The sequence below is a fragment of the Manis javanica genome, chromosome 1, assembly GCF_040802235.1.
Source record: "Manis javanica isolate MJ-LG chromosome 1, MJ_LKY, whole genome shotgun sequence".
NCBI lineage: Eukaryota > Metazoa > Chordata > Mammalia > Pholidota > Manidae > Manis > Manis javanica.
In genome coordinates, this window is record NC_133156.1 from 74,317,171 (window position 1) to 74,378,118 (window position 60,948).

The window sequence follows — 60,948 nt, forward strand, 5'->3', positions numbered from 1 at the left end:
TCCACTTTTGAGTACCTAATGTATAAAAATCTTACTATTTCAGGAACTTAGAAGGTAGATAAGCATAGTTCTTACCCTTAATAGCCTAAGATTTTCTGTGAGTTACAGAACAAATTAAGTGCACAAACCAAAATAAATTATTTGTGGTCCAATCACAATTATTTTTTAAAGATGTTCTTGAGTAGCCACCAATTAGGAATTAAGAGATTTTGCCCTATCAGACAAAACACAACCCTCACATTTTAAAAAATCCATAGTGAACAACTATCAACACCAAAAGTTAAGTCCACTATTAATAGAGTAAAAACTGTGTGTTGATTTTTATTGTTAACACCACTTTCTGAGACAAGAGCTTTAAATTCTGTTTCTCCCACTTCCCAGCCCTGAGGTTACTTCTGTAGCCTCTCTAACTTCACTTTTTTGATTTGTAAAACGAGCACATTTAAGTGCCTGTCTGGGGGTTGTAAAGATTAGATTAAGTAACACCCACCCTTAAGGACCTAGCACAGTGCCCTGATACATACTCTATTTTAGTAAGTATTGCTCAAATGATTTAAAGTTACCAAAAGGAAGTTTCCAGAAGAATCTTTCCTATTTACAAGGTCTCTGATATTTCAGCTATGTTGCTTTTGGTGTTCTGTGTTAATCAAGATACACAAATGCTTTGCTTGTAGCCTTGCATTATCTACTTGCTGTTCCCATTAAATAGGCTCTCCCTCTAAGATACACAGTTTATTCTTGTGCTAACTTTGTGGTATTTTAGCCATTGGTCTCTTCTTTGGTGTGCACAGCTGGGTATTTTTGAGCTTTCTCCAAAATCCATAAAGATCTTTAAAGGAAACTAACTGGAAAGTAATAATTCTTTCAGCTAAATACTCAATCCATTTTCTGACAAAGCATATAGTTGCCTAATTAAAGAACTCAGCAGGTAAACCTGCTGCCTTACAGGTTTATTAGCAACTTCCACAGGATAGCGGGATAAGTTCTTCAGATGCGTAGGTTTATTTCATGACACAGATTACACAGATTCAATACTCCAGGTGGGCTAGGGCTCACCATCTTCATCATCCTTCATCCCTCATTAGAACATCTCCCTAGAGACTATCAGGCTATATCTTAGTTTGACCTTGATTTGCTTTATGAAGTACTGGAACCATCTTATGCAACTGTATAAGGCTAGGGATGAAGTAATGTTCAGAATAGCCATTAATTACACTGTTGTATAAGAACTAGGAGCATGGAAATAAGTCCACACTCACAAAGACAAGATAGTATGTTTTTCTTTTAACATTTTAAATTAAAATTTTATATAACATCTAGAATCGGTTTATTGTAGGCTTGATTCCAGAAATAGCATGCTTCATAATACAAAAATAGATTTTGGTAGACGTAGATCACAGTATTATGTACTTCCATCTTTTTTAAAGAAGTGATCACTTAAATGAACTTTAAAACACCTTGCTTAGCATAACCAATGTTTGGCTACATTGGGAAGAAAAATATATGTTTACACATCAGTTTTTCAAGTGTTCAGTATTGTGCAAAGTGATATCAGAGGAGGGAGTACACAGATTTTTAAGGTAAAATTTTTTGTTCACTGAAAGCCTCCATTATATTTAGAGAAGCAAGAATAAACAACTGTATGACAATACAAAGTAAACTAGTAAAGAGCCTGGTACCACTGATTTAGTGCTAAGGAAATGCCAAGGACAACAGATAAACGAAAGGCCAGAGTGATTTGCTGAGTTGTTTGGGGGAAGGGGGGCTTGGTTGAATAGGTAGAGTGAAAAAAGAGCTTGCAAAGAGAAAATCATGCAGAAAGTCCAGAAGATGAATGTAGTAATCTTGTTATGCAGTAGTTGGGAAAAGGGTGCTGTACAATAAAGAACCAAATTAAGGATTTAGAAAAAAAATTTTTTTAAGTTTAATTTCAAATTAAAAAGAGTGCTTAGAGACTTGAAGCAGTGCAGTGATTGGATTTTAAAGGGAGGACAGGGTAGAACTAAGGTAACTTTATCAATGTTATATAATGAATTGAAGGGAATCTGGAATAGAATCTAAAAGTTTGCCCAGTCAGCCTAAGTTCTGCCCAATCTGGAGTAGAAGCCTTTTACATCAAACTAGAGTTATATTTTTTATTATCTTGTTTTTTTTTATTTTAGAGATAAAACATTTTTAGATATAAAATTACTTGCCCAAAGTCACATTGAGTAGATAAGGTTGAGAGTGAGTGGGAGGAAAATACAAAATTGAGAAGTACCAGAAAGGTGAATGAATGGTAGAAAAAGTGACATACTCAGGTGGTTCAGAGCCAGCCCAGGGGTCTCTTACGCAAAGTCACTAAGGTCCACAAACTGACTTGTCTTGGTGGTCCTGTGGAGGTATGAGCAGAGACAGTCCTCACAACCAGGTCCAGGTTTTGAGTCCTATGCTCCACAAAGTTTCCTTCCTTTTCATATTCTCATAAGCCCAGGAAAACCCTTCTCAATAGACTGAAGCCCTGAGTGGAACATTTCTTGTTTTTCATGGGGAGGTGGGAGGGAACAGAGTGGTGTTGGGGGAGTAATTCTTTTTCCTTGAGCTCAAGGCTATTGAGAATATATTATTCTCTTAACTTGGGCTTTCTCCAGTTTTCAATTTGTGGAAAAAATATGTCCCTTTCTATGCGCTTTTCTATTCCTCTTTTAAACAAATTTTGAAGAGAAATAATGTTTCTTCTATGTCAGCAGGATGCATGCTAAGTGCAGTGCTCTGGTGGTGACTGCATAGGAAGTAAAATGGAAATTATAGTTTACAGTGCGAAATGGATGGGCAGAAGGCTTTTATCTTAATGTAAGCATATCCATAAGAGTAACCTGAATTGAATTAAGAGTATACTAATGATGCAATCTTTACAGGAAGCTTCATCTAAAATATATGGAGCTGAAATTACTAGCTTGTTTGAACCTAACATCGCCATCAACTGACCTGAGGTTTAAATCATTTGTTTATAAGCAATAAACATTCTCCTATGATTTGTTTTAACCTAATATTAATTTTTTCCATAGTCTAGATTTTCATCTTAATTTGTTCATTTTGTTGCAAAGATTGAAACATTCCATGAAACTTATGCGCCCAGAAACATGACTTTATCTAAAGAAGGAAAAAGTAACTCAGATTAGCCCATGTAAACTGGGTGTGTGTCTCAGTTTGATCACTTTATAGCTACAACTTGTAAAAAGTTTTTTTTCCTGGCTGAACACCCACCAAAATAAATTCCTGTCCTGTAAGAGGGAGGTGGGCCTGGAGGTTGACGGTGGTCCTTTGAGAAAATGTGGGAGTGAGGAAACAATAATTAAATAAACTTTTATATTATAAAACAGAAAATATTGTAAAGGCCACTGGCAAAATTCACTCCAAAAAGAAACCAAGAATTTTTTTATCATCCTTTTCAAAATATATATTATGCTGAAAGACTGTTAAGATAATTCAGTTTTCACAGAACACATATCTAATGACCCACACAGGCTTGGCATCATTATCTCCTATCTTTGTAAATTATACATCCAAATTCTCCCACTTTTAAATCACTCTTGAGTTTATCCTGAAAGTGTTAACCCGTGAACAGGAAACCCTCCCCCTATGATACCTTTGGTATCTAAGTTTTTCTTGGAAGAATCAATTTTACTTATTTGGAGAACAAATACCAAGACAGGACTAGGATGTATATATATTTATATAAAACAAGTCTCAGATAAATGAGAGGTATACTTTCCTTGTACTTTCAAGTTAAAAGGATTGATTGATTGCCCTGGCAATGATGAAGGGCCATTCACTATGGCTTTATCTGGTAGGGAGGAAATTATTTTAAGAAAAGCATTTTTCACAAGTTTCTATAAAAATAAAGAAATGTATATTCTTTTGATTTGTAGAATTTTCTCATTTGCTCATGTAGCTCAACATATTAGTACTTATTGATGATTGCCTAAATGTAGTGAAGTATCAATGAACAAATACCTGATACAAAGTTATGTCACCTGTGTTTTTAAACATCTTTTGTCTGGTAATCAAAAGTTGCCTTTCCAACTGACCCTCTCATAAACACCTTGATTCAAACGTCCCATTGGTCCCTTCCCAGTTGAGAGTAAACAAAGTTGATGCTAACCAGCCATTCATTTCTCCTACTCCTCTCTTCCTAGTTGAGGCTAAACAAAGCTGACACTAAACAGTTATTAGTCATTACCTCTACAAAGTCAGTTGCTTCCTGGCCCTGCCCTTCTTCACCCTCCCACACATCCGCAGAAACACTCTGAACCCCTGCACACAGCGCTGAACCCCTTTTGCCAATCCAGCATTTAGGCCCTTCCAGTTCTCTCTTCCTGTCTCCTGTTGGAATCTGACAGGAGCTACTGTCAGTTTCCCATTGTTTCTATAAACTATTTGCTCTTTGTATTAATTTACTTAACTGCATAACTCCAATTTTTTTTCATTTTATTTATCTTAAATTGTAAATTCTTAAGAATGAAGGCATTAGCAAGTAAGTGAAGAAATTATTTCAAGGATTCAGTCTTCCCGAATCTGAATCAGCATCCTCTTCCTCCATTATCTGATTCCCTAGAGATGAGTAGTAATAAGTTGGCTCAGGCGGGTCATTGAAGGCCTGAATCTTTTGGGTCTTCGTGCCTTGCACTGAAATCTTCCAGGAACTGGAATCTCACCGACTTCACTGCAGCCTCACCTACAGGCCCACCTTCTGATTCACCTACTCCAGCTTCCTCCTCCAGGGCAGAGGTTATGAAGTAGGGAGGCAAGGAGGATGGTAGACGTTCCTTCCTGTTTTTAACTAAAGATGGTTCTTTGATGCATTTATTATGTTTTCTAATATTCTGGATGTTATTTCAACTGGTGACCCCTGCCTCCTTATCATTTCTGTACCTGTAACGAACTTTTTAACAACAAAAATACTACTGGAATGATAGGAATAAATTTTTCTTTTTCTTACCAGCAAAAATTATTGTTCCATAGACTTTTCTGCTGCTTTGTGCATGAAATGGTTCAAAGTATACCGTCTTGATTTCTCATCTTCTAATGAGTTGTGTACTCCCTGGGAGTTTGATAAATGTGGTCTTGCCTTCCTCTCTTACTAGTGGATGATAAGTTTTGATCACTGCATACATCAGTTGGATACCATTTCTCATATATCTGAGTCATACTCTAACAGGATTTGTAAAAACATTATTTGGATTTTCACTGTAATCATCTTCCCTTGTTTCAAAACTTTAATTTTGCTTTTGGCATATGCCTACAGATAGTTGAGATTGACAGTGAAATCTGAATGTGAACTGTAGAATCTGTATTAAAATAGACACACTGTACAGGGGTTTCTGAGACTCTCATCTCCATCATGTGCTTTCTACATCAAAGAGAGAATGGTAAGAAACTGCTGAGTTGTTTTGCCAGAACGTCTTGTAATAGCATTTTAAGGTTTAGAAGTCATTATGGGCAGACAAGGAAGAAATGTATTAGCAAAGGTTTCAGAAAACTTCTAATTGAAGGACTTGGCCTAATCAGAAAGAAGAAATTATACTATCCAATTGGAATATTGCATAATCCACTTTTCTAGAATTTTTTCACTTCTTAAAATATAACTCATTGAAGATCATGACAGTTTTATGACATTACCTTTGCAAAGCTGTTTTGGTTTCCTAAGCAGATGTTCACTGTTTGCCATCTTTAGAAAAATCTTGTAGACATTGAAGATCAGTTTTAATAATAAATTCTTAACTTTCATTTTAGTTACCATTAATGGTAATTTTGAATTCACCCTATTAATTTGTGTCTCTCATATTGTCAAATGGATATGAGCTGACTATGGGAATAGAAGTGATTTCTAAAGACCAGTCCGGGTTTTCGGAAATAAATATATGACTTTCTAGAAGGCTAGAAAATGTGTGATGATATTTGTGCTCATTTGTAATTGAGCCATACAATCACAGAGGTTAGATCTGAAGGAAAGCACCCAGCCCAAGCCCCTAATTTTGTAGATGAGGACTCTAAGCCAGAGAAGATGAGTGTCTTCTTCAGAGTTATACAGATAACAAAAATCAAATCCTAGGTTTTACTAATCCCAAATTCAGTGTTCCCTCTGCACTGAAGAACAACATTTTTATGTACTACTGGAATTAAGTTTAAGCCCATAAAAAGTTAACTTACTAGTTGCAATCTCAGCATCAGCCACTTCTAATTTTTGTTTTTATATTATCAGTCTTGGAGAATTCCGTATTACTTTTCCTGTTTCTCTAATGGGAACCTTAAAAATCTTGGTTTCCAGTTCAAAATCACATTGAAAATACCTGCATTCATTTATGCTTTGTGTTCAGATAATGTATAATATTTTTTGTCTATAAACCATCTAGTATACCTTTTAAATTATAAACTTCTGGATGGCAGAACATTGACAATTTCCTATTTGGTACAATCCATGTAAAATATACTTTGAGACCCTAAATAAATGTCTCAACATGAAGTGCTCTTTCAAGTTCTTTTTTTATAATAACATCTTTGTTTCTGTTGTTCAAGGCATATACTCCTTGTGGGCATTGGCTACGTGATAGTCATAATAGGAATCATTATTACAGCTCCATTCCTGCTGTTTGCTTTCATGAAGTCCATCTTCTATCAACTAGTTGAAAAAGCTGATCACATGGAAAACATTTTATTTTTACATGGTCTTAAAATGGCTGGTTTAAGTTAATCATATAATACAACATTAATTATGGAATCTGAAAATAGGAAAAAATATTGTATAGCAATCTCTTGTGCCCACCCTGGAAAAATATTTTTAAGTAAGGAAGTCCAAGAAGCCTTCAACAACTAACAGAGGTTACAGACATTAAAATCAATTATTTTATATCTGGCATAAATCTTTATTACCACAAAGGAATCCCATGACTTACATTTATGTATTCTGTGGCCCAACTGCTTGACAATGTTGTGAGTGGTGTAGGATACAGGTAGAAAAAAGAATCTGTTTTCTTAAGATCCTTTAATAACTACCCATATTCTTTTGAAAAATATATTTTTGTTTCTCCCGAAAGTTTTAATAGAATTATCATGAAATGAAAAGAAGTGAATGATACCAGAATTCATTAAAGTCAGTCTTGAAAATGATTTGTCTTGAAGGATAAGTAGAGAAACAAATATTCCCAGGCAAACCAGAAGACAGTCTGTGATGGTTTTACTTGCCACTGTCCATCAGAAATGAGTATATTTTGGGTTGGAGGAAAAATTTAAAGGTTAGTTCCCAAAATGATGCTCCTGAATTCAAAAAGAAGGCATAATCTGGGCCCTGCTACATCCACAATCCTTCTAACACTTCTTTATCAAAGAATTACTTAAGAGTATACTGATTCTGAGCTAGAAGACCTGAGCCTGAATGTCCTTTGTTACTAATGAAATTTTCTTGCAAAATAACCTTCTAGATTCTGTATACCTGAAGACAGCACATTTGAAGAAGGGGGACCAAAAGAAATACCCAAGTCAAAGCTGCACACTGTTCAAGCAAAATCTGGTTGGAGAGGAAAGCTTTTCCAATGATTAGCGAGCTTCCCCAGCTAGCCTGTAGGTGGGTGTGTTTAACAGAAGGAAGCAATGGGAACTCGCCTGTCAGCCAGCCTTTAGAGCTAATTAGCTCAGCATACAACAAAGATAAGTGAGCCTGAGAGGAGGGCCCCTGAGGGGTCTTTAGATTCTGGGAAATGTCTGATTGGCAGATGTTAAAAGGGATTCTTTGGTAATCCTGTGCATCAATGAGCTGCACAAATTCAGTCCAGAACTGCAAGAATTCAGGCATGAGGACACTGTGCAGCAGGCTCGCACAGCAGACCCAAGATGGACAGAACCTTGGAATCCCTGAGACACATCATTGCCCAAGTCTTGCCTCACAGAGACCCAGCTCTAGTCTTCAAAGACTGTAAGTACTGAAGGGAAAAGTTTTTCGACTATTTTAGAAACTAGTCCTAACTGTCTAGTCACATCCTATTTAAGTATGATTTCTCCTAAATCTCTGTAGTCGTGTACTGTGGTCTAAGTGATATTTAACTTGTTCCTGACTTCAGTCAGGAGAATGATTTCATTTCACCTATGGGTATTAGTTGCTAGGTTTTTCTGTCAGTGTTACTGACAGAACCGTCAGTTGCTGACCGTTACGAGATCTCTCCTAAAATCTAAGACTCGCCTAAGACTAAATGAACTTTTTCAGAGGCTTTTTTAAATAAAGCAGGGTTGATTGGTACTAAGATTAAAATTAAAAATAACTTGAATATGATGATAAAAGATATTAAACTGTTTAATCCTCCATAACATGTATTAGCTATGTTAAATAAAGTGTCTGAAAACTATTGTGACAAACAAAAGTTAATAAATCACTGAGCTCATAAATTTTGATAACAAATTATAACATGTTAGTTAACAGGCCAATGAAATTAGATGTCTTCTACCTCTGCAACATCCTCTCCTCAAAAAAATCTGCCCATGGCAGTTATTTCAAAAGCTTTTTTTAAATGATTGTGAAAAATAATTCAATCAAGCTTTCCAATTCTAGAAATACTATTAAACCATTTGTCATGTAACTTCGTTTCTGGAACCAATTTGATTTCCTGCTGCTGCAAAACAGACTATCTTTGAGTTGTATCTTATCTACAGTGGGTTTCATATTACAAAGGGCTTCTGAAATAGAACTTTGCTGTGCAACTGCCCAAAAGGTAAAATGCATATGGATTTTTTTTTTTTACTTCAATAGGTTACAGCTTTCTTCTTTGTGAATCTCGTTATGATTGTCTTGATCAAAACATCAATGGTTTGGATTTTTGCTTTCTGATTGCTGAATAATGTCAGTTTCCAGATGTCCTTTTAGTTTATATTTCTCATATGTGTGATAAAGGAAAAGAAATTTTAAGCCATTTTATTCTATAGAATTTTCTTAGAAATTAAAGTGTAAACAATCTGCCCTCCAAGGCATAAAGTGAAAGCCCTTTCTTAATTTCTGCCCCTTCTGACCACCACCACTCTCTTTCTTTAAGAAATTGTCTTCAAGCATGTGTCAATAACTATGTTAGAACTAATAAAAATCATAAAAATCACTCCCTCTCCCAATCTAGTCTGTAGTCTATTCAGGTGTGTTTCTTTAAGTGAAAAGGGAAGGAAAGAATGTCTGTCTCTTACAATAGTGCTGAATTCACTAGTGAAGGGGAAAGGGCTCTTGACCTGCCCAAAGCTTTGGGTAAATTGGATAGGACCAGGGCTCTTATGCTGAGCATTGAGATAGTGGAAGCAGTAAAAAGAAAGAGGAAATCTTTCACTGAGTTCATTGTGAATTTAAGAAGTTAAATCTGAAATTATATGACCCACTTTTTTTTAAGGTATCATTAATATACAATCTTACGAAGGTTTCACATGAGCAACATTGTGGTTTCAACATTCACCCATATTATCAAGTCCCCCCACCTCCACCACACACCATCTCAGTCACTGTCAATCAGTGTACTAAGATGCTTTAGAGTTATTACTTGTCTTCTCTGTGCTATACTGCCTTCTCTGTAACCTACCTATATTGTGAGTGCTAATTATAATGTCCCTTAATCCCCTTCTCCCTCCCTCCTCACCCACCCCAACCCCTTCCCTCTGGTAACTACTAGTCCCTTCTTGGAGTCTGAGTCCACTGCTGTTTTATTCCTTCAGTTTTGCTTTGTTGTTATACTCCACAAATGAGGAAAATTGTTTGGTACTTGTCTTTCTCCACCTGGCTTATTTCACTGAGCATAATACCTCCTACCTCCATCCATGTTGTTGCAAATGGTGGGACTTGCTTTCTTTTTTATGGCTGAATAATATTCCATTGTGTATATGTACTACCTCTTCTTTATCCATTCATCTACTGATAGACACAGGTTGCTTCCATATCTTGGCTATTGTAAATAGTGCTGTGATAAACATAGAGGTGCTTACGCCTTTTTGAATCAGGGATCTTGTTTTCTTTGGGTAAATTCCTAGGAGTGGAATTACTGGGTCAATGGCACTTCTATTTTTAGTTTTTTTAGGAACCTTCATTTTGCTTTCCACAATGATTGAACTAATTTACATTCCCACCAACAGTGTAGGAGGGTTCCCCTTTCTCGGCATCCTCACCAGCATTTGTTTCTTGTCTTTTGAATGTTGGCCATCTTAACTGGTGTGAGGTGATATATCATTGTGGTTTTAATTTGCATTTCCCTGATGATTAGGAATGTGGAGCATCTTTTCATGTGCCTGTTGGCCATCCAAATTTCTTCTTTGTAGGAGTGTCTGTTGAGATCCTCTGCCCATTTTTTAGTTGGTTATTTGTTTTTTGGCTGTTGAGACATGTGAGCTCTTTATAAATTTTGGATGTTAACCTCTTATTGGATAAGTCATTTACAGATATATTCTCCCATACTGTAGGATACCTTTTTGTTCTGCTGATAGTGTCCTTTGCTGTACAGGAGCTTTTTAGTTTGATTTAGTCCCATTTGTTCATTTTTGCTTTTGTTTCCCTTGCCTGAGGAGATGCATTCAGGAAAAAGTTTCTCATGTTTATATTCAAGAGATTTTTGCCTATGTTTTCTACTCTGAGTTTTATGGTTTCATGACTTACATTCAGGTGTTTGATCCATTTCAAGTTTACTTTTACATATGTAGTTAGACAATAATCCCATTTCATTCTCTTACATGTAGCTGTCCAGTTTTCCCAATACCATTTGTTGACAAGGCTGCCATTTACCCATTATATATCCATGGCTCCTTTATTGTATATTAATTGTATATGGCCCACTTTTTAAGCTGAACTAAATCCCAGCAATTGTTTACATCTTAGCAGAGAGAATAAAATAGAAAAAAGGTTAAAATGAAGCATGTATTACGTTCTGTCACCAAGACCTTTGCAGGAACTCTTTTATGTGGCAAAACAAAGAAGTATCCTACTTTATGTGTTTCCTGTATTAACACAAAACCTGAATTTGATCAGATAGCACTGCCTGCTTACCCAAGAATGGGCCAACACTATACAAGTGTGATGTGAATGGCTTAATAGATGTGAGTATTGAACTACTGATCCTCTCCCTTCAGGTGTTGCTAGTGTAAAAAATAACTAAATGAAAGTAAGCCAAATTGCAAATTTCTTTACCAGGAGTCTTAATAACATCAAAATATCCAACCACTCACTATCCTCATGGAGTAAATGGGTATAGGGTAACTTTCTGGAGCAGGAGATTAGAAATCTGCCTAGTGGCTATGCCATACCTTGACAACCTATCATGCACATGCCAGAATTTAGCACGTGGATTCGTTTTCTTTGGCAAACCCATGAGTTCCTATCACCACACTACTGTTTTATGCAGTCTGTAAAAAGCTGCCCTCAGCCCGGAATGGCAGGTTTTGAGCATCTTCTCTCCTCTTAGGCACTCCTGGCTACTCTTCCTCCACCCCAGTACAGCCTCTTCCTGCCAAGGTCTAAGGAAGGCAAGGTCTAAGCACTTGAGCACATCACTGCCAATTCCTTAAGGAAAATTGCTACCTTGCTTTCCTGCAAGATGAAAAGCCAATACGAGAATTTTTTAAATTCACCACAGTTGAACAAAGGAGCATAAAAAAAACCACTCTGAGTGTTTTTCTAAATTTCTCTTCTACAAATGCAAAGGCAGTTTTTTCTTTCTTCATTCTTCAGTAACACATTAATACAGGGGATGTCAGTGACCGTTAGATTAATTTGCTGCCCTCTGTTGGCTTTCGATTTGTTTAAAAACAAATAATAGTAAATTGAATTTTCTCTTCAAGTTGGTTAGGAAAAGCACCCAGAGTTTTCTGGTCTGAGACCAATGCACATGGGGATACTTACATTCATTTAAGGGAATAAAGTTTGAATTTTTTCAGCCAAGAAGACCCTCCAAGTGTCATTTTGTAATGCATTAAATCTCTCATTTGTTTTAGACAAGGTGTTCATCTGGAAATAGTTGTGATTTGTTTTATATTTTCTTTCATGGTAGAAAATGGATTCCATAACATTTTTTTCCCTTTTCCCTATTTCACATTTTAAGTGAAAAATAATGGGAAGACATTTTAAGTAAATTTGAAGTTTACTCATCTTAACTAACCCTGGACTGTTCTCCACTTCCTAAATGTCTCCACTTGTAACAGGCAGCACTGAGAGTCTCCATACCACCAAACAGGATCTTTTTGCAGAGAAATTAAGGTGTATCTCCACGTTGCTTTCTGTTCTTGGCTTTGTGCAACAACTAATTTCCTTTCGTGTGTCATAACCAAAGATGAACTATCCTAAAAGCAGCCCCTGTCAGCTTTTTTGAGAGTGTGTGTGTGAATTTACTATTGATTTGCCACTATTTGATAGTTTCTCACATGCTTTCTCAAAGGAATCACCACATGATTTCAAGAGGGCTGCACTTTCAGATACTACTCCAAGAGTTAACTCTTCAAATTACTTGAGCATAATATGCTCATCTGCCATCTTTGTGCTCTTCACCCATCCATAGTAATACTGGAATGTCAAGTCTTTATCATGTGATGACAGGTCCTATGTTAGGAACATTTATTTTTCACAGCAAGCCAGTAATGTAGGCACTATTATTATTTATAGGTGAGAGAACTGAGGATCATGGAGGTTAAAGTGACTTGCCTAAGGTCACACAGCTAGTAATTAACAGAGCCAAGATTCAAATTCTATCCTCTGACTCCTCACCTTTAGCCACCACAAGACATGGGCCCTCAGAGGTGTTACATGACCATGTTATTCATTCTGTCAAGGCAGTATCTGTTAGGAAAACCAAGGAAGGATAGAAATGAACACTTCTGGGAGTGTGGAAGGAACCCCTTACATAGTAACTTCTGAATAGGAGGGTGACAGAATGGTAAGAAGGGGCATTTTTGAAGAGAGAGAACAGCTTGTCCAAAGGCAGATCAGGAAATATAAGAATGTTGCATTTGGAGAAGGCTGAGAAGGCATGTGGAGTCACACTGAAGTACAGGGGTTAACAATGATCCTAGATTAGTTCTGGAAGTTTATGGCCTTACATTGTACTGGGGAAAAGGTTATATTGACATCTGTTGGAGGTACACTTCTGGATACTAAGTTGGGGAAAATTGCATCTTTTTAAAGCAATAATTTTTTTGCCCATTCAGGCAAGATGCAAGATTTGTGAATATAAAATAGGGAGTAATCACATTCACTAACTGAAGGCCAAAACTGAGGCAAATTTTCTCAAATAGATTGTTAAAAAGCTATCTTATTTGTCATTGATGCCATGAGAATGTGTTGGTTTCTAGCACTGATTTATAAATTGACATGTTATACTTCACTAATATGTTCCCCTAAATTTTATAATGAAAAAAATCAAATGGAACCTTTACTAAATTTTGCCCAGTTAAATTTCTCATATATTTGAGGTGCGTTAACTCTTCCATTTGGGGAAATATTTTTGTGCATGAGAAGTTTTATGTATATCAGGTGAATACTTCAAAAAATATGTCTTTACATTTTGGAAAAAAAGGACCAGATTTTAAAGCTATTACAAATATCTCAGTAATCATGCAATGGAAGAGAGCAAAATCCTTAAGGCAAGTCTTTTCTCCATCCCCGTGCTCTTTAGTATAATTACCTGTAATCTATAAATTTGATGATACATTTATGGTTCTTGCATTTCACTGAAAGGTTGTAAGGAATAAAGATACTTGTGCAGTAAAATCCTTAAACATATTGCATAGCATTCCACAATATAAAGTGTGCCTGAAAGAATATGGTTAAAAAAGCAACCTCCACTGCTCACTAGTTTATTTTGGATTAATGACTGCATTTAATTACAATAATTTGAACTCTGATAATTTTAGCATCTAAACTGTGGATGTTCTTCATCCTACTGAATGAAGCCTATTTAAATGCTAATTTTACTTTATTTATTACAAGATGCAACTATTTGAATTTATACTAAGAGAAAAATGCAGATTTCAGTTCAGCTATCAGTGACATAAGTACAGTTCTCTTCTTCGTTTTTCTGTAAATATACATTTAGTACATTGAATGTCTCAACTCCAAGGCAAAATTTTTCAAAATGGAAAAAAATAAGTGGCTTCTTGATCACTTAATGCCCACATCTGTTATAAAACATTTATTTCTTAATATATGATTGACACCATCTTCTGATCAAGTCTGGTGCGTATTCATGGTTGGTGTCTCATCTCACTTTAGGCCATTTTTTTTTTTTACAGTTAAGATTTGTTAGCCTGAGCTCAACTTTAACAACTTCTGAAACTCATGTGTTAAGTTACAGCCCATAATAGGATACAGCTGCACAAGGGTGAGTTTCTAAGTTAGGATTTTTCTGTTTAAATGATACGGTTTTACTGATTATGTGCTACAGATTGATTTAAGAAATGTAAGACAACTTTAGGAGCCTTTCATAAAAGAATCTTCTTTATTTAATACATTTCATATTGAAGTCTTAACCCCAAAGGCTCTTATTTCTTTTCCTCCATGTTTAAATGCTTATGTAAGTTTAGTCTGTCAAAGTAGTTAAAACAATGCTATTTTAAAAGTGGGGGGGAGAAGAATCCTACTGAAAGTTTAATATTGACAAAATAGACAATTATTACACCCCCTGAGTTCTCTATATTCTCTCTGTGGTGTCCATGGAATGCTGATTGAATTACGGTTTTGTGCTTTTTATTTCCCTGCTGTGATGATATTCAGTTGATCCCTATTTTGATCTCATCCCTTTAGGCAGCTGTAGGATCCCATCATTTAGTCACCACTCCTTTGGCATTTATGGCCCGTACTATGTAGTTTACATTCTCTTATGTGGCTCTGCTTTAGGGGCTCTAGCTTCACGGGCATGTTTTTGACAACACTTAAGTTGGAAGTCCCAGGAGGGCAAAGCCATACCTTGCACTTCCATGCGCATTGCCACAGGGCCAGGCACTCAAAAGGTGCACAACTGAGGTGTTTTGGCTGCTGATTGGTTTTCTCCCTCACAAAAAGATTTTTCCCACCATCAGGTGTTCTCCTTTATGATGAAATGAATTGTACTGAGACCTTCTAAGCCATCATCCACTGAAACCTTAATCATAACCTAATTGCATGCACAATTAAGTTGACAGCCAGATAAGACAGGAGGAAACATGGAAGAAGAAGAGGTTCTGAAAATAAACACAGCCACCACAGGCAACTTCCCCAGAGCAATGCCTCGGGGCAGCCTTGTAGAGCAACCCAAATCACCCCATATAACACATGGTCCAGGGATTTAGATTGCCAATTCTTATATTCATCTTCAAAGTCTGCCCTCAACTGTGGGTCACCAAAGGCTGTGCACCTTGCTCTTTAGGGCCAGACTCTGTCTGTACCTTGTACATAAACCCTAGTGAGATAGCTGTGGCAGGGTAGTGAGGGGCTTTTTTATATTTCCAGGGATGATACATTATACACCTAAGCCTCATTTGTACAAGTTTGATCCTTTTAACTATATGGAACTGGTCAGTAAAGCAACCAGTGTTTACTTTTTTTTTTTTTGATCCTTTGTTGATTGGTTATCTAAAATTAACAATCCTGCAAAGTCTCAAGTCTGTGCAATGTCAATGCCCAGTGGAACATGGGAAAGATACATACTTTCTGACTGGTTAAATAGATTACATCAGGTTTTTATTTTATATAGCTTTTGTGATTAGATGACATCGTCTGACCTGCAGTGCACATGTACACCACACATGGGAACTCAGGCATGCCACTGCTGCTGTTTGATTCTGGAATACTTGATGACCTTTTATTTTAACTTGTCTTTGTATTTCCCTCTTGCTCCTTCATATTCTCTCCCACCTGACTTCTTAAAAAAATTACCCTGTACTTCTGAAGATATAAAAAAGAAGTGTTACTTAAATCTCCCCCCAAATGATTGACAATTCAGCAATTTTAAATTCTAAAGGTGAAAATTAAACAAACAAAAAAGATACACTTTTGCATATTTTGGGCAATCTTTCAAGAGGTTAACTTTGTAAAACAACCCCAAGAATCATAATTCCCCCTGGAAAAGGGATCAGGGTAGAGGATGGGGACCAGACCAGAAGAGAGGAAAAGCAAATAAAAGAAAAAACCTAACCAGCTCCCCAGCTGATGAAGGAGCTAAGTTATGACTCTGGAGCATTACTAAAAGAAGGTCCCTCTGCTGAGAACAAAGCAAAACTCTGAGCTGTCTCAGTCCTGCTGTGTGGCTGTGGCTACCTTTGAAAGAGTGTCTATTCACAAGGAAAAGGGGCCCAAGATTCCTACATGTTATACCTTACACACAGGCTGTGTCAGCAACATTCCATTGGCCTTGTCAAAACTTGGCAAAGCCTGAGGATGGTTATACACAATTAGACAGATGGCTCTGTTGGTCAGCGTCCTGGAGTTTACCAAGCAAAGCATAACACCCAAAGGTACCCCATTTTGCAGACCATTTTGCCTGAATGGCAAATTGGCATCATGCCTTGAGTTTGCCCCTTAAATTCTTTGGGGGTCCTTTTCCTGTTTTTCAACAAAACTAGGAAATCACATTTGGCAAGAACACGTGTATGTGATTGAATTGCTAGCATAGAAAACTCTAGTTTACTTTATTTTAAAATCACCTGCTAAGGCTAATTTAATTAAATTATATTAAAATATTATATAACATAAATCCATCTGTTTGGAGGCAGAGATTCAATTTGAAAATACATTAATCATCTTGAAAGCTTTTTAATGATTTATCCTTAAATGGTAGCCTTTCCAATTTGTCTTTAATTGTTTTTGGCAAGGGAAAATTTACCTAGCTAAATTTTTTCTCATTTAAGGCATAAAGAAATTGGTTCCTTTTTTCTGATAGACTAATAACATACTCTTAAGATCCCTTTTTGCAACCAAAGACTGTCTTCCATGCAGGACCTTTATTAGGTAATTGAAATGGGCAATGGACTATAATGTTTCTACTTTCCTGAAGCATAAGCAGTCATTAAACATTAATATAAAATGAAAGTTAGCTCCTCTCTGTAGTTTTTGCTAAGAGCAGGTCTATTACCTTCAGCATCTCTTAGAAAGTGAAAAATTAGGACAAACATCAATGTCTCCAATTTTGAGACATGTAGCATTTCACCCATTTATTTTCTGGCTATAATGAAGTTTTCACTTTACCAGTGAATGATATCAAAAGAGCTTTCTCTTTTCCATCTCTGAACTCTTTAAATATTTTGGAAGTAAGTTAAATAGCACGATGTGTACAATTAGAGAATTTTCAGACTTGCAGACTATTTTTAGAATATTTAATGATATGGTTTCCAAGCCAAGAACACTCAGTTTCAAAGACACAATATGCAAACATATAATCATGCCTTTTCCTTTCTTCCTGCACCTTTTCTAACCACAAATAATAATAGTTAATACTCTAGTGCTTACTATGTGTAAAGCTTTATTCTGAACATTTCCATTTTAAACCTTACAGCACCCCTGTGATGTAAGTACTACATTTTACAGTAGAAATGGAGTAGTTAGGTAGGTATCTTACAGTGGTAGAGACAAGATTTAAAACCAGACATTCTGGCTCCAGAGCTCATGCTTTCTTTTAACTACTAAGTAAACTGCCTGCCTGTTGATACAAGGTGGAGAGACAGATGCAGTACACATTTTACTGTGTTTGAACCAAGTGCCTATATTTGAGGACTCTTCTGTAACATAGTCTATGATCCATGGGGCAATTATATCCTCTACATCTCAGAATTCCCACATGAAAACATGGATCATATGTCCCTATTGGCATCTCCATCATGTCCAATCTGTGAAAATGACAAGCTCTGAATCTTCAGGGTAAAAGACCTCTGAGACTCCAGGTATTAATATCCTTCTGTGAAGGGGCTCTGTGCTCTTTGCAGGCTACAGAAGGATCACTCTCTTACTTGCTTCAGTTCCTACCTGCTTCTCAAAGATTTTTCTGTCCAAGCTCCTCCCAGAGAAACATTCTTCTTGGTCTCACCCAGATGCAAAAGAGCAACTGCACTTCTCTCCAAGGGTCTGGGCCCATTCTCATCATGGATGGAGCCACCATAAGCAGAACAGCACCCTAAGCAAGAACAGTGGATGAGGGACTTGTGCTCCTGCCTTTCCCACTTGGGTACAGCTGGGGCACCAGGATGATGATTTCAATTATTAAGAGAAGCTAAATCCCCTTTACCTGTCTTTTGTCCAATCATACCCCTTTCCTAATGTCTCCCTTTACTACTGCTCCCTTACACAATTCCTCAGCTGAGGCATTGTTTTTCGCTTTTTGTCAAGTGCCACCCTTACTCTCAGGAGCACACCTTCCCTCCCTTTCCCATCCTGGTCTAAGTCTCCTCTGAGGTGGCTCCACTTAGGCCCTCCTTTTATGCAGGTTTTTCCTGACCTTTTCAGCCCACATTCATCTATTTTTCCCCATATATTGATTTAATTATTGTGCCATAAATTTTTAAATTTTAAATATTCCTTTAAAAAATCTCTGTTCTAAAAAAAAAAATCTGTTCTACAATGTAGCACTCTCATATTTTGTTCACTGATTATATTATACATATATTATTTCTACAACCAAATTATAAATCTTTATGGGAAGGCCTGTTTTGAACTTTTTTACTCCATATGTCAAGGTCAGGGTCACCAGACAGACCACTGCAGTGCCACATTGTTGGTTAATTATGGTGTTCTATTCCACTGGTCCCAGAAACTACTTTTAATTTCTTTACAACACAGTGCTCAGGAAGTCAACATAAATGGATTAAAGTTGGCACTGTAAGAAAAAAGTACTTACCATCCCCATTCCAGGTTTTCCTAAACTCTAGTTATTATAAATGTAAAGAAAGCCCTAGCTAGCAAGCAACTAGCAATCATGTGTCTACTCTGACCAGATTTCATCTTTCTGCACCTGCTTCACCATATGCAGGTGAGGCATGGCTGTCACCACCACATTCATGTCATGTGGGTTCCACAGTGGTTCATATGTGAAACCTCCTATACTAAAAGGAAGTCTTGACCTCTCCATGAATCATAACAACTTTACTTACCTTCTACGTATTCATTCAATTGCACTCTATCAGATACATAGAGCTTTCTCAGATTCCGAATGAATGCAACAACTGCTTCTAGGTGAATAGCCCTATGCTAGATATGAAGGAGGCTACAAAGAAGACGAACCAGAGTCCTTGCCCTCTAGAACCTCACAGTCTGCTGTAAGTTAAATAACAAAAAACTGTAAGACGAATTATTATCACAAGGCATTTCATTCTTCTGGCCAAGAGGAAGTCCAGCCAAGTTCGTCTTGATAAATTTAGCCAGGCACACTATATCCATCTCATTAGCATGGTTCTGAAAAGATTAGGTGCTAAAACACAGGGCCACTAATGGAGTAAGAACTCAGAAAAGGAGATCCACGTGGGCTGGAACCCACATGAATAACTGCGTAAGGTATGATGGAGGAAATGGTATTTCCTCTGAAGTATGGGAGTAAACTGGACAATACAGGAGAGGAACAGAAACAACACTCAAGGTAGGAGGAGGAACTTGAAGCAAGGCACAGGTGAAAAATAAGCAGTGTATATTCAGGGACAAGTAAAGACCCTGCATTTGCTGAAGCTGATGAGGATTTCTGCTAGAGAAGGGTCAAGGGTTAGTTGGTCAAGGTATTCCACCAGATGTCTTCACTGGTCAACTGCCTTCTGTAAAAGCCTCCATGCTGAACTTTACAATAGAAAAGAAAACTAGAGGAAGGGGAAAATGAAAACCTCAAATGAAAAGCTTGCTTGGAGATGTAATTACCACTCTGAAAACTGTCATGTTCATATTTCAAAACACAGTAAGGAAGAAAGTAGCTTCACTAATGTCTATAGCTAATTGTCTCGTTGAGGCACAAATACTCAAAACTGCTGAAGAGGTTTGTGTTATTCAGCTTGGACTACTGTAACAAAATTCTATAGACTGGGTGGCTTAAACAACAGACATTTATTTCCCACAGTTCTGGGAAACTCCAAGATCAAATTGCCAGCAGATTCAGCTATCAGCAAGAGCCCTCCTCCTGGCTTGCAGAAGGCTGCCTTCTTGCTGTATCCTCGTGGCCAAGAACGGAAGCTCCGGTGTCTCCTTTGTCCTCATGAGGGCACTGATACCATCATGGGAACTCCACCCCCATGACAGCTCTAAACATAATTACCTCACAAGGCCCCACCCCCCAATCCCATCTTGTGGGGGTTAGGGCTTCAACATATGAATTGGGGTTGGAGGAGTAGAGTAGAGGACGGTAAAAATCCAGTCCATATGAGTCATTCTCTTGTGTCTGAGAAAGCCATGGAATTGTTTGCAAAGTTTGGGTGCAGAGTCAATTCAGAGGTTAGATTGCTTCCTTTACCCTCCTTGTTATGAACTAATAGAAGTCATAACAAGAACTGGATTTCATGCTATTGTTCCTAGGATCTCCCCACAATTCTCCTGCTTCTTCCCATACCTCTAATACCTCTAACATCAGCCATTCGATATTCTATTTCTTTAATTTATCAGTTAGACTTCCATTACACTGAAAAAGGCAACACCAATGGATGACCCATGAGTGTTAAACTGTGAACTAAGAGGGTTACTCAGCTTTCCTGACTCCAGTGTAAGCCAGATTGGTACCCATCTGCTTTCTCTGGGTCTCCAGCTAAGGATTCACTACCTCTCTCATGTCTGGTGTCCAGGTTAAATAAGGATGACCAATTTATCTTTGTCCTGGATGTCAATAAAGTCCTTTTTTAAACTTTCCATTGAGACAAAGTAGAACCTTTTCAAAAAGAACTTTACTAAACTTTGAGAGAAATAATGCGTGACTAAAAAGGATGTGTTCCTCATCTGAGTAGAGCACAATCAGGCAGAAAGACTTGACCTTGACTTCTGCTTATGCCCCTCTTCCCAGGAAGTCTGTTTCACACCCCTCCTCAGTCTTTTGTCATTTCCTCTTGTTCCTCTTGTGGTCTCTCCTTTGGCCATCTTTCTTTGAAATAAAGTGCTGGAATGGGAAGACCAGTCACCATCCCCTCTGAGGCACACAATCAAAGAGTGTTTACACCATTGCCTAAACCAGACAATGTATTGGCTGAAGATTGATCATCTAGATACCTGTTCACATGGAAATAGATTGCAGTTCCAAGCTGGAAACATGTCATATCACTTGCATGAAAAAACACAAATATTGATCTTTGCTTTCTTTGACTTTGTCAAGAACAAGTATCCCCTGGGAAAAGGTAGGTGAAGTAATTCTTGCAGAGAGTCTCCTATGTCTCCCCTACTAACAGCCTCACAAATGTAGCACATTTTTCATGACATTCAAACATGCAACAAATATTTATTATACTCCTACTATGTTCAGATGTTGGAAAAAATTAATTCTTCCTCTAAAAAGCACTAGTTCTACTAGAGGTAGACAAACATGAAAACAACTTAAATTCCATTAAAATAAGGGAGTGTCTCAAGGTGAACAAAAGCAGAGACAGAACTAGGTTAAAAATCCCAGGTCTAAGACTTAGTAGCTGTCTGACTGTACCCTGAGCATCTTTTACTTTTTTATTATTGATATAGTCTTATATTAGTTTCATGTATACAACACAGTGGTTCAACAGTTACACATATTATTAAATCCTCACCCGATGTTGGCAGCCACGCTCAGAAAATAGCGCCCAATGCAGGGCAGCCGGAAGGCCCCGAACTTCCTAATGACAAATCATCCCACACCACTAAACTACATGCTAATTGCGCCTTGGCATAAGGACCAATGAGACCCACCAAATGGTTATGCTAATAAGGCATATGGAGCCGCACCAACCAGGTCAGAGCATGAGAACTATATAAGCAAGCCTCTCCTTCCCCTCTGGGTCCTGCCCAACTCATTTGTTTCACAAAGAGCTGAAGAATAAAGCTTTCTGCAGAAGAATCCTGCTGTTGTTGCGTGCTGTTCTTGCCGGCGAGGACAGGGCACGCGACAACCCCCACTGGTAAAGTTACTATCTATCAACATAGAAAGATATTACAGAATCATTGACTATATTCTCCATGCTGTACTACTGTACCCATGACCAACTTGAGAATTTTTGTGCTCCTTTATCCCCCTCCCGCTTCCTTCCCACTCTCCCCAGCCCCTCCCCCATGGTAACCACTAGTCACTTCTCAGTGTCTATGAGTCCACTGTTGTTCTGTTCATTCTGTTTTAATTTGTTCTTATATTCCATAAATAAGTGAAATCATACAGTATTTGTCTTTCTCCTCCTGACTTACTTCACTGAGCATAATACCCTCTAGATGCATCCATGTTGTTGCAAATAGCAGGATTTTTTTTTCTTTTCGTGGCTGAATAATATTCCATTGTATATATGTACCACATCTTCTTTATCCATTCATCTCTTGATGGACACTTAGGTTTCTTCCATATCTTGGCTATTGTAAATAATGCAGTGATAAACATAGGGGTGCATATATCTTTTCAGTTCAGGGATTTTGTTTTCTTCAGGTAAATTCCTAGGAGTGGAATTACTAGGTCAAATGGTATTTCTATTTTTAGTTTTTTGTGGAACCTTCCTACTGCTTTTCACAGTGGCTGCACCAGTTTACTCTCAGTGTATTTTATGGTAGATGGAGTCATGGAGATAGGTCCCATCATTCAAGGAGAACAGAAAAGACAAGAACAAGATTCTCATGCAAATCAACATGCACAGTGAGTGGAGGAAGAAACTTAGACAAGAGACTGAGAAAAATTTATGGAAATAGAAAAGCAGAGTCAGGAAAAATACTATCAAAAAAGCCTAGAGATATGAGAGTCTCTAGGAGAAATTGATCAGCTGTGTCAAACACAGTTAGGGGTCAAATAAATAACAACTGAAAATTAGGAATTGGTGATATTTGCCAAAGTAGTTTCAGTGAAATAATGTAGAGGAAAGCCAGGTTATGGTGGGTTAAAAATGAATGGAAGATAAGGAAAAAGAAATAGTAATGTAACATATTCTTTCTAGCAGCTTGGCTAAAATGGGAAAAATTTTAATATCCAGTAGCCAAAAATAGTCCCAAGGTTGAATATTTCATTTAACTGATTGACTTATTAATTTATTCATTTATTCATGGTCTTGAGTATACTTATGGCTGCTGAGAAGGAGTAAAGAGGAAACATTTAAAAATAGGAGGCCAAGAGAATGACTAATAGAACAATGCCCAGAAATGACAAATTAATTTGAAGCTGGAGAAAATAAGGTGGAGCTGGCCACTTGTGCACATGGGTCACTAGATGTAAGGGAGGATATCACATGCCAAGTTTGTTTGGTAATGTGGAAGGCAGGTTCATTAGCTGGGCACTGAAGGTGCAACTGCAGATAGAGACTAAAATGTGTAGTGAGGCCCATCCTCAAACATAGGTGGTTTTCTTCAGCAGTACTTGACCCTCTGCTTGCATTTTCTTTGACATTGTCCATGAACCTTGTTGTTATACTCAAAAAGAAATAAAGGAGCATGTGTTTCATAAATAGAGCATCCTCTAAAGCTCCGATCTTTGGAACTACAAATAGCAAGCTGGCCTTCTTCCCTCTGCACTCCATTCATCTGGTTTTCTAGTCGACAAGAGGAGATAGAGATAGAAAGATGGATTGCGTGTGTGCATGTACAGATGTTTCACTCTTTAGAGGTGATGACATACATAGGACCATCAAAGAAGTCCTGCAAGGTTGCAGAATGAAAAATTTGAAAGCTACTTTTATTCACACATAAATTTTTCTTAGTACATACCTTTGAACTCTTTAATCTCATAGCTTTACATGCCAAAATTCTTGTGTTCATTTTACCTAGCTAATCGTGAGTCTTCATCTTTCTACTCCAGTTATTAGGTGAACATCATTCAACAATGAACCAACTTAAAATAGCAAGCTAATGTGTCTTGCTGACTATCAGAACAGGCCACTGGCTTTGGTTTTAGGCTTTAATCTTCAAGACATCTCAGTGGCATTGGAAATCAAAACCAAGTAGAAACACAAGTCAGCAGCTCAAAAATCCTAGTTTTTCTTAGAGATGGAAGACAGGGGAAGAAAGGGAGCAGAAACACAGTTTAGAAAAAAAAGTTTTAATTCTACTTTGAGTTACATCAACTGGTAGAAGATATTTCAAATATTTTTGAATGAATGAAAAAAGTCTGTAATAACCAATCTCACTTTGACCACTTCAACATGTATTTTATTTGATTAATTTTATTTTCTCTTCTGAAAGTTTTACATTTTCCCAGTTTCTCTCCCAAAACACTTCTTTAAAACACGGCAGTTTTTAAATGTACACATGCTTTCAGTTCCTTAGGTGTCTTGAGAATTTGCCTGAACTGCATACTGTGAAGTTGATCAGTGACCTTCTGTTGTTCTGTTCATTCTGTTTTACTTTGTTCTTATATTCCATAAATAAGTGAAATCATACAGTATTTGTCTTTCTCCTCCTAACTTACTTCACTGAGCATAATACCCTCTAGATGCATCCAGAGGTCAAGAAGCTAGGTGCTCTAGTGAATGGCTTAAAAGGTAGTTGTGCAATGTTTTTGTCTCCTGATTGCCTGAAAAATATCAAAGCCCAGCATTTTGAAGTATATCCAGGAATGTGTTAAAGAGACTGCCAAAGGGTAGGGAAACCAGGTTACAAAAAGAATGTTTGAAAGAACAAAAATTATTTAATCTAGAAGTTGAGGAATTCTGAGAGTTGATTGTATTAGTATATTTTCATAAGCAAGTGAGAGACCGCAGTTCAAAATGGTTAAAAGTAAAGGCAAATGAGTTGGTTCAGGGGCTCAAACTATGTCATCAGAACTTAGTCTTTCTCCATCTCTTTGGTCTGCCCTTCTCTATGTCGGCCTTCTTCTCAGCCATGTTTCCTCCTTGCTTGAATAGTAGCACCACACTTACCTCCTATACCCCCAGCAACCCTCGTGAAAAAGGAGAATCTAAACTTCTAACATTTCCAACAAAAGTCCTGGACTCATTGACTCTAAATGACTTGACTTTGATCAAATCCCCACCATTTGGCCCTGGAGAAGACATGACTGAAGGGAAGATTGTTCTTTAAGGAAAACCTTTGTGCTATTCCCACAAAAGGGGGAATAACATGCCAGGGAGGCAAAAACAACTGATGTCCAACATTGCCTTCAAATATGTGGTGGGCTCCCATGTGGATAAGGGGATAAACTTCTGTGAGGCCCCAGAAATGAGAAGCAGACTATTTGCATGAACCTTACAGGAAAGCACATTCCAGCTCACTCCCAAAAAGGACCTTTTCACAGTTAGAATCATTAACAGTTTAAACAGGCTGCCTCAAGATGTGCCAAGTACCAGGTCCTTCCTGTTTTCTGGCACAAGCCAGATGGGAAGCTGTCAGTAGTGTTGTTCAAGGAATTCCTTCATTAGGCAGAGCTTTGCCTGCATGACCTGTAAGATCTCCTTTGACTCTACAATTCTATTATCCTTGTTAATTTCCACAATTCAATTTGCAGTACAGGATAAACAAACCAACCTAATTTGATCTGGAACTTCTGCAGGCTATCACAGGTCATTTAATCCAAAACACATGGCTATAGCCATTACTATATTTTCTGAAGTCGTCTAACAGACGTGGGCCTTAACAAGGTCTCCATGTTCTTAGTTTCACTTCGGGCTTTTCCCAGCCTCCACTTATTATAGTTGCCTTTCATTTTCCTTTAGATTGTAGTGGAGAGGAGCATAAAAGAGTTTTCTTCTTTCACCTTTCTCCTCTTAAATCTTATAATAGGTGAGTCCCAATTAAAATTACATTGTTTACATCTTTACCTCCAAATTAGGCTTTCACTTTGCATGTTTAAGGAGCTATAAGAAATTGGAGCAGAGGCCATGGATAACCATAGCTCTGGACAAAGTTTACTAAGGCAAATTTTCAAAGATGGAGAATGAGATTTTTTAATTTAATATTAAAAATTATAAAGTAAATTTAACATGCTGCAATGTTATTAGAATTAGGGTACCAAACCACTCGAGCCATACTCATAAAAAAAACACATTTGTGTTAAATATCATTTCCTGTTTCCATATACATACCTGTTCTGCTAAAACTAGAAATGACATATTACACAATCCAGCCTGCAACTAAAATTCTGTTTTTGCCAGGGTATATGGATCCTTAATAACTGATTATATTTCTTGTCTTTTTCAGTGAATGTTGTGTCAATGTTACAGGAATTTTGGGAAAGCAAGCAGCAACAGAGGGCTATATTCTCAAGTGAAGGTGTGGTAGTCTATGAGTCATTGCCATCTCCTGGACCTCCCTTTGTGAGTTATGTGACCCTCCCAGGAGGAAGCTGTTTTGGCAACTTTCAGGTAAGAAGCAACTATAAGCTGGTCATTGAAAGCTAATTGGGTTAATATGAGTAAGCCTTTTTATTAAATGGTAACATTATAAGTTTTCTTGGTTATAGTGAAAAAAGTTGTGCCATATTCCATTATATAAGCAGGAAAATTGGTCAGATGCTCCAATTTTTAAAATGGAAGTGTGTTATATTAGAGTATCCTCTGATATTTCTTTATGGAAAATGAATTTTATGGCATTTTATCAGCCTGATAGCTACTGCCTTTTTCCTGCAAAATATTTTGGAATAAACCTTAAAGAATAGGAGGACTTTAGGGAAGTCCTTCCCTCAGTAGAAAGTCTCCAATTTCATGAATTTTGTAATCAAATACTAATCAATCTTCTCCACACCAAAGCATGAGCCAACAGTAAAGGTTGAGACTCAGGTCTGGATTCAGGCACCTGTGATAAGCACAAGCTGTGCCTCTGTATAACTGTATATCCTTGGGAAACTTATTTAACTTCTTGATTTCCCTGGCTTTAAGATGAGTAATAATAAACACAAGGTTGGTCAGGAGTCATCTTAGATATTCATGCAATGTGTTTATGTGGTACAAACTAGATATTTCAAGTGTTGTTTTGATAGTTATTATAAAGACTGTTCTAACTGGTTAAATCTTTATTATATTATGATGGGTGTAAATGATGATATATTTCTAGTTGTACAGCTATTCACACAAAAATGTTTCCCTGAATTAACCATCAACATCTGGTTATCCAGTGTGTGTAACAAATACTCATTGAGTGACCAGGAAATATCAAGCATTGAGCCAAGTAATGAGATATGGTTCAGACCTTGAGGAAATCAATGTACAAACAAAAAAATTTAGTAATTACATAGAGTTATAATTGAGGGTCAATGAAAGCATAAAGGGAGGACCTTCTCAGTTTACCAGTCACCAATATAAGTACCTCCCTAGTATAGTAAACTCTCTCTGAATTTTTAATAACTGGCAAAAATGCCTCATTTATAGTTTATGTAAAATGTGAAACACACAGGCATTCAAGTTTCTCTCTTAGCTTTGACACCTAGAGGCTATAGTTTTCATAAAGCAAGTCATGAACCTATCTCTGCCTAGGGGAAGTTATGAAGGATTCACAGGGAATGCAGTCATGAGCTAAGATGTGTAGCTGAGTATATCTTTGCCAGTTGGTAAAGGGGAGATGACATTTTCAGTTGAGGGAACGGTGTATGCAAAGGCATGGAGCAAGAAAAAATCACAAGCATTTTCAGAAATTAGGGAGCCTAGGTGTGCCTATGGCAGGGAAACAGTGGGATCTGATGATTAGGAACTCACATCAAGCCAGAAGGGATATGCATGCTTTACAAAGGAGATCAGGTTTTATTCTATATAAAATCAGAACCCCTAAAGTCTTCTGAACTGGAGAGAGATATTCAAATGTGTTTCAGAAAGATTACTCTGGCAGTTGTAGGGGGTAATTTTAAGGCTATTTAAAGAAGTGCTTTCAAAACTTCTGATTCAGACAGCCAATGAGGTCTTGCTTTCTCCTACCTTGAGCAATGGTCAGCAGTGGATTTTGACCTCTGATTAATGAAAATGAGTTACCTGATGAGGATGATTTGAAAGTGGGTCTAGAAGCCTCCAAACAGAGCTTGATATAACCCTAACCACTTAGGAGTGGATGAGGGGGAGAGAAGGGGGAAGAAAGGCAGCAACTGAGGAAAGGATTCCCTAATCCACATGAACCTGCAGGGCCATCATTGAGCAGCCTAAGGTGAAGTCTGTTCACTCATACAGAGTTCGCATCAGACTTCCCATTCAGGGGAGACCTCCTTAGGGAAAGAGAGCTACTCACAGAGCAGGGTCTCGCCAGCTGCCTAAATGAATCTATTTCTTTATACATGAATGTCAATGGACTTAGTGATCACCAAACATTTGAGGAAAATCAAAGCAAAAGAGAAAAGGCCAAGTCAAGCAAATAAACAAATAAATAAAAACCAGATAAGACAAGAAATAACAAGAGGTGGGGATATGGAGAAAAGGAAAATCTTGTACACTGTTGGTGGGAATGTAAATTGGTGTAGCCATGTGGAAAGCAGTGTGGCAGTTTCTCAAAAAACTAAAATAGAAATACCATATGTTCCAGTAATTCTACTTCTTGGAATTTACCCAAAGAAAACAAAACCACTAATCCTGAAAGATACATGCATTTCTATGTTTGTTGCAGCATTATTTACAAGAGTCAAGATACAGAAATAACCTAAGTGTCCATCAATAGATGAATGGATTAAAAATGATGTAGGACATATCTACAATGGAATATTACTCAGCCATAAAAAAGAATGAAATCTTGCCATTTGTGACAACATGAATGGATCTAGAGGGCATTTTGCTCAGTGAAATAAGTCAGAAAAAGACAAATACCTCATAATTTTACTTACATGGAAAACCTAAAAAACACAACAAATGAACAAACAAAACAGAAATAGATTCATAAACACAGAGAATAGACTTGTGGTTGTCATTAGGGAGGGCAGTGGGGGATGGATGAAACAGGTGAAGGAGATAAATAGGTACAAACTTCCAATTAATAAATTAGTCACAGGGATGAAAGTACAGCATTGAAAATAGAGTCAAAATATTGTAATGCCTTTGTATGTTGACACATGTGAGCTACAATTATCATGGAGGGCATTTAGTAATGTATATAATTGTTGAATCACTATGTTGCATACCTGAAACCATTATAATATCTATCAATTATATTTCAATTAAACAAACAAAAAATGGAAATAATTCAAGCAGCAGAGATCATTAGAGGATTACAATGAGTATCCTTAGAAAATTGTAGGATATTTTTTCTTAAAACAGTTAAGAAAAAAGGAGCAAGCAAGGAACAAGAAATTTAAAATATGATTGCCAAATTAGAACAATAAAAATAAATGAGGAGTAAACAGATAAGTAGACATAGATCACAGTCAAATTAGTGAAAGAGACAACAAAGTAAAAAATAAGGTAAATCTTCTAGAACTTAGAGCAAAATAACAAAGAGATGGAAAAAGATAGTACAGGGGGATAAATCCTGGAGGTAAAGATTAATAAGAGTTTTAGAAAGAGACAAAGGAAAACCAGGGGAGGAAATAAAAAACAGAAGCAATCTTCTTTGACTTAAAGAAAAGCACAGATTTTCATATTGAAATGGCCCACCTTATTCCAAGCATCATCCTGACGTCACGCAGCTCCATGGCTGTGTGAGACTCAGGGACAGCATTCTGCTTAAAAGATGAATCAAGGGACTTATTTTTGACACTGCATTTGTACATTGTTCTCACTGGGGTTTGTTTGTTTGCTTTTGTTTTAACTACATTAAATGTAGACATAGAGTAGCTTTGGGGGAGCTGATGAAATAGGGCAAAAACTGACAAACCTGTTCCATGAAACCAAAGATTATTTATTTGAAAAGATAAATAAGACAAATCTGGCATTTCTGAGTAAGAAAAAAACCAAGACATATACTACACTAAGCACGAGAAAGTAGATGCAATTATGAGTGTAATATAAGAATACCATATAAACAATCATAATTTAAAAACATGAAAATGAAAAGTTAGATGATACTGACTACTTTCTAGGAATTCTTTGAAATTCTTCTGTAAGTCTAAAATTATTTAAAAATTAAAGTTTCTTTTCAAGGCTTCAATGACTCCCTACTGCCTTCTTCTTAAAATCTAAATGTCTTTTTCTGGCAAGAAAGACTCCACAACTCCTAACTTTCCCTCCCAGCTTTATACTCCTGAATTCCTCTTCTGATACTGAGTGCTTAGCCTCGCTATTCCTCATCCATGCCTTGACCCATTCTGGCCTCTCCCACACTCACACTGAACCTACTCCAGACTACTACTGGTACCCTTCTCTTCATGTCTAAACCCTGTCTATCATCCCTGGATCTCCCTACTAGAAATCTCAATCTCTTTTGATTTCCCAAAGCAGTTATCTGCATTTCTCATCCAGTATTTAATGTTGTTCACTTCATGCTACAGTCACTTACGTGCATATTCTGTGTCTATAATGAAACATAAATGCCTCAGGGACAGGTTCTGTATCTCTATATCCCTGACCCCAAGCACTGATTGCATATAGTAAGTGACTAATAAATTTTGTTGAATGTGAAGGAGACCATCAACAGAACAAAAAGGCATCCTACAGTATGGGAGAATGTATTTGTAAATGACATATCCGACAAGGGGTTAACTTCCAAAATATATAAAGAACTCACATGTCTCAACATCCAAAAAGCAAATAACCCGATTAAAAAATGGGCAGAGGATATGAAGAGACAATTCTCCAAAGAAGAAATTCAGATGGCCAACAGACACATGAAAAGATACTCCACATCACCAATCATCAAGGAAATGCAAATTAAAACCACAATGAGATATCACCTGACACCAGTTAGGATGGCCAGCATCAAAAAGACTAAGAACAACAAATGCTGGTGAGGATGTGGAGAAAGGGGAACCTTCCTACGCTGCTCGTGGGAATGCAAGCTAGTTTAACCATTATGAAAATCAATATGGAGGTTCCTCAAAAAACTAAAAATAGAAATACCATTTGACCTGGGAATTCCATTCCTAGGAATTTACCCAAAGAATACAAGTTCTCAGATTCAAAAAGACCTGTGCAACCCTATGTTTATCGCAGCACTATTTACAATAGCCAAGATATGGAAGCAACCTGTGTCCATCAGTAGATGAATAGATAAAAAAGATGTGGTACATATACACAATGGAATACTTTTCAGCCTTATGGAAGAAACAAATCCTACCATTTCCAACAACATGGATGGAGCTGGAGAATATTATGCTCAGTGAAATAAGCCAGGCAGAGAAAGACAAGTGCCAAATAATTTCCCTCATTTGTGGAGTATAACAATGAAGCAAAACTGAAGGAACAAAATAGCAGCAGACTCACAGACTCCAAGAAGGGACTAGCAGTTACCAAAGGGGAGGGGTGTGGGGGGGCTGGTGGGAGGGAGGGAGAAGGAGATTGAGGTGTATTACATTTAGTACACATGGTGTGGGGTGTCACGGGGAAGACAGTGTAACACAGAGAAGTCAAACAGTGAATCTGTGGCATCTTACTACACTGATGGACAGTGACTGCAATGGGATATGGATGGGGACTTGATAATATGGGTGAATGCAGTAACCACATTGTTTTTTATGTGAAACATTCATATAAGAGTGTATATCAATAATACCTTTAAGAAAAGAGGACAAAGAAGCCACAGAAGCCAGATTGAAGGGGATCTCCCTGATCAAGTTTTAAATAATTTAAGCATCAGAATAAAGGAGAGTAAAGGATTACAACCATTTAAATATAATATGAAACAATGATTCCACACAAATCAAAATAAATGAATAAATTGAAAGTTTGATGGAGAATGGAAAATTTACACAGTTTCAATTACTACCTCACAAGGTACTTAATAAATTACAAAAAGGAAAAAATTAATTTTACAGTAGAAAAGTCTGGTAGATACTACCTCAATCACGGGATCAAAACGCACATCACATCATCAGTTATGGGACAAATCTAAATAATGTGCCACCTGATAAGATTCAATGAAAAAAATGCAGCATCACTTCCTACCAAAGATGCATAGCCTGATTCTAATAATGAGGATGCATCAGGAAAATCTGAATTGAGGACATTTTACAAAAAAAATTCATCTATAATCTTCAAAATTGTCAAGGTCATGGAAGTCAAAGATAGACTGATGAATTATTCCAGGTTAAAGGAGAATAAAGAGAGATGACAATTAATGAGACATGTAACTATGGACTGGATACTTTTGTTATAAAAAATATTATTGGGATGATTAGTGAAACTCAACTGGGGTCTGAGAATTGGGTGGTAATATGAATCAATGTTAATCTTGTAATTTTGAATAGCTGTGCTCATTGTATGAGAGAATGTTATTTACAGAAGATACACCCTAAAGAATTTGTGGGTGTAGGAGTGTCAGGTTGGCAACTTAGTCTCAAGTAGCTCAGAAAAAGTTATCTGCACTTGTCTTGCAACTTTTCTATAAATATGTATTTCAAATTTTTGAAAAATTATTTTAAAAACTTTAATCTACAGATTTGACCCTGATTTACTTTTACTACAGTATATAAGATGGAGATAGTATTCTTTTTTTTTTTTGAGAGGGCATCTCTCATATTTATTGATCAAATGGTTGTTAACAACAATAAAATTCTGTATAGGGGACTCAATGCACAATCATTAATCAACCCCAAGCCTAATTCTCAACAGTCTCCAATCTTCTGAAGCATAATGAACAAGTTCTTACATGGTGAACAAGTTCTTACATGGTGAACAGTGCAAGGGCAGTCATATCACAGAAACTTTCAGTTTTGATCACGCATCATGAACTATAAACAATCAAGTCAGATATGATTATCCATTTGATTTTTATACTTGATTTATATGTGAATCCCACATTGGAGATAGTATTATTTTTAAGAAGGTAGTGTGCCACCATACTGTACTGATTAAGAACTATTTTAACAAGACTAAAGCTTTGGTTAAAAAGCTTGTTTTAAAATCTCCTGACAGTAGTTAACTCTGGGTTCTGCTAATTTTCATTTTTAAAAATTTGTGTTTTCTAATATTTCTATACTAAATAAAACTTGTAGTTAAAAATATGCTTTAGTTGAAAAAAATACTCTCAAAAGACTCTACAAACTTAGGCTAACCCCCTCAAGTAATTGGTCCAAGGCCACATAGTAAGTTAATAGCAAAACTACTTATATGTATTAGTTTCTAGTCCACACTACCTTACAATATCTGATTCTATTTTTCTAATTTTTTCCACTTAATTTCTGAATTCCTACAACTAGGATACCTGAGCTTGTCAAACAAAACAATGAGACTGAGACTTACTTACTAAGCAATATAAACTGATTAGGAAAGAAAATGACTGAGACCAAGAATACAAGTACTGTTCAAAGGACTATGGTCAAAATTGCTGGCTATTAGGGCTTAAGCAGGAGTAAAGGTAGGCAGGAGAGGGAGAGGGAAAGAGCTTAGAAGCTGGTTTAACCTGACTTTAAATCATTACCATTTAGCAAGGGAATTTGTTTAGAAGGAACTATAGAAACACACCTAAAAAACATAAAGAGAGCCTATTAAATCCATGGATTGTAAACCATAAACTATTTCTGGAGCATGGGATTACAGGAGACACTGTTTTTCTATGTTATAGATTATGGTAATATTTGAGTATTGTAAATGAACTACTTTTGTAACAGAAAAAGGAAATAGAGATTAAAAACAAAGCAAAAAAACAAAAGCAAAAAAAAAATTTGTTGAATGCATTAGCTAAATCAATGAATAACAAATCCCAGAATCAACGAAGTTTATATTTGTCCATTTTTGTATGTAATCACAATTGATATATGAAACAGTATATATACTGTGGTTGGGGAGGAAGAAATTTCCTCTACCCTTAGACCTTCCTCTAGCTGGTCTAAGAATCAAATTGACATAAGACAGATTAACAGAAGGAAAAAAAAATGAAGTTTAATTACTTATGGACTGGGAAGCTATAGACATGGGTTCCAAAGACAGTCAGGAAAAATTAGATGTATATGTCATCCTGAACCAAGGAGAAGGGCATAGGGGTCTGAAACCTCAAGGGAAAGGGAAATAGTTCACAGGACTATGAAAAGAATAAGTGATAACCAAATATTGCTGGGCTACACAGAAAAAATAAGGGGACACAAAGAGGAATTTTAACAGTCTTAGCCACATTACTCTACCACAACTAGTTTGCACTATAACATGCTCTTTATGGTGATAGCTCCTCCTGCAGTAGTTCCTCTGTCTGAATTCTTTTTATGCAGTTGGGCGGTAGGAGGTCAAAGTTTCTTTCTGAGTGAGTCTCTTTGGACCTTGATTGTTTTCAGCTCAAAATAATTTGTATGTCACAATGGCACATCTTGGGGCAGCCTGCCCTTGGTCCCTACACTATACTATACAATAAATTATCAACTAAGACATTTCACCTAATACTGCAAGAAAGTGGGCTGGGAAGGAAAAGTCAGTAACATTAAAACCAGGTAATATTATGCTCCTATCTAAGGTTAAAGTTTTGAAAATGGATTAATTTGAAAGTAATTATATAAAAAAACCTTCTGATTCTGTCTGAATTTAATTTATGCATAGTAACTTTCCCTCCACCCTATACCCATGACCACAAACAATCAAGATTTGGCCATGCTTACACCCAGGTGTGTATCATGTTTGTACACATGTAATAAGTATCCTCATTATAATCTATCTAGAATATAATGCATTTGACAGATCAATGAACAGATCTACAGGACATAAGTCTAAGAAACTCTAATGTTCTAATTTTTAGTTTTGCTATCTTGAGAATTATGAATTGCCCAGGTATCTCATAAGTTTCTACCCAAAATGATAGGACTTTCCTTAGGTAGTACATTTATCATCCTGTTTGTGGTCTTAAAAAATAGAAAACAAAATGAAAAGCTGAACTCTTCAGCAGGGAGGCCTCTTGTTGATCTCTCTGATCATCTCAAGGTATCCTTTTCCTTGTGTTTAAATCATCATATTTTAAGATTCTCAGGAGAATTGTTAACATCCTTGCTTTAAAAGATCCAGAATTTCCTGAATCAAATATGTTTTGAAAATGTGTTTGGGTGATAGGCTGTCAAATCTGTTCCCTTAACCCATTTGGCCCTCCAAAATAAGATTTGAGAAAGAAAAAACAGGGAGGAAGAAAAAAGAAAATTTCTCCCAAAGCAATGTCCTTACACTTTTCTTTGTCAGTTCAGAAACCATCTTAAATGCTATTTTCACCATATAAGAGTTCATCATGTTTTTGCCAGCAGTTGGCCTGTAAGAGACTACATGCTCATTCCTGCAATATCTTTCCTGTAATCAAATGTCACCCTTGTGCACTGCAAATCATTTCACGATGGATTATTAATGCCAATACCGTGTGCTGAGACATGGAGAAAACATTATGCCAGCAGTAGCCCTCTCACTGAGCCATGGACGTCACCTCCAATGGTGCCAAGTAATTGAAAATACTTCAAGTGGTGTATGGGACTGGACTGCAGGATTAATCCCCCTGATTTCAGGAAAGCTGTAAGAGATTATACTCATTCATTCTTTAGAAACATGGTATTCAGACCAAGCTTCAGTCTTCTGATTAATCAAAGGAAAGCAGTCAAAGGGCTCTGATGGACACAAACCACTGGTTTTATGCAAAGAAACCTCCCACTGAAGTAAATGGGAGGCTTGTGTCCAAGAAGACTAATTAAAGAATTTTCAGTTAGTCTTGACACCACAAGTCACAAGAACCAGAGAGCCAGAGGGAAAGAAAGCAGCTATAATCCTGCCTTTAAACCATTCTTTCATAAACTTCTATGTATGAAAAAAGAGAAGTGAAAATATGATTCATTTTTGAATTTCTAAATAAAATGATCTATTGATACTAAGTTATTTTCCTTTTAGAAAGTTATATTGAAACATTCTTATAGTGTCTTTTTATAAAAGAAAACTTCTATTAATATTACAGGCATTAAGTAGGAATTCATGCATTTTGGATGTATTTTCTTTATGCCATTTTTGTCTAGGCAGTTAATCCTTCCCTAGCCACATATCATGACCATGAAAACTGGCAGTAATTTCCATTTTTTACAATAAGAGCAAGACAAGGGCCATCAGATCAACGTCTGGCTCCCCTTTTGATGAACTCAGAAGGAAAGCCACTCATTGTTTCAGCAGCTGTTTTTGTTTCTAAATACAAAAGGGGAACTTAATTGAGTATTTTCTCTTATTTTATATTTTGTTAAAAGGTTTGTGATTCAAGTTTTGTTCACGAGCCAGTGACATAGTCTTCCACATAGTCTGCTAGAGTGATTTGGATTAATGAATTTCATTCTTATTTGGAATAAAAAGCAAAAAATTCCTTTGAGTCGAGTATTAGACCATGTGATTATTTATGTGCATGAGCTATGATTGAATAAAAAAAGGTATCCCTTGGTTGACATATAGCTCAATGTATTTGAAGTGCATCTTTTTCACTTAAATATTTTATTGTTTATAAATGGCTTCATAGTAAATAAATACAGGTTAAACACTGGGATAGGATACTTAGGTGGTTTGTATAATGCTGGGCACCATGTGAAATTGAGACATTTAATATTTCCGTAGGCAAGCTGTGGAGGTTTTTTTTTTCCTTCACCAGTGTTTCACATTGCATAACAGGGCTGCACCACTGGGAGCTATGAGACGCAGCACTCAAGCAGATGAGTTCCATGCAAAGCTCTGTCTCTAAAAGGCCTTTCATTTTTGTCCCTTAGTTTTCAGACCAAAGCCTTTGCCTCTGAAGTTACCTAGAAAAATTACCTTTTCAAGGTGCATCCTGCCTAAAAGAAGGGTGTTTAATTTTGTTTTGTTTTAGTTACTTAAGGCAGTAAGCAATCACACTTCACCTGTATTATCAGATGTAAAATACATGTTTTATACTTTCATGCATTGAAAGATTCTTCTTAAAATCCAGGGAATTAGAAGTATATTAAATCATAGTAAACTAAGTTTACAAAATTAGGTTTTTCCCAGGAGAGAAGAACTAAGAGAAAATTTGATTTTCCATAGACTTGACTAAATGGAATTGTAATGCTTCTTTTTACTGATTATTAAATAAGACCTAACCTTAACATTCCATGTTCCAAATAGAGATTTAGTTCCTGCCATAAAATTGAGACTATTGCCCTGCACTAATGTTGTTTTAATGCCAAGTATTTCTATTTGAAATTAGCCATGACCTCTTCTCTGACTCTAGAGTTGTCTACCTTGACTCAGATGCAGGACATGCTATGCAATGTAATGTAACTTCTAAAGGAGCCATTTCCTGGTAGAAATCTCCACAGGAATGCATCCTGTTTTGCAACTAATGAGACCAAGAGATAGGAAAGTTAGTTATAACCCCTTCCAATCAAAGTCATGGGTCCGATAATGATGAGTCCCTGAACCTGGGAGCACATATTGTTTTAATGAGACTTTGTGTTTATTCCCCAGACCTTTTCCCTGACTTTAATCTGTGTCTTTTCTTATCATGCAATGTGAATAGAGATGCTTGGCCTCCAAATAGAAAAGCAGAGTGTTGTGAAGGAAACACTTGGGAAAAGTTTCCACTGTAAATAAAGACCTGGGACTATCTTCACAGGAGCCTCCTAGCCTCTGGCTGATAAGCTTTAGGAAGATCCTCTCTCACAAGTTGCTGGGTGAGGAAGAAAGTCTGATTCCATCTTTCCCCAGCCCCCCTCTATCCCTCTCCGTGCAATCAGAGCCAACCCCTTTCACATCAAAGCAACTATTAAAATAAACCAAAACTTTGAGCTCTGCTCAATTCATCTTGTCTTCACCTTAATTTAAAAAAAGAAAAAGAAGAAAAGAAAGATGGGTGAAGAAAAAACCTCATGGAGCAAAACACAACATGTTTTTGTAATAGTTACCAGGGATCTTGGCCTAGGTATGTGTGTAGAATAGCGTTTGGTGCAGAGGTAAATGAGGAGAAGGCCAGGTGGTTTATATTATAAAAGTAACATTCTGACCCACCATGTGCATGAAACATTTCTTTCAGTTGACAGGAACTGGTGAGTTTTCTCTGAAAATTGGACTCCCAGACCAGTCCCCTCCCCCATACCTAGCAAAGACCCTTAATTCCCAGCACACACACAGCTCCAAATTGTTCCCAACGTATTTGCAGCCAGCCTGACCTATGGCAAAAGAGACACGATATTAACTTGGGTGACTGAGTTTCAACAGTTGCCCTTTTTCACATCACCATCTGGAAGGGAAAAAAATGCTAATATATCCACAATTAGATAAATCAGAACACATGCAAATGTTTATGCTTAGACCAGGGCGGTCAAGGGCTTAAAGAACTGAAAGGACGACAATTAGAAACAGGGCCTGGTTTGTGGCATTCTTTGTGCTGATGGCTTGCTGTCAGGATGAAACTGAGGTGTTGGTGACACTGACCAGAGCTGGCAGGCAGTACACACAAACTCTGTAAGTCACTTGCTGAGGCTTGGACCCTGAGTCACAAAAGCAAAACGTTCCCAACCACCTGAATGACAGACTTGACAGCCTGAAGGATTTGGGCAAGAATTCTCACCTCTCACTGAGTTGGTTTATTTGGTTTTGCCACCTGCAAAGTCCCAGCCCAGGAAATCCCCTGGGGCATGAAGTGGTATTAAATAAATGCCACCTAAATAGCACTGACCTGCCTTCAACCTCAGGGGGTGACAGCATCTTCAGCTAGGAGTTTGCATGTAGATACAGTCTGTCACATTTGCTATTACCTTACTGTTCTTATTTAAAAACCTCACTCCCTATAGACCATTTTCAACTCCTTGGTTAACTTCGTAGGGACGAAGTGCACCTAACTTGATTTTCTCTATTTTGGATCTGCAGACCTTTTTTTTTCTTGATGTCTTTAAAACACAAATGTGAAAAATTCTATGAAGTCTGTTTAAGAGGGAGAGAAGTTACTTATGTCAATGTCTTTCCTAAAGAAAGCACTGTAGTATGTACAGTACAATCTTGAGAGTCCAGAAACAGCTACTCAATACATGTATCCTGGCCCATATTTTCTAATACAAAGCATGGAAAAAATTATCAAATGAAGGCTACCAAGAAAGTAACTGTTCAGAGTATAAATTGTGTCAGCCTGGCTAGAAGGTATTTCTCAGAGCAGTAACACACCTATCAATAATTTTAAAGTATTTAATAAATAATTAACAAAACAATCCTAGTTTATTAGGCATTTCTATTTTTATAACAGGTATAGGACTACCAAAATTTTATTTCAATTAATATAAGAACTTGTGTACCACCTGAAAAATTGACTATCCACTCTTTTATTTCAGGACAGCCTACTGGCCCATAAATTAATCTTAATTGGTTAATTTGCCATTGCATAGAGTGACACTTTGGAAAATTATCATGGAAAAATAAAAATCACTGAGCAGAAAAGGAAACTTGAGACTTATTTAAGTCAGCAGTGCCTATCTACTTCCTGAGGGCCTAACTTTAGAACTGTCATAAAGGATTTTTTTTTTTTTTGAACAATGCTTTCCTTGACTCGAGTAGAACCAGCTTCTCCAGTGAGAAATCAGCATTTCTGATATTAGGTGAGAGGGATTTACCATTGTGATATGTGATTTATAATAAGAAATATATATTTGACCTACATCCTGGTTCCTGGCATAGAGCTCCTAAAACCCTTGGAATTTCCTAAACGATAAGAGTGATAAAGGTTTCTTTATCATAACAAACCTCTTTTATGCTAATGAGGTGACTTTTGGAAAGCCCCTAATGTGGGCGCTTTTGCCAGGGAACCGTCCTTGCATTTAGAGGGTTGGTAGTTTCAGCTCCCCCCGCTGACCTCCTAAGAGCGGAGAAGGGCTGCTGATTGACTTAATCACCAATGACCAAAGATTTAATCAATCATACCTATATTATGAAGCCACCATGAAAACCCTAAATAAGATGATTTGGAGCGCTTCTAGGTTGGTGTACATGTGCGTTTCCAGAGATTGGTGCACTTGAAGAGGGCCTGGGAGCTCTGACTCCTTTCGCATGTATGTGCCTGTCTTGCCAATGGGTTTCAGCCCCAGGCAAGTTCACTATGGATTCAGTGAGACCGAGGAATGACAATGAAACGTTCTTGGGGTGAATGGAACGTTCTTGGGGTGAAAGGGTTTATTACCTGGCTTGTTCTCCCAGCAAGAGGTTGAGCACTGGAATTACATCTGCAACCAACGGTCTGCAGGTCCGTAATCCTCCTTCTTCTCTGCCTCCGCCTAGAGCACTGGGCAGAGCTCTTTATATAGCAACTCAGTCAATAATAGCTTATTGCCTACGGGTGTGGAAGCAGTAGCCTAGCTGGAGGTCAGTTACATCATCAAGTAGTTTAGGTTCAGGTTAGGATCCTGGCATAGGAAACTTCACTTTATCCACAGAGTCCTACGCATCTCTTCCTCTGGCTGTTCCTGAGTTGTGTTCTTTCATAATAAACCAGTAGCAAATAAACTGTTTTCCTGAGTTCTGTGAGCTGTTCTAGAAAATGATGGAACCAGAGAAAGGGTTGGTGGGAACCTCTCATTTGGCTGGTTGGTCAGAAACACAGGTAACAACCTGGGCTTGCCGTTGGTGTCTGAAGTGGGGGAAATGTTGTAGGACAGAGCTATTAATCTGTGGGAACTGATGCTATCTCCAGGTAGATAGTTCCAGAATTGAGTTAAATTGTAGGACACTCAGTTGGTGTCAGAGAAGTAGCTGGTGTTGGGGACCAGAGTACAGGAGTGTAGAGTGTTAACAGTGTAGTAGAGAGTTATTCTTTTCATTCTAGCCAATGAAGCTTCAGCATAGGCTCCTTCAAAGTCACTGTGCCAATTTTTTACATTTGTAATTCCATATTATGCTTCTTAAACAAGGTCCTGCAAATTGTGCAAGCTTCAGCCCCACAAAACTTGGTTCTACCCCTGCCAGATGAGACACAGAAGGGAAAGAAACTAGAGCAACATTCCTCTGAAAATAGTCCTGGGTCCATCTGCCTCAGAGTCACCTACAACTTTGTAAAGTATAGACCGGCCCTATTACCCCCACTGCAATCCATCTGAAGAGACTGACTCAGTAGGTCAGATTGGGGCCTGAAAATATACATGTCTAACAAATCTTATGAACAGTAAAGTTTTTGAACTATTGGTGCAGACTTCTGGCCAAGGCATAGTAATGATCTTCACAGTGTACCCTGGGGGCTCCTAGTAGCACGTTGGTGACTGAACATCCAAAATAAAAAACAAAGCCAGAATGAGCTGGTCTTGGGACAATTTCTTATCCAATGGAGCTGAGAAAGTTTAATTTAAATGACTTATGCTCTTGAAGAGTTACCAAATACTTCTTAAAATTATTGAGCAGTGTTATATGATAAAATTCCAAATTCCCCTGGCCCTATACATAATCAAGGGGTCACATACAGCCAGCTTGAGAAACTTCCCACAGGGGATGGCATTTGATTTTCCAGTCTAGTCATAGCTGGCCTTTCTCTCTACGTTTTCCTTCTCCCTATAGTCCAGGTAAAGGAAAGCATAAACAAGACAAAAGGACAATAGGCAGAAAGATGATAGATATGAAGATAACTGTTACCACATTCCCCTTATCATTGAATACAGTTTCCTGCCCCAGTGTATATGCTTCCTCTTTGGCCTTTTGTCCCATATGAAGTTGAGTTTGCCATGCATGGATGGAATGAGAGAGTCTGGAGTCCTATATCAAAACGAGCCTTGGAATATAAAAATTGGAGCTTTGGCTAAAGTACTATACTGATTTGGGGAATGCTATGAGATTTTAGCCAAATAATATATCTTCTCTCTTCCAAGGTGAATGACCATTTATGCGACAAGCAGAATAGTGTAATGGCTAAACATCTGGGTTCTCAAGTTAGGTAGACATGAGTTGAATCTTGTTTCAGTCACTTTTTAAGTTTATGACCTTGGGATATATAAACTGTTTCCTCATCTGCAAAAGAAGGATGGCAACAAAACCAATCTCATAGGATTGTGGCAATAAGTAAATGTGACAGTAAACATAATGTGGTTAACTCAGTGCCTGGCACACAGTGTAACCAATGAGCTCTCCCGTGGGCTGAGAGGGTTCCTAATTATCTGATGTACAAAGCCTTGTATTACTTATCTATGGCTGGGTATTGCCTCAGCTTACATTTATTGTCTCACACTGTTACTGGGGATCAGGAATCTGGAATAAGCTTGGCTGGGTAGTTCTGGCTCAGGTTCTCGCAGAAATTGTAGGCAAGCTGTCAGGTGGAGCTGTAGTCATCTGAACGCCTGATGGAGTCTGGAGTACCAGCTTCCAGTATTACTTAGCTGGCTGTTGGTGGAAATCATCAGTTCCTCACCACATGTGCCTTTCTGTAGAATGGCTCACAACATGGCAGCTGACTTTTCCCAAGCAAGTAATCCAAGAGAGAAAGCAAGTGTGACCAAGACAGAAGTCCCTGTGTCTTTTATAACCTAAGATCAGAAGTGACATACCATAACTTCTGCACACATTCTATTGGTGACACAGACCAGCCCTTGTACAGTGTGGGAGGGGTTCTCAATGTGCACAAGTGTGCAAATGCCAGGAGGCAGTGGTCCCTGGCGGACCTGGGAGGCTGGCTACCATGGCCTTTACGTAGCTTTTCTGAGCAATGCCACAGATGCTCTCTCTCTCTCTCTTTTTTTTTTTTTTTACTTTAATTTTAGATTAGAGCCAGGAGGCTTTGAAATGATTATAATGGTTGATAATTTACCAGCAAATGAAAGGCATCTGAACATCAAGATAAATGCCTCAGTGGGGTCTGCTAGCCACTTGAAAAGCATGTGGCTCCACATGCCTAAAAAATCCACAGCTGACTTTAGTAAAATCTTGCTATTAAATATTCTAGCTCTGCACTTCAACAAAGTGCAAAGGACAGAAGTTGTCTCTCTGTATTAACAAGTAAGAATGGTTAGTGGATAAGGCATGGTTTACAAGTCTGTATTTATGATTGAGGTCTGGCTGAAAAACAGCGAGAATAAACCATACAACCGAGGAAGTCTAATTCTAGCAGGAAGTTGCTTTGAAATAACATCATACTTCACTTACTTCCCAGCTGATGTCTTTGATGACTGGTTTGGACACATCAATAAAACATCCTGTCACCATATTTTATTTTCTTCAGCGTTTCCCACTGTTTGATTGTAACTCAGTGCCTGTTCTTACAGCAGAATTCATACTCTGATTTAGATTTGCCAAGTAGATTGCTTTTGGTTAAATTTGTTGCCCCAGCACCAGTCCTTATGGTTTGAGAGATCCCATTCAAAAGTCCCTAAAGAAAAAATATGCAGCCTTTACTGGCTGGATTTGTAGCTCCAAAATTTAGAAGAAAGCTGGCTAACATTATTAAAATTTTGAAGTATTTGTCTTTCAGAAATACAAAGAATAGCAAAAAAAGTATTTTGATGGCTCAGAATTTATTTTATGTACTTATTGATTAGTACACTTTCTCCCCCATTTTAACCAAAGATTCTGTACATTGAAACAATAAAATAAGTAAAGACATGTGTCTGCTTTAAAATCTTGATATTGGTTAAGTCTCCATAGTCCTTTTTCATGCTTTCTGGGGAAAGGTTCTTTCTCAGCTCAGCCGCACTTTGATCTCAGAAGCGGTGTCATTTGGTTGTAAATGTATGTGGTGCCTTTGATCTAGTACTTAGCTGGTTTTTTTAAAATAGATAGCTTCTTTTATCTAAGTAATGTTTACTATAGGTCTCTCTCTATGAAAGATGGCTTAAACTGCTATTATTTAGCTAGAAAGTTATATAAAGTTTCTTAAGAGTGTCGAGATCTAAATCGAATTCTCTAAATTCTAAAATCTCAATGGCTGTATTATAGATTTCATAAGGTAAATTCCTATTAAAATGAGCTGCTCCTATAGATGTCAGGTATATTTGCAAAACCTTTGTTTGCTTTTTAATGGGGAACTGATTTTCCAAAGAACAATAAACATATCCTATGCTCAGACAAAAATGGTAATCTCAGAGTCTCTGAACTTAATGACCAGTTATCTCTCTGAAATTCCTGTATTAATATATCTTTATATTACTGGGTTATGGATATTACATGGCTTATATTGAAATGCAACTCCTTAAAAATAATCAATATATCTTTAATTTTCTTCTTTAGGAGGATTTCTTGAGTATTTTGTTAGTGTATTAGTGACTTGTGTTTGCCTTTCTTAGGCACATTCAGTTATTCGTTCAACAAACCATATTGCAGGTGCAAGGACCCAGAGACGACTAAGTCACAGACTCTGCCATCACAGACTGGGGGCCAGGGGGCAGAGCACTAGCAGATAATTACATGGCAGTGTGGTGAGTGCCTCTCAAGGACAGTGCTCCTCCCAGCCTGGCCCTGGGAGTGGTTAGGGAAAGCTTCCTGGAAGAGGTGGCATTTGAGCTGCCGTGAAAGTCTGTGACTCAGTGTCCCATAAATTCCCAGCCAAGTTCACAATGTAAAGCCAATCTATTGCCCAGACCCGCTCACATACACACGTGTTTAATACAGATGGCCTAAACCTTGAGAGAGGTGTAAACCTTGAATGGCTTTGCTGCCTGAAGCTACCCCAAAGCCTTCTTGTTTGTCATTCAACACTAAGGAGAAAAACCCAAAACCACTTTTCACATACATTTTAGAACATTAGCTCCATTCTTCATTAAAAGGAGATACTGGAAATCTCTTTGTGTTGTAAGTTAAAATAGCAGCATGTAACTGTTCTGTTTTGTTAGGTTCCTGACACAAGTTTTCTCCATCCTTTTTGGTGTCACATTCCTACCATTTCAAAATTCTTGTTATTACTTTATCTGTGTACTAACCATGTGCAAGCACCTTTAAGCACTGACCCTGGCAGTAGGCACTCTGGAGGATATTTAAGAAGTGTATAAAGGGACACTTTTCAGGCCTGGAGGTTGGGGAAGGGGCATGAAGAAGTAATCTGTAGTCAAGTAAAGAATCATTACAATAATAGTCACAAATGTTCCAGGAGAAAGGTCTCAGAGAGAAAATCAGAGGACATTAGAACCTGACCTCAGGGGACTCATACTGGATTTATAGAGAGAAAGGGAAGAGGCTGGCCTCTGGAGAACACAAGAGCATGAGTTTGGAGTGTTTCTGGATCAGTGCAGAGATAGTTAGCCTAGGGCAGATGAAGTAGAGGTAGTGATGTGCTGAAGGCAAACTGGAAGGGTTTGGCTTTTTCCCAGTGGGACTCCTGAGCCCTCAAGGCTATGAAACTGCAGAGTGAAGTGGGGTCTTGGGTGCTTTCCCTGTTCTTTAACATCAGTCACCAAGAAATACTGACTGAGAAACACACATTTTAGGTAGTAGGAGCCTTAGAGATCAGAGCTAGTCTCCCCCTTTGCCCATTGAGGAAATAAGCCCCAAAGTTCAGGCATTTCAGCTCTCATAGTCGCTGAGTGGAAGAGCAAGTGAGGCCTGCCACCCTGTTAACCAGGACCCGGGCCTGAGCCTCTCTTCCTAGGGCTTGTTTCCGACTAGGAGGCCTGGTGTAGGGTTGAGGACCATGGACAGTTCACAGAACCTGGTAGGAGAGAGGCCATTACACCCTGGGGTCCTCCAACAGGCTTGGGCTCCAAGGATAGTGCCGTTCTCACATGGCTTCATCTGCCTTTCTGGATCCCCCAGGGTGCACACTATGTCAGACGTTGAATAAGAGGAGTTGGGCAGTTGATAAGAGACAGGACAGAACAGAATCAGAATAAATTAAGCAGACCCATGAGAGCTATGGGAGAGCCAGGCTAAGAGGAAGGAGAGCAATATTACTTTGGGAGAAATTATTAATTTTTTAATCATAGGCTGCCTATGGCCCCTAACTTCAGGAAGGGCAAATGGAGCATGCTGCACACAAACTGTGTGGATGGAGAGCAAGGTGGAATGGATAGGCCTCCAGAAAATCAGGGAACTATTATTAGAAGAAAGGTGGGGGATAAATGCTGTTGAAGCAAAAACAATAGATTTTGGCAACAGCCCCTTGGTCCTAACCTGAAGGTGAAAAGTATATATAAGACTGGGATGTTCTCATAGAGTGTTGCTGTGTGCCACCTATTCTCAGTGCTTTCTCCATATTAGCTTGAGTTGGAATCTGAACCCAAGAAAACTGACTACAGAACCTCTGTTCTTCATCACTGTTGTAAATCCCTTTTCCTTCTGTCCTTACATTTCTTTTCCTCTGAAATAAGGATTTGAGGAAGGCCCTGATAATGAATGTGATTGCCAATCACACAGTAGTAGTCATTATTGCTTTTATTATTAAAAGAATATGTAAAGTCTCTGGTATATAGCAGACATTCAATGACTGTGAAATAAGACAAAAAGCATTTGAAACAGACCAACACATTTGCACAGACTCTAGAGCTAAAAGGAAATCTCCATCGTCTTCAGGGGATTATAGCAATGGGTGTGAAAGAATAGGTGCAGACAGTAAATATATGAATAGAAATGTCCAGAGACCCATTGAGGCAGAGAGAAAATGGTGAGCTGCTGAATCCTTTAATGATTCTTTTTCTCCTTCCCTTCTCAAGTGCTGCTTAAGTAGAGCTGAGGCCAGGAGGGATGCAGCTAAAGTGGCTCTAATCAACTCCCTCTTCAATGAGCTGCCCTCTCGCAGGATCACCAAGGAATTCATCATGGAAAGTGTGCAGGAAGCAGTTGCTTCTACTAGCGTGAGTACCCACCAGGGAAGGGGGGGAGCTGGCTGCACTGAGAACACTTGAGGCCTTTGAATCACTGGAGATGCTAAAGTGAGCAAATTTAAAGTATTGTGCAGGTTTCATTTTAACCCATTAAATCATTAATTTTCAGCAAAAAGAAAACGTGGAATGGAAATCATGAAATTGGATCTGGTTCCCTATTCTATCCATCTCAGTAATATTTTTAGCCTCCCTGGATCGCATTTATCAAGCCTTATGTCAAGGTACATAATTTGATCTACCTTGTTTATTTGAATCTTTGCTGTTTGAGAAGCATTGATTCTTTTAGGGCCTGAGAACACATGCAGTTGAATTCTGCTTTATCATAGAACTCATTTTCTCCCCAAAACTTAACTAATAATAAAAATTATTTGAAGTACCTATTAGAAATGCTGATTCTCCAGCCAACATGGGGTCCTACAATCTGTATTTTTAAGGAAACGCTGACTGCTTAGATATGAGAAAAGCAGTATGCCCATTACTGTTAACTATTAGAATCACCATGCTTAATATCAGTTACTTCTTTGGTAGAGCTTTGAAAAATTTTGTAATGGACATAATTAAATGCAGAGTGCTTTAAGAGCAAGAAATTCTGTCTTAGAATTTTAGATGGGACATTTTCTCAGTAATCTAGAAGTAGAAGATTTGCCTGTGAATCATTTGGAGCTCCTGATCTTGTTACCTGAAAGTTATAAACCATGGAGGAAGCCTTGGGGCTCCCTGCGTGACCTCCAAGGGCAGGAACTTGGCGTTACTAAAAGGATTAGCCCCCTCCTGACTTCACCTTTAAGCATGGCTAAACCCCATCTGAGGTTTTCATTCTCTGATTCCCTTAACCTGACTGTAAAGTTTCCGTCATTCTGGAGAAGCTGCTGATCATGAAGGAGACAGTACCGCTCCAGCAGTGACCCCCATGCTCCTTTTCCTTCATAAATGTTCCCAACACACAGAGATAAGGGAAGGGGCAGGGGACAGAGAGGGGCTGACCTGTCAGGGAGATGTCTGGGATCTGTATCTGTTCTGTTTCTGTTCTGAGGATGAAAGGAAACCTTCATTTTCCTGCCCTATAAATTTCAAGTGCCTTTGAGGAAGAGAAGTTAGGAAAATGATGCCTGATTTATATGTGTGGAATTTTCTCAGAAGCAGGGAGGGGCCCACAGTGTAAATGTAATTTATCATTTTTTCATGGAAATTTCTAAGGAAAGCGAATATGTAAGGTTTGCAGGCTTCTGGATGGATTTCCTCTGGGATATTTAAAAAGCCAACATAAATATTTCAGCAGCAGTGTGTTAATGTTATTGCATTCAAAAGCTATAAATTTGCTGCTATCTGATGCTGGCAGTTGTTTGTTCAATCTCACAAAGCCACTGCCCACCTTCCCAGGAACCCAAGGCTGTGGGGTACTGAAGGGCAGGCCCCAGCACTACCCCAGAGCTTATGTTAGCTTTTACTGCCACTCCCCTAAGCAAAGTGAAGGGGCATTTCATTTCTAACCATCACCCACCTGTCTTGTTTCCTAAAGATTAAGTGTTCCAGAAGTGAAAAAATATAAACCAAGACCCATGTCTCCAGGCTGAACACTAGCATATTATGAAAAGCTCCCATTAAGAATCATGGCAGTAAAATATGAATGGTCCGTACAACCAAAGAATTCTTTCCCTGTCAGTTACGTAATCTTGCCTGGTTATCATCAGAATCGGAACAAGGTCAACATTTCAAGATTTCACTAGCTGATGAAAGCAGCCTCACAGGGCAGCTACTGAAACATAAATGCCACCACACCAAAACCCTGAGCAGGGACACAGGAAATCATGCTTTGAGATGATGATTCTTTTAGTGAGCAGATAGTTAACATTCCAATTAAAAGCTAGATTCAAATTGATTACAAAATCCTCTTTACACTGACTCATGGTGAGATTAATGATTTAATCCCAAATCAATTGCAGATTTGGTTGTAGAATGCACACCTGAAGGCTTAGGACAACAACTGAAGGCTTGCTGTGCGGCCCCAGTATTAATTCATGACCACCAAAGAAGAGGAGGACAAATATGTAATATTTTCCTTTTCTGCTTCCTTCCTAAGGGCACTTTGGATGACGCAGATGACCCCAGCACCAGCATTGGAGCCTACCACTACATGTTGGAGTCAAATATGGGCAAGACCATGCTGGAATTTCAGGTACCCAACCTCCTGCCACAGAGGTTTTTGCTACACAGTCCAGAAGCCTGGGAGAATGCCACTCTTATCACTAACATCTCCTGTCCCAGGAAATGTTACTCTTTTTTGTTGCTTTGGTCATTTTAATTTAACCCTCTTAAAATCCAGCCTGGTAGCTCCATCATTAGCCATACCTCAGTAGGTTAAAATAAACAAGCATACAAAGTGCAATCTTTGCTTTCTTAAAGGGCAATAAAAGTCTTATGTCTAAGAAACAAGTGGGGAACACCAACACCATTTTATGACCCTGTAACATTCCACCAGCTTTTCAGGACAAAGTTCCCCCTTAAACCAAATCAAACAGTTTTAAGTCTTGGTTGTGACCATTTGGATCTTAATTTTCAGAAGTCATAGATAAAGATGCATGCAATGTATATTAAACAATGTCTCCCTCAGAGCTGGCATTTCTGTTTAAGATCAGTCACCTAGTATCATTAACTAAATAAAAAAAACTTAACAAGCTGTAACCCTTTTTTTGCACCACTGACAAGCAAAAATATAGCTGAGGAACTTATTACATATGATTTGCAAATTAAGTTATTATATTAACAGAAACAATAAGAATAAGAATAGCTGATGCTTATTGGATGCTTACTTTGGCAATGTGCTAAGCATTTAAGAAATATTATCATAATTTAATCCTCACAACAAATATATGAGTAATATTATTTTCATGGCATCATTGAAGGAAGTGTGTCATTTGGCTTAGCAAATGGCAGAGCCAGAGTTCAGACCCAGACCGTCTGACTTCTGAGCTCATACTCCCAACTACTGTCCTATATAAGGCTGGGCAGATGAAAATTAAGTAGTGAATGGGCGTGAAATGTGTGTGCTCTACTAAACTTGAATGCAGGTGAACATCCACATACGTGCAATGCTAGTAGGAGTCAATACGCAATGCTGTGATGAACAGCCTTTACCCCCAGCATTTCTGTTTTGTTAGGTTAGATTCCAAGAAGCAATCAGAGACAAAAGTTTTATGGACAAGAAGGTTCATCATGATATAATTTACAATGATGTTACACCTGAACCCTGAAGCCACTAACTTTCAGATACCTTCTTTGGTGCTTTTCAAGCTCTTTCCCTGACTGCTGGGGTATAGCCACTTCTCAGGTGGATACATCCCACCTGCCCATTTAAAAAAAAACAACATTTTTCCTCATCAGTCCTTTGTTTGGTAGAAATAAAAATACTGTTTCTTCACCTTGTCCTAGGATCTCAGTCATCCAGTTTTCTCCTTAAGTGGCCATTGTCTCCCTGACTTTTAATGTTGCTTGTCTTGGTTTTCACAAGACCAAATATCCTTAAAGCCTACCCTCTGGGCTAGAGAGGGTCAGGGTTCTAACCTTTGGAGCTGGTCCATTTTAACCTGGCTATGCTCCTCACCTCTACATCTGTTTCCTCATCTGTGTATAAATCGGGGAGAATAGTAGCAGTGGTGCCACCTCACAGGGCCGTTGTGAGGGTTAAATGGGACAATAGAGAGAGTCCAGAATAGTTCCTGGGATATATGGTAAGCGCTCAATGAAATTTAACAACTGTTATTGTATATATTTCTATAGAAGGACTGCTTTACTTGAAATGCCAGAGGCTCCCAGAAAGGTTCCCTTGACAGCTTTATCCAACCTAATAGTTTCAGATGAAGATGGGGGAGCACAGCACCCTATACATCGTTTCATGTTCCTTGTTATAGAATAAAAGGGTGGAACAGTAAAAGGTCCTTTTATCTCCCCATTGCAATCTAAAGTCAAACAGAAGAAAAATAAAGTGCAGGAACATAATACAAGAGAAAGAGCACAAAGTTTTAAAAATCATACAGGCCTATGTGTGAAGCCTATTCTAACCACTTGCCACCTGTGAATTTAACATTTTGAGACTCAACTTTCCCATCTATAAAATAAGAATCATAATGCCTATTGTGTAGGATTTTTGTGGGATTTACATAATTAGACATTTATTTAGCATCTAGCATAGTGATTCCCCCAAGGAAAACCCTTACTTATTTTAATTTCTCCCCTCCTCTCAACCTCTCCAAAAGAATGTTATATTTCTTCATTATAGAGTGAATGTTGCCTGCCTCAGTACATAGTAGCTTGTATATGATTTAGTAGTTACCTTCAGAAAAATCAAGAACAGGTTTTGAATGCAGTTGGGTTAGTTCACCAAAGATGGAGAGGGAAAGATTAAAAAAAATATAAGATTTTGCCCAAATGCTATGAAAAGCAGCACTCACTTGCCTTCTAGTAATACTTTCATTGCCTTGCTATGTGCTGTATGTTTTCTGTGTGGTCTGTGTAGTAAGGTATTTAAACATGTGAAATAGTAATTTGAAGCATACTGTGGAAATGCTTCATAAATTCTCATAAAAGAGGCTGGATGCAGAATGGAGGACAAAGGAAAAGGAAAATGTGAGGGCAGGAAAAAATCCTAATTCCCTCCCCGCAGTATGGATGCTGGCAGCCCAGGAGGAGGGCAATGGAGCTTATCCTTTTTGCTTCCGCCAGTTCTAGGTTGCCTGCTGGGTCCTGCCACATTCTTTGGTGGCCCCGGTTAAATGCATCAGCTTGTTTCTGCACATAATGGAAATTGTCCGCAGAGCTGGGCTGTTCACAGCAGACAAAGCAATTCAGTACCCTGGTGGGTAATAGATGTGTGTTTGTATCTAGCTATGGATGACTCTGCCATACAAAAACAAGGCTGCTGTCTCCTGACTGCCCGCAGGCCTTCCAGGGGGCCGTCAAGGAGGCAGTACTCAGAGGAAACATGATAGGCTTCTGCTTACCTTGACTTCGTGGGCGGGAAGTTGAGATGCCTGTTTTGAGGTAGCCTTGCCTTAGAGAAAACTGCCTGATGTTTGGGAAAAGAGATGGCGACAGCATTAGCCACTGGGTCTTGTCAAGGTCAGATTTGAGGCCGACTTTGACTGAAGCTGGTTCATTTATTTATTCTGAAGCCTAATGCAATCCAAGGACAAGTTGTTTATTTACATCTTTGCTAAATTCTCCAGGTCGCCTTTTAAAACCTCATCCCATAAACAAATTTCCTCTTAAATCCATTCTCTTGGGTGGGGAGATGGTGCCCACCTGTTTTTCAAGTTCTCCATTTACAGTGTTTGTTTTTCTTATTTCTGATGAATCACAGGACCAAACCAGTCTCCCAGACATAGTTCCAAAGAGAAGCAGTGTGCATTTTCTCCCCAAAAGTAACTGAAAGGCCAAACATTGTGTCTAGTGGGAGGCAATACCAGGCAGCACTGTGAGGAAGGAGCCCAGTTGTTGGTTTAAATGGAATGAATGACGAATGAATGACAAAATGAACAAGGAAGGCAGTAGAATGAAAGCTGCAACTGCAATTTTCCCTAAAGAGAAGGAGATCACAGGGCTTGATTGTCCTTTTGATTTCAAATTCACTTTGCTGATTGGGACTGCTGACATAATTTGGGGGATGGGAGGGGATGGCCAATGCAAAATGAAAATGCACGGCCTTTTGTTAAAAAATGAGCAGAATTTCAAGTCAGTAGAGCATTTAACCAAGCTCAGGGCCCTGTGTGATGGCACAGATCCCAAGTTCATGAAGACAGATTCATGAGAAGGGCCCAGACTAGGTGAGGAGAGTTAGGCATTCACCTCAGGCACAAAATGTAAAAGGACATCAAAAGTCTCAGTAAGCAACACAGTATTATAATGCCATATTTAAAAAAACTCAAAATTAATGTGTAAAAATTCATGACATACAAAATATCAAAATTTTAAACAGAGAATTCTGTATAAATACAAGATCCTGAACCTGCGTGACTCACTCCACCCAGGCTCTCCAGGTTTCTAGATCAGCCCACTAACACACACAGCACAAAGACTTCAGTGGGGAGCAAGACAGACAGCTCACCAAGCAGACTTCTTTTAAGTGACAGGGTTTGGACAGGTAGAAAACAAGACTGTGAAGACCAGGTGGCACGGGATCACGGTGAGACCAGGAAGCAAATCCTGACAAAGTTCACAGCAGCCCTTTCCTCACTAATCTGCAATAATGCAAGGATTTCTGATGGAATCAATGAGAGGCTCATGAGGATTTCCTGGGGTCAAGCCGAAGGCTCAAGAAGTGGAATAAGAAGAGTGTGGGACTATTTCAATATCCTTTACAAGTGATGGCAAGATTAATATCTCTATAGAAGAGGGCAAGAAAGAGACTGTGACATAATATAAAAAGGCAGTAAGAAGGTCATCTTTCATGGAGGATTTTAGGAACAAGAGCAGGAAGAAGCAGTTGTATTACTGAGGAGAAAAAATCTCCTTGGTGATAGAATAGAAATTTAGACAAATGTAGAATTTAGGGGTGAGGAGAATGACCCTCATCCTGCAGTGAAACACAGTTCAAGTATCTGTGGGAAGTTTTTGAGAGATGGAGGATGCAAAGGGACGTGAGAAAGGATCTGGTTCTGTTGATGGCAGAACTGTGAGCTCTAAAATCTTAGGGGGGATTGCTGGTAGAATGGTAGGAGTTTATCTGGAAGGGGAGTTTATACATGTGTAGTGTATAGTGTATAGTGTATAGTTGAGAGCCCAGAAGACCTTGGAGGAACAATATATTACTAAGCCTACAATTGTCAGAGGATGGAATTAAATGCCCTGTTAGTAATAGGCTGGGCCACAAGGATGTGAAGACAATACTAAGAGGGCTATTGGAAGTCACAGAAAAAACTCAGCACATCTTTCTGGGTTCTCAACTTGATATGAAGATTAGGGTTGGGAGGAAGATAGAGGAGTGCAGGTCATATTTATTTTATTCTTTTTAAAAACAGACATATACAATAGAATACAAAAGGATCCAAGTGGAGTCCTAATAATAAACATAAAATGAAAAAAAATCTTATTTGTAAAAATTAACTCTCCTGTAATACCACAGAGACTATTTTACATCAGGATATAAAGATATATTCATCTTTATGGCTACAAACTGTTCAGAGAGCAAGTTTGAGGATACAGGAAAGACAGCACAAATTTACCCTCCAAGGTTGCCAGGGTGACTTTGATGAGAAGCACAGCTCTGAGAGCCAGATTAGGTAAAAATTGGTCATAAAACAAAGCATACTCACTTTCCCAAATTAGCATAGTGATGTGGCAGAGTGAAAACTTGGACGGGATAGGAAGAATTGGAAGAGAGAGGGCATGCGAGGAACAGCTTCCCTGGGCACTGAAACCAGGACCCTGGGCAGACAGTGGGGTTTCTGTTTGGGGCAGCAGGAGTAATTCAGCTGGTATCCATCGTGTATTTTAATTAATGGAAACACATGGTTTTGCTTTTACTGAGGTCCCTGTGGGCTCCTGGGATGCTTACTGTGCCATACAACATAGACAAAATCCCAAACTGGACCCCAGACTGAAAAGAAGAAAAGTACTATATTATAATGGCAATTTTAGATGTAAGAATAGTGGCTATTTGCCCTTCTGATCATTTTATAGCTTCAAATTTTACCTAATTATTTTAAGACGTCTAAAATGACTTCGTGTCTTTGGATTTTCATAATGAAAACATTTTCCAGAGCAAGCAGAGGTAAAGACAATAAAAGTCAGATGGGCTGTAGGACATCTGTATAAATGTTAAGTTTTCATAACTAGTCTCATGACCAGGAAATTCCTTAATTATATTGTTATTTTCTAATAATTACATAGATATGGTTTATGGCATTAATCTGCAATAGATGTCTCTCTGACAAAGAAAGAAAGGAGGGAGAGAGGAAGGGAAGACGAACAGGAGGAAGGAAGAAAGATAAATTCAATGAAAGGCAGATAGTTCTAATCACATTAGGAAAGTGAAATCTTCAGTGTGTTTATACACTTTAGCTTGCTTTGATGTGATGCAGGGAAAAGATGATGCTGATAGAAAAGCTCAATGTTGTGCAGAGCCCTCCCTGCCCATTGGGTGGATTTTAATGTCATTTTGAACTTATTGTCCATATTTTAAGACATTTTCTCGACTGAGTTTATATAGTTAGGAGTATGTTATAGTTTCTGTAGTCTATTATATGCTTTATACTTATTTTTTGGCATAAATTAAAAAAATTATTTCTCTAATATGTAATACTAAAACTCAAAAGGGGCAAAAGAATGTCGGAGGAAGGTTCCTTTCCCACTCCTGTGTGCCAGACATGACTTTTCTCTCCCTGGAGGCAACTAATGTTACTTTTGTTTCTTGGAGGAACTGTTACAAGCATCTACAAGCAAATATTTATAGGGGTCTTCTATTATTTTTCAATCGACTAGTAGTACACAGTATACATGTTGTGTACCTTGCCTTTATTTGAACAACACATCTTAAAGATTCTTTATATTAGGACCTAGAGAGCCTTCTCATCCTCCCTGTATGAATGCAATGTATTCAGTAGCATGAATGTATGTAGGGCAGGTAAAATAATTTTCCCTCTACCCTTCTGAGTTCTTAGCTGAGACCCCTGTAATAAAAGACAGATTAATAAAAGAAACAGAGAAGTTTATGAGCATCTATATTCATGCATACATGAGAGGTACTCCAGAAGCCTGAGGACTCTGTTATTTGAAAAATCTCAAGGTGCTCTGACATTACTGTGTGCATATTTATTTCCCTGCTGCATTTGGGGATCCCACTGAGGCACTTTCTTACATATTTCTGCTCTAAGACTAAAGACAGGTGTTTGGATTTTGTAGGAGCTGATGACCATTTTCCAACTGTTGCACTGGAATGGAAGCCTGAAAGCCCTTCGTGAAACCAAGTGTTCCCGACAGGTGAGATTTCCCAATCAAGGATGGGTTGTGTTGTAGAAACTGAGCAGATGGCTTGTCATCTTCCTAGGAAATGCCCTTTATTTGGAATTTTCTCATTTAAATCTGATACCTTATTTATCAAGTAAGAGCAGAGGACACATGAAAAAATAGGTATAACAGTCCATGGGAATCATGGACTGACCAAATGTGCACACGAAGAAAAATGTTGGCTGGGCGTGGGACTGATTAGGTAGCTGTACTGAATGCCGTAATGGAGGAATCATTAGACAGGCCGAGTTCCCAAGTCAAATGCTGAACTACTCTGTGCACCTGCCCTGCCTGCTTAGAATTTGTGCCCTCTTCCACTCTGTGATGCAGAGAGAAATTCGAGAGTGTATTGTTTCTGAACCTCCTCACTGAAGAGAGGTAAAGCTGGTTGCAGCATGAGGATTTTTCTTACCCCCACCAAAAGCCCCCAAGGACAACACAAATGATTAGAAAGGTGGACAAGCTGGCATCAGTCACCTCAATCTTTTTCTTTGGAAATTTCTTCTTTATTTTTCAGAGAGAGTCTCATTATTTCTTTGTTACCTATGAGAAGACCCCTCCCCCTTCTTTTATAGAAAAGTCAAACCCCTCCTGTATATTTACCGGTTTTCACCTGCTATCGTCCAAGGTTTATTTTTATCTACCATTACACTTTGAAAAATGGTCATTTACTCTTCAGGTTTTGCTAACAGGAATTTGTACAAGGAACAAAGCCATACTAGTCAGCAAGATGAGAGTGGATGTAAGAGTGTTCCATGCACTGTAGCCCCAGGAATTTTTAGTCATTCCTTGCCTGGAAAGTCTGGCTTTCAAAATGTCAAAGATGGAAAAGAAATGAGTAGCTGACAATGGCTTTGGCTGTTTTTTTTCTTTTCCTTTGATTTTATAAAAGGCCTTTGAAATATGCCAGTTGGTTATAAACACTTTTCCATGGTTGTTTTTAATTTGTTAAGGTCATAAATAAATACCATATGTTCTTGAAAATAAAAATAAGCAATGCATCCACTCAAGATCTTCCTAAAGTGTATCCATCAAACCCATACATAATGTTACAGTGTCTTGGCAAATTTTTCCCAGGAGAATTGACAGGTACCGACTACTTGTTTGCAGAAGGAAGTGACAATGTACGTGAAGGTACCATTGTGATATCAATAAGGATAATGCCTACATTCCAGAACACATTTTTAAAGTTCTTTCTGAGGTTTCTGTAAGCCATTTGGGCTATTTCCCTTAGGCTAACAACACAGCAGTTATGAAGTTGCCTCTCCTGGTTTCTAAGTCTTTTCCTGACTCAAAGCTTCCTGCTTTCTGCAATGGATATGATCAAACCCAGTTTTGCCCTAATCCTTCCATATAGCTGTTTCCCTCTCTCTATTTTGCCAAAGGAGATAATTCTGGCAGAAGAGTTCAATGAATCAATGAGGTAATGTTTGTACCAGTTGTTACAGTAATCTTCTTCAAAGGCAGAAATATTTTCTAGTGAGGTCAGAGCTGTTTTGTGAACATCGAGTCATTCCTGGTGATAATGTTTTGACTCCAGCGGGAGTGACCTTGTTTTACCATATCAGCTTCTCAGCCCCTCATTTCCTTTACAAACTATGCCACAGGGTTTGGCTTCAGTGTGTGGACATAGAGAGGTTTGGTTGTGGGCAGAACCCCAGTGAGCGTGGCAGGTAGCAGAAGCAAAGGAGAGGAGGTGTGGGAGGGCCATGAGCACAGGGGCCCTTGTTGCTTTTCACTGACACCTTGGACTCTTGTTTCTTGGCTCCCAGGAAGTCATCTCCTACTATTCCCAGTATTCCCTAGATGAAAAGATGCGCAGCCACATGGCCCTGGATTGGATCATGAAGGAGCGGGAGTCGCCAGGGATTCTCTCTCAAGAGCTACGAATGGCTCTGAGGGAGTTGGAGGAAGCCAGGAAAGCAGGACAAGAACTACGGTTTTACAAAGAAAAGAAAGAAATCCTGAATTTAGCCCTGACTCAGATCTACAGTGAGCCTGACACTTCCTCACCCAGTGATGATCAGCTGAGCCTCACTGCCCTTTGTGGCTATCCCTAGCAAGGCCAGGTCCCCGCTGCCCCCCAGATTGGCAGAGGCTGGACTCTAACATAGGGAAGTTCACTGAAGGAGGTCATCAGGGGCTTAGCACCTATAGCTACTACCTGCAGGCTGCTAACTCTCCCCACCCATTCCATGCACAGAATCTGAGAGTAATAGGACCCTCAGAGGACCCAACATCTCTCTACTTGACAGTCTCCCCAGCATGTTCTCAATGATGCCACCTCAGGCTGAAAGGATGCAGACAGGGTTGTTTGATGGTAATTTACTGGCCTGCCTCCAACCAACAGTCCAGTTGATATGCCTTGCTAGATCATGCATTTTTTAATCAAAGAATGGGCCAGTGTCTCATCCCCCAGAATAGCAGCCAGGACTAGGGAAAGTAGCATGATAACAATTTGTAAAAACATTTGGATTAAATAAATGATATGGATTGTTTTTAAAAAAATTCATAGGGTCAGAGTTTCTTCCTAAGTTTTGTAAGCTATGAGATAGTTTATACTCTGCTAGGTGTAATTCAGAATGACAGTGGGGGGTTATCTGTACATCCCATTATCAAAGATTTTTAAGTGGTAATAGTATGAAAATATTAGATAAATTTAATGTGGCTTAAAATACCACTGTAATATTTTTTTTTTAAATCCTCACTTTTCCATAAGGGGATAAATGTCACCTAGAATAGTATCCTCACTTGTATTCCTCAAGAAGAATTAATATCCAACTTTAAGGAGTCCTGCTAACAGTCATGTTCATTTTTAATTTGCAAATAGATGCTGGAATTGATTTGTTTTTATTTTTGCCACCCCAGTCATGTATCTATAATGGAGAAAGTTACTGGCATTTTAAATGTTAAAACATGATAAAAATCATTAGCATTTAACAATGATTGCATTTTATTCATTTCTTAGCCATTAGAGAAGTAATTTTTAATTGTCTTGGTTGTTGTTCAAGAACATAAGCCACCATACAGTAGCTCAAATGTAGTGTCATTTTTAAGTTTAAATTACTGAAATCTTCTTTAAAGAAGGGACAAGACATTGCCAGCTCTCTTTGAAAATGTCTTGGGTCAATCAACTGATTAGAAAACCAAAAGCAATACAAATGGTTCCTGGTCACTCAGATTTAGGAATGACAGCAGTGTCAGTTTTAAACACTTGTAGGTAACTTGAAAACAATTATTCTGCACTTAGGCCAACAATTCAAATGAAAGAAATCAGTTTTCTCAATTTTAAAACAGGTTTCCTTTTCTTCTGTTTAGGCAAATGCAGACTAACATTCCTGAAAGTTAAAACCATTTTAATTACATTTAAGTTTACAAAAACATTATAATTTAGCCTCATATCTAAATATGTACAAAGGTAATTGTCCCTCCTTAAATCCCATGAAAACCACAGTATATTGATCATATGTTTTGGGATTAGCCCTGATAACACAAAATTTAACTTCATACCGTATTTCTCATACAGGGGGAAAATTTAGATACATATCTGCCCTAATGTTTTGAAGAGGTAATACTATATAATATTTGATAAATTTTATTTTAAAATACTGTTTTAACAAAAATTACATTCCTCTCCATAATGAGGCTAAATGTCATTTAGAAGAAAACTTTATTCCCTTATGTTCCCAAAAAGGAATTGGAACGAATATTTATAAGCTGAATAAATTTTTAAAGTTAAGAAACTTTCCATTTCAAGTAATTTTTTAATAAAGTCACTATTCTTTATCATTTCAAAACAGCAACTTCCCTTGTTGGGTGTAATTAAAGGTTCTGTACACCTTTGTTGCATTGCAGCTGTGGACAATGACCACCTCAAGCTGACACTATCTAATTAGATGCAGGAACAGGAATCCACTGAGAAAATACTATATTCACTCTCTGTCCTACAATTAGAAAACTGTACTCATTCTATAAATTGAAAGCAGAGGTTCTCCCTTGGCCACTATCAGCTTTTCCCATCTGGTCAAAACCTCCCACTCTTCCTAGACTAGTATGGAAGCTACAACAAAAGAAACAAAGTCAGAGTCTTTGCCACTGCTGGTCCCTTTGATGCTCATTTATAGGAGTTCAATTTCAGCTAAGACATAATGGCTGTCAGCACATCATATAAGCATCCATAGTCCTGGCCTTGAGAAGAGCAGGGTTGAAGAGCAAAGTATTTTTTGCTTCTCTGAATCTTTTCTCAATAACACACTGTTGAAGGGGACTAGAATGGAAGATTCTCTATTTAAATATATGCAGTCTGGGTCCTAACCTTATGTGGTTATAAACCTTTTGAGAATCTGATAAAAGCTATGGGCCTTTTCCTAGGAGAATAGAATAAAGCATATAGGATACATTCAAAATTACACAGTTTCAGAGTATGTGGACCTCCCCAAAGTTCATGGATTGCTGTGTCCAAGGACCCCTGGTTTAGAACTCAATTTTGACTACATACTTACTGCCTCAAACTTTTAGCAGGGATCCAAACTAGCTCATATAGACATATGTCTATATCTATCAACCTATAGACATAGCCTCCTATAGCTTATTGCTAAGATAAGTGTCATCATTTATAATATGAAATTGTACTGTATTTTGACAAGAGAGTTTAATTTTCACAAAATTCAAATATACCAAATTGTTATTAAAAAAAAAAAGCTCAAAGAAAACTCGTCACTAAACTTGCATGAACCTGTCAGAATATTTTGTATTTAATAAAGTCACTGTTCCTCTAATGATCAGAATTCAGTCGTCCATTTGTTCAAAAGCTATAGTCTACTGATATGTTTGCTGTTGAATTCACTTACCTATTTCTCAGAAAGGGAAAGAATCAAACTATAGATGTTCCTTAAATGCTGTACTTACATGAGCTATGATCTGGTCAGCTAGGCCTCAGAAAAAAAGAGAAAGAACATATAAAGTTTAACACTTTCCTGTTTTTTTAAGAAAAGTTAGGAAACTAGAAGTACTATAGTTGACTTATCTCTGAAATGCTTTAGAGAATTCTGAGTTATACCATGTCATGCCTTTCTTACTTGCCAAAGGACAAAAAAAAAAAACAGATTAAGAATATTTTCATTTTCAT

General features: G+C 38.0%; 1 protein-coding gene across 1 annotated transcript; it reads left to right on the forward strand.

Moving 5' to 3' along the window:
* Positions 1–6,993: 6,993 nt before the first annotated feature.
* Positions 6,994–60,593, forward strand: LIX1 (limb and CNS expressed 1). Its single transcript, XM_017651920.3, has 6 exons — positions 6,994–7,951; positions 26,246–26,409; positions 46,650–46,790; positions 48,901–48,996; positions 55,716–55,793; positions 57,593–60,593. Exons 1-6 carry the CDS (start codon positions 7,870–7,872, stop codon positions 57,878–57,880), a joined length of 849 nt encoding a protein of 282 aa, XP_017507409.1. The 5' UTR covers positions 6,994–7,869; the 3' UTR covers positions 57,881–60,593.
* Positions 60,594–60,948: the final 355 nt, after the last annotated feature.

Bases quoted from the DNA above. Each gene is read 5' to 3' on its own strand.
- LIX1 (XM_017651920.3), top strand. From the start codon at position 7,870: ATGGACAGAACCTTGGAATCCCTGAGACACATCATTGCCCAAGTCTTG. The intron at 26,410-46,649 runs GTAAGAAGCAAC...TCCCTTCTCAAG, and splicing joins GCTGTTTTGGCAACTTTCAG to TGCTGCTTAAGTAGAGCTGA. The intron at 46,791-48,900 runs GTGAGTACCCAC...TTCCTTCCTAAG, and splicing joins AAGCAGTTGCTTCTACTAGC to GGCACTTTGGATGACGCAGA.